A 72,089-nucleotide genomic window follows, 5' to 3' on the forward strand; every position below is an offset into this window, starting at 1 on the left:
GCAAATTGTTTGAACTTTCTGAGCCTCAATGTCTTCATTGGTAAAATGTCTAATAATACTTCACTTATAGGATTACCAGGATTCTTATATACAGTAAGACACCTGAGAAAATGTTGAGCACATAATATTATAACATCTTAAAGGTGTCATTCTAAAAGACCCCTTCCCTGGGGCAAGTGGACTGTGGGATTATTTTGAGAGAATCATAGTCTAAAGCTCCAGGCCGTGGTATTGACTGGGTCCTGTGATGTCTGTCACCCAGCTCAGCAGATGAGCTTGGGATTCAATGTGGTCATCAGATCAGAAATGAGAAATGGCTAGAAGGTGCAAAGTGGGTGGTGGGATATTGGGAAGGAGACACTTTCATTAATGTGAATCTGCCCAGGAAATGGAGAGGAAGCCACAGTAGCGTCCAGAGCTGAGCCCAGGTGTAATTCATCATTTGATGCTACATGGGGAGTGGAATGGGAGCCAGGCCTGATGCTGGCTGGGGACCTGGGGAAGAAGCTCAAGTTCACCAGGGAGCAGAGGCCACTGTGAAGAGTCAGTGAATGGTGCTGAGTCAAGCTGCCCAGCGCTGAGACAGGGGACAGCGGTGGGAATGGAATTTTCAGGATTGGGGAGCCAAAGGACCTTTAAGGGAGTGATGAAAGATATTTGGGAATTCTTGGGACTTGAGTCAGGAAAGATCTATTAGATCTCTGAGAATACTCACAAGTTCAGTGTACAGCTCCAGATGAGAGCCCAGCCTGGTCAACACCTTAATTTTAACCTTGTGATATCCTGAGCAGGAATCCAACCATTCTATACTACTTTCAAAACCTGAATTGTGAGACAATAAGTGAGTGTTGTCTTATACTTCTATGTTGGTGATGAATTCTATGCAGATCAATGAAGAAATATGTGGTTCAGACTTGAGACTTAGAAATGTGTCCATCTTCATCTTATGTATACTTTGGTTCTTCCCACCTTTGTTTCCTTTTTATTTTCCATTAGCTTATTTATAATTTTTTAAAGTCACAATCTGATCACTAAGAACCAGAAAGAATTTGACTATATCTAAGTGCTGATAAAATATAAGACAATATAAGAAAAATATAAAGTCTGCATTCTGCTTCTGCCACTCAGTTGGTGTGGCTTTGGGAAAACTTCTTAGCCTTCCTACATCTTAGTTTCTCACCTATAAAACAGGGATTATAATGTTTACTTACTGCATTTAAGTCTGACTCGAGTCACATAATGTATTCCAATGTGCTTTATAAAATATGAAACTGTGTACAAATGTAAGCTACTATTTTTATGAAGCCAGAACAACCAGCAGGATGCCTGGGGCAACCAGGTGAGCCGGTGGCAGTGAAAATCTAGCTAGAAAATCTAGAATCCTAATAGAGAAGAGAAAATTAATAAAGAGAGCCCGTTGCAGAAGGTGCTGGGAAGTAGCTACAAGGGCTATTTCTTCTCCCGAGTGTACTTGCATTCCCCAAATAAGAGGAGTGGACTGAGAAACATGCCAGACCAATTCTCAGTATCACCAATAACCAGATTTCAAATCGTAGGTGTAAAAAAAAGTAATATGACCCCCAAAATGGCCAACTAAATTGCTTAGAGAGCAAAGAAAAAAGGAAGCCACAGTATAATAATTTATATAATGAGGATAGTAAACAGAACTAATGAATGAAATCAAACACCTATAAAGCAGAGGAGAAGCAGAAGGAAATTTCTTGGAGGAACTGTTATCATTGGCTGAAGACAGAATATGCCTGTGCTGAACAATGGCGAGTGAAACGTCTTACACAGGAAAGAGATAATTGGAGAGAAAGGCTACAGGCACTGTGTAGCAGCATATGGAAGTTCAATCCGTAACAAAGAAAATCAGACAAGAGACGGGTGATAAGCACACCCAAGAAGAACAAAAAGACAGATGTGAAAATCGGACGAGTTCTACAACTACTAACAGCATCCAAGTTAGCAGAATGTTTTTTAAGGATCAGATTGCAGTAGCTTTACAGAGAAATACTTTGGAGAAAATCCAGAAAAGGAAAACCAGCACCGATGCTATATTTACCCAACAATAACAACAAAGTGTTTTGTTTCCTGCCTGTTCCATTGTTCATTGACAATGAAGCCTCATTTTTTTTTTAATAAACTTATTTATTTATTTATTTTTGGCTACGTTGGGTCTTCGTTGCTGCGCGTACGGGCTACTCTTCATTGGTGTCCGGGCTTCTCATTGCGGTGGCTTCTCTTGTTTCAGAGCACGGGCTCTAGGCACGCGAGCTTCTATAGTAGTGGCTCGTGGGCTCAGTAGTTGTGGCGCACGGGCTTAGTTGCTCCGCGGCATGTGGTATCTTCCCGGACCAGGGCTTGAACTGGTGTCCCCTGCATTGGCAGGCAGATTCTTAACCACTGCGCCACCAGGGAAGTCCCTGAAGCTGCATTTTTAAAATGTGAACGCAGGTAATGTGAAAAACGTAAATTCCAGATCAATTTACAAAAGTAATTAAAAGCTTTCGCAAGCATACAAAATCTTGTACTCATTTTAGAGATGGAGTAAACTGAGAACCAATTCCAGGAAGTGAAACCAGATAATCCCATGCAACAGAGAAGATCCATGTGTAGGATCTTGAATTAATTTAAGACTAAATTGAGTTCAAAGCTCAGCTCTACCATTTGTCATTTGTGAGATGCTGAGCATGTTAATTAGCCTCTATAAAACTGAGATAATAAACACTTTATAGGGGTTTGGAGAGGACAAAGTGGAATAATGTATATAAAATGGCTGGCTTATAGTCAGTGATCAAAAATGGTGACTAATCTTTGAACTACTAAGGTCTCCCCAGCTGTAAAGTAAGGGAACTAACTAAATACACTGCAGGATCCTTTCTGCCTTTTGAGTCTTATGGTTCTACCCTTGTACATTGCTGGTGGGAATGTAAAATGGTGCAGTCGCTGTGGAAAATAATTTGGCAGTTCCTCAAAAAACTAAACATAGAATCATCATACAACCCAGTAATTCCACTCCTAGTTATATACTACTCAAATGAATTGAGGGTGGGGGCTTAAATAAATGCTAGGCCACCAGTGTTCATTACAGCATGATTTACAGTAGCCAAAAGGTGGAAAGAACCTAGTGTCCATCAACAGATGAACGAATCAACAAAATGCGGTATGTATGTACAAGGGAATATTATTCAGTCATAAAAAGGAATAAAGTTCTGCTACATGCTACAACATGGATAGACATTGATGACTTTATGCTGGGTGAAATAAACCAGAGACAGAAGGACAAATATTGTATGATTCCATTTATATGAAATATACAGAACAGGAAATTTCATAGAGACAGAAAGTAGAGATTACCTTGGGCTAGGGAAGGGAGAAGGGGAAGTTATTGCTTAATGGGTATCGAGTTTTTTGGGGGGGTGCTACAGATGTTTTTGGAAACAGATTATGATGGTGGTTGCACAACAGTATGAATGTAATTTATGCCACTGAATTGTACATTCAAAATTGGCTAAAATGGCATATCTTAGTTATATTAATAATTTCCCCACCAAAAAGTAAAGTGTGGTTCAATCTTTCAGACCCTCCAAGTTAGAGAAATGAATGCTACTAGCATTTTCATATCCCCTGCAGTCGTAAGGGTGGGCTCTTGAGTCAGTTTGCTTGGGTTAAAATGCCCCCTCTGTCTCGTACTATGTGTGCCATCAGAGGCGAGGTACACAAATTTTTGAGCTTCAGTTTCCCCTTTTGTAAAATGGAGATTAAAGAATCCCTACCTCATAGGGTTGTTTTAAGGAAGCTGTGAAGTTCTTACATCATGACTGGTACAAAGAAAGTGCTTATGGAGTATAGTTTCTTATTATTCCTTGAGAAGTGTCACTAAAGCGGTAGCAGAAGGTAGAGAGCATCAGAGAGCTGAGTGTGGAATGGTGCTGGGGTGAAAGCTCTTGCCGCGCTTGTGCTGATTTCCCAAGATGCTCCCAGTGAGACGGGAACTGAAGGGCTTGCTGCCCTGGGCTCTCACCCTCAGGTGACCAGAAAACAACAAAGTACTCCTTGAAACTCTGCTTCAAGCCCACTCCACCCTTCCCACTATAGGCAGAGAGAGAATTCTAAACCCTTCAGTAATATCACCTCACTTCTCTTAGAATCCAGTCCAAACTCTTGAATATGACTTACAAGGCACCTCCTGATCAAACCCATTTACTAGTCCCTTCTCAACTCTCACCGCACTTCATCTCACCCTTTATGCTTCAACAATGTTGACTTGCTCACAGCTCCGTCTGGAAGGCTTCCCACCTTACCACCTCACCTGGCTCTCTCCTCCCTATTTTTCTGCACTTGGACGTCATAACCTTCCAGGAGGGTTTCTCTGACTCACTAAGGCTGAGTTAGATGCTTCTCCTATGAGCTGGCTTAACACTCTTTCTCCTATCACTACCACTGCATACTGACTCTGCTGTTATTGCCTGTTTTCTTATCGTCTTTTCAGTGAAATCATAAGCTCCTTGAGCTGTTAACCATTTCATCCCCAGTACCTAGCACAGTACCTGCAGTGCCTGACTCATAGAAACACATGCTAGTTGAATAGATGAATGAACTTGAATGGATGAAAGAATAGGTGGATGGATGACCTGGCACTGGTTCTATAAATTGCAACAGGTTGTGAGATGGCAACATCAGTTCCTTTTGCCTTTTCAGACCTTTATCAGACAGTTATGGACCCTTGACATTGTGTCAATATTAATGGGGACGAGTGACAGCACAGGTCTCAAACAAGGGAGGTGGAATGACTGTTAGTTTTTTTAGAAACTTCACTGGCTCCAACCATCTACCTTCAAATAGATTCCTACACGTGATCCCTATCCCTCTACCATCCAAACCTACCAGGTTCTTAACTCGCCTACTTCTGCTGATGGTAGTACCATCATCTGAGCTACTAAAACTTAAAATCCTTGTCGCCTTTGACTCTCACATCATCTCAAATCTCTACAGTCCCTTAGTCCACTAATTTGACTCCCATCTACACCCACTTTCCTATTCCTACTATTACTACTAAAAAGGGTCTTGTGTAAGAACAAAGCTCGATTAAAGAATAAGTTTTCCTCCACATTGTGAAATCATCAAGGACACCCAGGCAACTCAACATCATTTAATATGTAGCACAGACTTCAGGCTAGCCTCTGCTTCTCTAGTGCCTCAGAAAAAAGCATCATTAAAACAGTTAGATTCTCATAGCAGATACAGTACCAGTTTTAAATGGCATCAAATGGGGCAGTGACCTAGCACTGCTCCTTTTTTAATCTTTATAAAACCAGGAAAATTAGGAACATGCCCCTCTGCCATAGGAAACAGGAAGGTCAGCCTTTCTCCTTTGAACCAGTGGCCTTGTTTTATTGTCTTTGACAATAAAGAGCTCTTGGAAAGAGAATATATATGTGTATATACATATATATACATATATATGTGTGTATGTGTGTGTATATATATGTGTGTGTATATATATATATATATATATATACACACACAACTGAATCACTTTGCTGTACACCTGAAACTAACACAACATTGTAAAGTAATTATACTTTGGTTTTACATATTTTAGGCAACATATGATCATTAGAATGGAGAATTTGGTAATTATAATAAAAGGCTAGTTTTTAAAAAAAACTATACTTCAGTTTTTAAATAAATAGTAAATAAATAAATAAATAGGTCTTAAGCAGTGGTTGAATTTGTAGTTTAGCCATTGCCAAAAGGAACATTAATTAATATTAATTATACTACCTTTAAATCATAGAAATAAGTAAGCATTCATCAAAATTTAACAGAACAATTTTATACAGTTTTCTCTAACTGGTTAAATTGAATCACCCTGCTATTTAAGTGGCTTTTTCACACTATTGCTTATCTGTTGCACCCAACAGACAACTTCTTCAGAAAAAAGTACAGAATCATAGAGAAGTTTGCTTTGAGAGGTGTAGACAGGTGGTAACATCCAGCTTAATCACTTGTCAAGGGGAAGTCTTGTTTTCCCAAGTAGTATGGACTAGACTTCTTAAGTCTGTTGGCTCAGTACTGTACTCAGCAGTCAGGGAGGCTTATATATGGCCTTTCATTTCTCTGACCTTCAGCTTCCTCATCTGAAGGATGTAGAGAATAGTAACATCTCCCTATAGAGTTATCTAGAACAGTGCCCAGCACATCATTCAACTGCCTACTAGCCCTAGTCATCCCCCTGCCCCAGCCTTGGTGGCTCATGCCTCTCCTGAAGTGGGCAGCCTGTCTGAGAAGCCTGTCCAGCTCTTAACATTCCAAGAGAGAATGGCACATTTATTTCTTTCCCATCTTGTATCTACAGTTCATAGCTCTCATTTTAATAAACAGTTCAGAAAAATCTGTACTGTTTAGAGGATTTGGTCATTATTTATAGCCATTTAGCACATGCCCAGAAATTGTTTAGGTGTCTGATATTGGAGAGAGTCAAAGCATTTAAATCACCCATCAGAGAGTCTCCAAGTTCTAATCACGTAATTCTATCCCTGAAGGAAAGGCGGCATCACATTTTTTCAGCCTGTGGAGATGCTTTCACAAGTAGCAGGTTAGTGTGTAAGGGCATCTGCTCTTACTTAAGAACAATGTAACAACCAACTATCTGAATGACTTTTCTTTGTCTCATAAAACCAGGGTTGGATATTTTCCATGTTGTTTAATTCCCTTTTTTTTTAAAGGCTCGTACATTAATTCCTACTTGAGTTGTCTGTAGCTGAATTTTATTCTTCTGTCAGGAAATGAAGACGATGCAATCTAATGTGTTTAGCTTTTGCTTTTGCTGCCAGAAAGTTTAGAGCCAGCTTACTGCCCATGTGCCAATCAGTTCAGTGTAATTGCCTGATTGTCCACTCTCCTTGCATCCTTCAGCTGTGCACTGCAGGACTTTACTGTGAATTATCTTATTTTGCACTGTGTTTTAATCTTGAGTCCTTTCTGAAATAAGAGGCATTACAACATTCAACCTTAAATGAAAAAAATTCAATAGTTCATTCAATTCAACAACAGGAATAAAAGCAAAAATACTGGGTAAGTATTATAAGAAAATGTAAGTCACCGTATAGATATTTAAGAGATCTGTTCAGAAAGTATCAAATAGAAGTGATTAAAAAAAAAAACTAGGCATGTTTCATATATAAATATAAATATAGATATAGATATCAAATTCCAGAATCAGACTGCCTAGGTTTGAATCCTACCTTCACCCTTTACCAGCTTTATGTTCTTGGGCAGGTTATGTATCATCTCATTGTCTCAGGTTCATCATCTCAAAATTGCAGATAAAGACAGTTGAGATACTTAGGATATGGTGAGCTCTCAATAAATACTTTCAGCTTTTACTCTTACAACTCCCTTTTTCTCACAGTGCTCCTGACAACAGATCCTGACAATGTTTGAAAGTGCCGTATTCAGAAGTTGAACAATAGGCTTACATCTTTTTAGGCAGGATCAGGTATCTTCCCCAAATGCAAAAGATTAGAAAGTCCTTAATTTTGCTTCCTGTAGACGTTGCCTCACTTAAACTCCAGTGATCTAGAACATATGAAAATCTTTAACAGGCCCATCTGGCCAGGGCAGGAGCAGCTGTGATCATGGAGAGGGGCTCAAGGCTTGGTAACCCATAGGATCAGGGAGCCATGCCGCCCCCTTCCTTGACCATCCCCCCTGCCCCAATCCCCGCCACAGGACACTAGGGATACAAAGGATAAGATAGGGGAAAGGAGATCTCTTTCCTTGCTTCCAAAACAATAGCTGAATGAGGGCTTGATCTGTTTCCTCCAAGCTCATCCATGAGTAAGGTCCTCCACTCAGTGGCCAGCCTTCCCTGTGGTCAGAGAGGAGGGGGCCTAGCAAGATACCAGCTTGGGGGGATGACCTCATGTGGTGAACAAACTCCAGACCTTGGCAGTCAAGGGATGGGGTCAAGGGTTGGGGAGAAAGATGGTGACAAGGACAACTGCTCCCTTAGAAGCCCAGCCTCAGCTCTCACCCATCACCTTCGGTCACCTGCCCACCCCCAGCAGCAGCAAGAGCACCAAACTCTTAGGGCTCAAAATCATCATCAATCAGATGACAGAGGGGAAAAAAACAAATAAATGGGTAACTTATTATGCTCCAGGCATTGTGTTAAATGATTTACATGATCTATCTAATGTAATATGTAATATAAACAGAAATGTGGAACATGTGAAAACTAGATTTCTGAAAGGTGAGATTTTTTAGATTCTTAATGTATATTATTACTTCATTACATCCTTATTTAGAAGAGTCACAATGAATTATAGCATATTTTTTAAACATCTATTCATGTGTGTTTTTAAATATTCACTTAGGGAAATGGAATCAAAATCCCTTTATGGAGGGTTTTTAGATTCAGCTAGGTGCCTACCAGGTCTAGTTAGTGATCATCTGAGGCTGCATTATCTAGTACGGTAACCACCAGCCACATGTGGACACTGAACTCTCGAAATGTGTTACTGTGGTATCGCACTTTTAATTTTTCTTAATTGTAATAATTTACATTTAAAAACTGAAGCAGTGTGAAATATTTTTCTAACAACACAACTTGATTATTTTGGCAGGACAACATTTCACCTTCACCATGAAACTTTACTCTCACGTTACTGGCATCATATGCATTGTTTCTAGTATTGCATGTAAACACTTCACTGACAGAGTTAGGGTCCATGCACTGATTTCAGTTCCAGTGATTTTTTCTATACACCATTGTACAATTATAATGTGCTTATTTGAATGTTTCATACAGACAGCACAAGTTCCAGTGATACCTATATAAGTCATAATTGGTGATTAAATCAAATATTATTATTTTAATTGTAACACAATTAAATTATTTTTCTAGTTAAAAAAATAAGAAAGAGCAAGATTTTTAATTCAAAATGATGGCGGATTACTGATGCAGAATTGCATACAGGTGCAAAAGCTGGTACTTTGATGGGAACTCTAAAAAAAGACTGGTAAATGTATATTGTAAATTTCACAATGAATGACCATTGTAATTTGCTGACATGGAGCAAAATGAAAAAGATTGTTATACAAAAATTTTTAGAGATAATGAAGTATACAATGTTAAGAGACTTTTCAGAAAATACATACTGAATTAGATACATTTCCTCTAATATTTGAAAAAGAATTGATGAAATTATTTACCTGAAATCAGAATTAAATATCTAAGATTTTTTTCTTTTTCTCCTCTTTGTAGACAATTTATTTTCACTTTCTCTTTTACAGCTTTATTGACGTATAATTGAAATACGAAAAAACTGTACATATTTAATGTACTCAATTTGTTGAGTTTGGACATATGTATACATACCTGCGATACCATCACTACAGTGAGGGTAATAAACATGTCTATAACTTCCAAAAGTTTCCTTGTGTCCCTTTGTGTGTGTGTGTGTAAGAACACTTAACAAGATCTACCCTCTTAACAAACTTTTTTATGTGCACAATACCATGTTGTTAGCTATAGGCATTATGTTGGACTGCAGATCTCCACACCTTATCTGCCTTGTATAACTGTAAATTTATATGAGTTAAACAGCAACTCCCCATTTTCCTCTCCCCCCACCCTCTGGCAACCAACATTCTATTTTCTATTTCTACAAGTTTGATTAGTTTAGATATCTCATATAAGTAGAATCATGCAGTGACTGACTTATTTCACTTAGTATAATGTCTTCCAGATCTATCTATGTTGTCCCAAATTTTTAAGACCTTTAATAGAATCTGAACTTGTCACTTTGATCAGATATAAAATTGCTTTGATTTTCATATACACATACACATAAAATTTTATTTATTTCAATTAGAGAAATTTTTGTTAGAAAGTTAAGAGGAAAATACTAAAAAGATATTTCACAAAAAGTAAGAACTTCAATTAAGCTACCAAAACTATTGCTTATAAAATACAAGATATTTTTAACAATATCAAAGATCAATTGATTCAAAATCTGAAAAATTGCAAAACAAATTTTTGGAGGGTAGGGTTAGCTTTAAATGAGTCACAAGATATAAAAGACACTGTCCAATTAGTACTTTGGGTATGTTATGTCTCCAAAGATTTCTTAATTTACAAGAAATATTGTCCATTCATGGCCTAAAATATCAAACTCATGGTATATATATATTTTAATATTTTACATATGTCAAAGAAGAATTTTGGCTAGATATTAAAAAATTAGTTTCTAACACAACAAATAGTTTTTCCCCTGTGTTAGGCCAAAAACCCAGTTTATTGGAATTTTTAAAAAGGAAATGATGTTTCCTTTAAGTCTTTGTTTCACTGTATGATACATCTTAAAATATTTGTGCTCAGTTTTCTGAAGCAGACTCCATGAAATTGTCATGGATACAGTTGTTAAAATTATTCAGTGTATATATGCTAATACAATGAAGCATTACAAGCGAATAGAACTGTTGAAAGAAATAAAAGACAGTGAATTTAATGGTCTCATGACTTCTTTGCCAATGCTCTTTGGTCGAGTTGTGAGAGTTTTGCTGTGCTGTTAACTCTAATTCAATATTTTCTTGAAAATAAAGGAATATTTGCCAAATATCCAATAATCAAAGACAGAAAAAACAGCAGTGTGATTTACATTCTCACACTAATATCACACTGCATATGAATGAGCTAAATTTGAAGTTCCAAGAAAAAGAAAAGCTTATCTGTGACCTAGCTAGAGCGATACAAGATTTTAAGTTGAAATTGAAACTTTTCATCCTATGATTGATGATTAATTAATAATGATTTTACAGTTTTCTTATATGTGTAAATATGAAGACGATTATAGTTGTAATTGATAGCATTAGGTGTAAATTGACTACAGCACTACAAGAAAAACGTGAAGAACTCAATACTAATAAAGAGTTGCTTTTCAATCTGTCAATACCATTTTGAGTTTAATGTTAATAATACTGAGCTAACACAAGAGTTAATGAATTTACTAAACTTAGACATAAATCTGAAATTGATATCTTTTGCTTTGAAGTCAAAACAATTACTTTTAAAAAGATAGACCAGTTTTGTCAATGTGGCTGCAAGTATTAAAGGACAATGATTTTTCAGTTAAGGGAAAAATTTAATTATGTTTGGAACACCTTAAATATGTGAATATATTTTTCCAACTGTGAATTACATAAAATCATATACTTCACCTATTCCTCATAAAAACTGAGCATCCAAATTTGGTGTACTATAAGTGTAAAGTACACTTAGTAAGAAGAAAAAAACCTAAAATATCTCATTAATATGTTTTATATGGATTATATGATTGAGTATATTGTGTTATATAAAGTATGTTATCAAAATTAATTTACCTGCTTATTTTTATTTTTTTAATGTGGCTATGAGAAAGTTTTAAATTACATATGTGACTTACAATACATTTCTATCAGACAGTGGTGGCCTGGGGGAGTCTGCAAACTGCCTCCTCAATAAATACTGCACTTAGGTGCCTCAAAGGCGAGGAGGGGAGGGAGTCAGCCTGGGTGAATTACAGGTCCCCTGACTACTGGGAGAACATTTTGCCCTGTTGGGTATATAAGCGTTTGTCAGCGCTTGCCATTGTCTTTCTGCTCTTTCCTCTTCTAACCACAAAAAGAAAAGAGGAAGGTCACTTCTGGAAGCTTAAAGCCAGATTTCCTCTGGAAGTCTATCTGGCCAGTTAAAATACGTCAGTCTATTCAGAGACCCAAGGAGTGAAATAGAATGCCCTTACCCTAATAAATGTGAGTAAATAGCTACAGGCTTTTTGACCCCAGATCTGTCAGAAGCCCTGAAGCAGAGAAAGGGAGAAACTGAGCTTCTCAGACCCTTTTTAACACTGGAAACTTCATCTAAGAAAGCAAAAGGTTGTTTTTGCAAAATAAGAAAAGTGGGGTTAGGTGAATAAGTGATTAGGACTCAAATTGAAGTTTAATAGGAGAAGGATATTTAATTTGCCCTTGTGTATTTTTTATTTCTTTCTATTTTTCTCTAAAATATACAAGAATCATACACAATGATTAGTGATTTTAGGCATGACCTAATAATTCATGCTCTTATTTTAATAATCACATTTTGGAGGAATATCAGTAAAAATGATCAGATTGTTTGCCACTTTGGCATGGTTAGGAAAAGGTTTTGTTTGTTTGGGGAGGTAGGGTGCTATGGAGAAATAACCCATTTACCTGGTGCCAGATACATAGAATATGCACATGGAAACTGGGAGGAAACAAACACTTTCTGAGCAAGTTTACACACTCAGCCATGGTGCTCCGTCTGTGTCATACTCAGTTCTCTGCCTAGCACAGTGCCTGCCACCATGTAGGTAGCCAACATCATTTGTTGGATTGAATTATAAAATGAGGTCATTTCCACAAAGAGGTTTGTTGTCTAATCAGAAGACAGAATGCAAACCATGAAAAATTAAATAAATACAATTGGTTTTATTTTTGTGTATTTTTGTATTGTGTTTGAATTTGTTTTCTTAATTATAAAAACCTTTTTACTGTTAGGATTTTTTTTAGAAAAGACAGTGGGTACACAGGACATAATACAGATATTGCATTTATTACCTGAATTCTCACTCTCCAAATATTCCCTGTAATGACTTGGAACCATTTTTACCCTACATACATTACTCTAATTGAAAACCTTCTATAAAGTATTTGCATGCTGGGGCCAGTAAAAACTCATCATTTGAACACAAGTCTGGGCAAGAGGACTCAGGATGCCCTGCAGTCTATCTTAGCTGTTTCCCCTGCAAGACATTTCTCTCTTGCTTGCACAGATGATTGCATTGTTTAAACTTGTGTGTTATCGCCATCATCTTCCCCACATTGTTAAGTGAAAATGCCTTTTAAGAAAGTGGAAAAGCCTGTGAACCAAGTACATGAACCAAAGAGGCCTAGAAAAACCCAATCACTAAAAAGAGAGTTGAGAGTGAAAAAGCATTTTGAGAGAAAAAGAATGAATAGAAAACATAAGCATGTAGAAAGGACAACGTAATACGTATTGGCTATTGAACAACATTGTTGCAGAGCATTAGTCTATACTCACTAATGAGTTCATTAAATGCAATTGTTGTTTTAAATCTTTTATCTTTATATTTCAGAAATCCTCCATGGATTATTATATAGATTTCTAAGAGGGTTTTAGGAATAAATGGGGGAAATTGGTTGGGGTTTTAGGAAATGCTTTTTTAAATTTTTCTCACTTAAAAATCATAAAATATGGGCTCAAGCTATTTGAAATTTCAATATCCAAAATACTTTCAGGAATAAATTGGGTTTTTAACACAGGATGCCTGAGGTCACTGAGTGAAAACAGAATTAGATAGTGTTATGAACAAATCTGTTTTAGAGTTTTCTTATCTAGAAAGGTCTTTTAAACTACAAAGAACTTAATATTTTTATGTTACTTAGAGATATTTGGCAAATATATGACTCTAGATAATTTCCAAACAGAACTTCAAAGCAGTCCTGTGATGTTGAAATAAAGTTGGAATCCTAAATAAAATTTTTTAAAAATACATTTGAAATTTTTGATATCTTTATAAACTCTTCTCTCCCTAAAAGAAAAAAAAATTGAGTGTGGAAGCCATAGCTGGTCCATGGACCATTGTGGCTGTTCCTAGCTAGTTTCTTTATCTCTAGTTATCCCTATCCCTCCCCGTTCCAGTGGTCAGCACAAAGCTCTCAGAATTTTCTAGCAAAACACTATTTAATCATAATAGCTTCTGGTTGAGGAAACATCAACTTCCCATTTCTTTTCATGTTGGATTGAAATGTTTCTTTCCAATCATCAAGTTCCCACCACATTGCCAAGTCTCCCCTCAATGTGGGACTGGAAATGAGACCCCTGGAAAGCACTATTGGTGGAAACATAAAGGCTATTTTCTTGGTGAAGGAGAATCAGAAAAAATGTACTCTACTCCTGGGTGTATATGGAGGATGAATACATCATTTACTGGTAACCTTTCTGAAGCCCAACTAAAATTAGAACAAAGAGAATTTTTAATGAACAAACTACAAAAACAATGATTGAAGGAAAGAATCAGTAATGGTAAAATATTGGAAGTTTGAAAACATATGGAAAAATGGTAATTGACTAGGAGATCCTTAGAAGACTGAGTCCTAAACCAGTCTTAAGGAAAACTGAGAAACAACAGAATTTTTACTTCACAAAGCCTCCAAAAGCTCAGAATTGGTGTGCAAAATCTCTAGGAAGTGCAGGGTAAAGTAGAGGTTGAAAATGAAATGATTGAAAATACCTAGGAATAAACTTAACCAGTGAGGTAAATATGTATACGCTGAAAATCATAAAACATTAATAAAGGAAACTGAAGATGATTCAAAGAAATGGAAAGCTATCCCATGCTCTTGGATTGAAAGAATCAATATTATTAAAATGGTCATACTACCCAAAGCAATCTACAGATTTAATGCAATCCCTATCAAAATACCCAGGATATTTTTCTCAGAACTGGAGCAAAAATCTTAAAATTTATATGGAAACACAAAAGACCCCAAATTGCCAAAGCAATCCTGAGAAAAAAGAACAAAGCTGGAGGTATAACCCTCCCAGACTTCAGACTATACTACAAAGCTACAGTAATCAAAATAGTGTGGTATTGGCACAAAAACAAACTCATAGATCAATGCAACAGAATAGACAGCCCAGAAATAAACCCACGCACCTATAGTCAATTAATCTACAACAAAGGAGGCAAGAATATACAAAGGAGAAAAGACAGTCTCTTCAACAAATGGGAAAGCTGAACAGCTACACATAAAACAATGAAATTAGAACATTCCCTCACACCATATACAAAAATAAACTCAAAATTGTGTAAAAACCTAACTGTAAGACAAGACATGACACCATAAAACATAGGTGAAACACTCTTTGACATAAATTGTAGTAATATTTTCTTAGGTCAGTCTCCCAAGGCAAAAGAAATAAAAGCAAAAATAAACAAGTGGGACCTAATTAAACTTAAAAACTTTTGCACAGCAAAGAAAACCATCAACAGAACAAAAAGACAACCTACAGACTGGGAGAAAATACTTCCAAATGATGTGACCAACAAGGGGTTTACATCCAAAATATATAAACAGCTCATACAACTCAACATCAAAAAAGCAAGCAATCTAATCAAAAAAGGGCAGAAGACTTGAATAGATAGACATTTTTTCCAAAGAAGACATACAGATGGTTGACAGGCACATGAAAAGATATTCAACATCGTTAATCATTAGAGAAACACAAATCAAAACCACAGTGAGGTATTCACCTCACATCTGTCAGAATGGCTATCATCAAAAAGTCTACAAATAACAAATGTTGGAGAGGATGTGGAGAAAAAGGAACTCTTGTACACTGCTAATGGGAATGCAAATTGATGTAGCCACTATGGAAAACAGTATGGAGGTTTCGTTAAAAAAACAAAAATAGAACTAACATACAATCCAGCAATCCCACTCCTGCATATATATTTACAAAAAGCAAAAACTCTAATTCAAAAGATACGTGCACCCCATTGTTCATAGCAGCACTCTTTACTGTAGCCGAGACATGGAAGCAGCCCAAGTGCCCATCAACAGATGACTGGATTAAGAAGATGTGTTATATGTATATATACACAATGGAATATTACTCAGCCATAAAAAAGAATGAAATATTGCCATTTCAGCAATGTGGATGGACCTAGAAAATATTATGCTTAGTGAAATAAGTCAGTGAAAGACAAATACTATATGATATTGCTCATATATGGACTCTAAAAAAATAGTACAAATGAATGTATATATAAATCAGAAACAGACTCACAGACACAGAAAACAAACTTATGGTTACCAAAGGGGAGAGGGAGGGAGGGAAGAGGGACAAATTAGGGGTATGGGATTAACAAATACAAACTACTATACATAAAATAAAGTTTTTAAAAATGAAATGATTGGTTGAAGATCAATTTGGTTGATAGAAGCAACCCCAAATTTGAAGATTCCCAAATTTTTATCCTGCCCCCCTTGTCCCATCCTACCATACCATGAGAGACTGTCCCTTCTAAACCACAGCAAGATGCCTGGAGATTTGGTGACTGAAGGAGATAAAACAAAGAGTCTCTAGACTGTCAGACACCAGCCCTTGTTCAGGACAAGTGAATCATTCTGAAAATAGGGGCACGAACTGAATGCTGGAATGCTCACCCAGCTCACTTCTCCCACTAGTTCCCAGGTTGCAGGTAGGTAGGATTAAACACTCTAGGCAGGAGAATGGAAAATCTTCTGGGGCCTCTGGCAAACACAAGAGGGAAGGTCTGAAGCTACTGATGCCAGTATCTTTTGGGTTCTCCAAAGATACATCCCAGCCAGAACACTCCCACAGTAGAGACCACAGTTGACAAACCAAACCCTCTCTCTCACAGCTTACAATCAGCTTGCTGGTGCCCCACTCATATCAGATAGCAAAGAAAGCCTCTGTCATGAATTACATAAACCAAAACAAAAAAGCAAATAAACAAACAGGAAGAAAAAAATAAAAGCAACTTGGAGGAAATGGAGACCATGCAGGAAGAAGAAAATTTAAAAAAATAAAAAAGGAACAATCCCCTATATCCTCAGAGAAATAAGAGAAGACATTATGCCCATAAAACAAAAATAAAATGCCAAAAAACAAAAAGAAAAAAGAAAAAAAGAAACAACATTTAGGAAACAAATTAAAAAGTACTCTGGAAATAAAAAAAAAAATTCTAGTAGAAATTAAAAATGTAATAAAAGAGTTGAAAATCACCCAGAATAGATTAAAAACACGAGATGGAAAATATTATTGAAAGGATAAAGCCAGAGGACTTGTTTCAAAGTCCAACATCGAAAGAACAAAATAATTCAAGATATTTTCCCCAAATGGATGTTACATGTTTCCAGAGAGAAAGGACTTCTTGAGAACCCAGCATTATAGCTGAACATAGCCCACAAAAGGTACATTAAGGCTTCTCAGAGTACTAAGGAACGAAGAAAATATCCTACAAGTTTCCAGGGAGAAAACATGTCACATCCGAAGATCAGGAATTGGAATAGCTTTGAATTTCTTAACTGCAACGCTGGGAGCTAAATGACAATGGAGCAGTGCCTTCAAAATTATAAAGGAAACCAGTTTACAGTCAATAATTCTATTTGTAGCTAAACCAAGTGTGAGAGTGGAATAATGATAATTTCAAACATATAAGGTATGAAAAAGTTTGCCTCTAGTATGTCGATTCTCAGAAAGCTGGTGAAGAATGTGTCTGTTACAAATGAGGGAGTAAACTAAGAAAGAGGGAGATGGGGCACAGGAAACAGGGAATCCAGCACAGGAGAGGACAAGAGAATCCCTGGGGTGACGGTGAAGGGAGAGCCTAGTAGGAGAGCTGTGCTTCAGGCACTGGGGGCAGCCAGTCCAGACAGGAGCAGATTCAAGTTTAGGATTAGTACAAGAAAAAAAAAAATTGAATTAAGAAAAACGACCAATCTAAAAGAATGAGAAAAAAAAAAAAAAAAAAGAAAAAGTAGTACAAATAGAAAACATAAAATAAGATGATAGAAATAAATCATAATAAATGTAAGTGGACTGAAAACTTACCAACTAAAGGGCAGAGGATATTAAAATGGACTTAAGAAAATTCAACTTTATACTGTTTACAGAAGGCACATCTTAAAGTAAAGACAGAGAACTGTCAAAAGTAAAAAGATGAAGAAAAATCTTTCAGGCAAATATTAATACAAAGAGAAAGCTCATGTAGCTACATTAATATCAGGCAAAACACACTTCAATACAAAAAGCATTACTAAAGATTAAATAGATTAAACGTTTCATTCACCATGAAAATATAAAAATTCTATTCTTTTCTATATCTAATAATATAATTTCAAATATATAAAGCAAAAACTGATAGAACTACAAAAAGAGCAAAATTCACCTACCCAGTGGAAAATTTTAGTACAATTCCCTCCAAAAATAATCAAGCAGTAAGAAAATTAGCTAGAAATAAAAGAATTGAATGACATAATTGACACACTTATTCCAAAGGCTGTATATAGAACTCTGAATCCAACCCTTGGCAAATACACATTGTGCTCAAGCACACATGGAACACTTATGAAAATTAAATTTGTATCATTAGGCTGGTAAGCAAGTCTCTGTAAGTGGGAAAGCTGTCATATCATTGACACTATGTTGTCTGACTGAAATGGAATTACGTGTATTATTTTTAAAATAACATAACAAACCCAATATGTTTGAAAAATTCTAAAACAAACTTCTGAAAATCCCATGGATCAAAAAACAAACCAAGGTAGAAATTGGAAAATGCATAAATTCAAAGGACAATAAAATAGTATATATAAAGATATATGTAAGGAGCAAAGTTGTTATTAGTGAGAATTTTACAGATTTTTATGTTTATTTAGAAAATAAGAAAGAATGGAAATTAATGAGCTAAGAGTCTTAAAAAATTACAGAAAAACAACAGATTGCACACAAAGCCAAAAGTGGGTATTTTTGAAAATCTTAAAACTGAGTAGATTTATTTTTTAAAAAAGAAAGAAGGAAAATAATATTAGGATTTAAAAATCATTCATAACTATAGATATGAGATAATTTAAAATATTAAGAGAATAATAAGAACAATTATATCCCTTTAAGTTTAAAAACAGTTGAAAAGGAAAATATTACATACCAAAACTGACTCAAGAAGAAATAGGAAATCAGCACACGACTGTAACTATTAAGTAAATTGAATGAATCATTAAAAATTGACCCCCGCACTTACTCAGTATCACTCACAAGACTCAGACATTTTAGTGGTGAGTTCTATAGAACAGTTAAGAAGCAAAAAATTCTAATTTTATACAAACACTTCCAGATAATAAACAAAGAGGCAGCAATACTAACCAACTTATTATATATTTTTAATACAACTTTAAAGCAAAAGTATACCAGGACAGTAAGAAAAAGAATAATAACATATTAACCTATTGCTAAACAGAGGTGCAAAATTCAAGGCAAAATGCTAGCAAACAGAAGCCAGCAATGTATTAAAACTCACAGTTACATTCACACATAAACATACACACAAATGGTACAAAAGGGGGTCTTCAATTGTATTGATAATGTTCTATTTCCTAGGGTGAGTGGAGGCTCACAAGTTCCTTACATTACTCTTTATAGCCTTTTTTATGCCTGAAATATTTCAAAATATATTTTTAAGCAGCTAAAAGGCCTTTGAGATATAACTGAGGATGTCCAAGAATTGGCCTATTTTAAACTGAAATGTTAATGTAATAGTTTCTGGAGACATTTAAAGACTCATAAAATGTAGTTTATCCATGTGTTATTCTCAACTCTTAATCTTCTTTTCTCCCCAGAAATACACTGAATTTCCTCTATCAATGTAATATATCTTCAATGGGATGTATGTTTTAATTTTTCCTCTCAACTTTCACCATCTCCTTAGCTTATAAACATACTCAAGCCTCCGCTATCCTTAATAAATTAAAAAAATGAATTCCTATCACGGTTACCTGCTGTGAATTCCTTGCCTCCCCTCTTACCAGTGTTCTTGGAAGAGCAGCCTGTACTTCCTTTCTTTAACCCATCACTTCCCCTCACTCTGCAAACCACCGCAATCCGGTTCCTGTCCACTTTGGCAGAAGAGCTCACACTCTGGTCTCAACAATTGCTTAAAAGTCAAATTCAAAATAACCTTCCAGTTTAATAGACCTCTGCTGTCCTTGACGTTGCTGATCTCTTCCTCCTCCCTGAAGCTCTTTCGTCCCTTGGTTCTGTGATGCTCTACTCTCCTGGTTCTCACACCTCTCTATTCTGCTGCTATATTCTTCACAACCTCTGAGTTGTCACCTTTGTTATAAATCAGGAGACCAAATGCGTGTGGGAGTATTTCTGAACTCTCTATCTGTTCCGTTCATCAGTTTGTCTATCCTTGTTCCAAAACCACACTGTCTTAATTACTGTATCTTTATAATTCATCTTGATCTAGACTAACATAAGGTCTCTAGCTTTATTTCTCTTTAAGATTGGCTTGGCTATTACTGGCTCTTCGAATTTTCACATACATTTTAGAAAATTGCTTTTTTTGAAGTGTTTTGCCCCCTAAATCTACCCCAAAATTTTTCAGAAATTTTTGAAATTCTAAAGTCTGAGAATATCTAACCTAGTTATTCTTACTCATTTTAAGGATTAATTTAGGGGGCAGTTTCATCAGAAACCTTCCTGTCTTCCCCACCACAGATTGCTTAGCTTCTCATTTTATTATTGTCCCATTTACTATATTATTAAGTGATATAAATATTTAATATATTATTAATATGAGACATAGAAAAGTAAACCTATCCGTCTTCCACACAACTGACAAGTTTTTAATTTGGAATTCAAATCCAGATTCCAAAGCTTGATTTTTTTTTTCACTATTTACTCTTCCTTGTCTAGTGACAAAATAGTTAATCATGGGATTTAAATTTAATTTGTTAGAGATTTGATGTTTACTTTTTTTTTTAATTAATGATTTACTTTATTTATTTATTTATTTTTGGCTGTGTTGGGTCTTCGTTTCTATGCGAGGGCTTTCTCTAGTTGCGGCAAGCGGGGGCCACTTTTCATCGCGGTGCGCGGGCCTCTCACTATCGCGGCCTCTCACTATCGCGGCCTCTCTTGTTGCGGAGCACAGGCTCCAGACACGCAAGCTCAGTAATCGTGGCTCACGGGCCTAGTTGCTCCGCGGTATGTGGGATCTTCCCAGACCAGGGCGCGAACCCGTGTCCCCTGCATTGGCAGGAGGATTCTCAACCACTGCGCCACCAGGGAAGCCCTTGATGTTTACTTTTTAAAACCAAGTGAATTATTAACTTTATAGAAAACAATATTTACTACCTGTAAATAAGGGTTGAAGATAAACTTTCATTTTTTTAAACACCTTATCTATATTTTCTTATTCTAAATAAAAATATTGTTTAAGGGCTTCCTTAGTGGTGCAGTGGTTAAGAATCCGCCTGCCAATGCAGGGGACACAGGTTCGCGCCCTGGTCCAGGAAGATCCCACATGCCGCGGAGCCACAAAGCCCGTGTGCCACAATTACTGAGCCTGCCCTCTAGAGCCCACGAGCCACAACTACTGAGACCGTGAGTCACAACTACTGAAGCCCGTGCACCTAGGGCCTGTGCTCCACAACAAAGAGAAGCCACCGCAATGAGAAGCCCACGCGCCGCAACAAAGAGTAGCCCCCGCTCGCCACAACTGGAGAAAGCCCACGTGCAGCAATGAAGACCCAACACAGCCAAAAAAATAAATTAATTAAAAAAAAATATATATATATATATATATAGTTGAAATTATTTATTGCCCCAGAACGCGTTGGCATAAAACAAGTATTTAATTATATTCGTGAATTCTGTGGGTCAGGGCTCAGCCCAAAGGTCTTGTCTCTGCTCCACCAGGCCTGGGGCCTCAGTTGGGAAGACTGGAGTGTCTGGACACCCCTTCGTTTATAGATCTGGTGCCTGACTGACAGGTGGGGCTCCACTGAGGCTGTCAACCAGAGAGCCTAGATCGCGCCTCTCCTTGTGGCTTGTGGCAGCTGGCTTCCAAGAGAGGGAGCACGTCAGGAGAGCAAGCATCCCAGAGAAACAGGAGGAAGCTGCAGGGCCCTTTCTGATCCAGTCTCAGAAGTCACACAGCAGCCGTTCCATCATACTCTACTGGTGGAAGGAGTCACAAGCTAGCTCAGCTTTAACGGGAGGGGACATAGAGCCTGCTCTCAATGGTAGGAGTGTCAACAAATTTGGGGCCATATCTTAAAACCACCAAAGTTTATAAAGATTTCTAGACTTTAATCATGTTTTTGATATCTGCATGCTTGTTTCTCTCTTTACTGTTAGTATTGGGTCTGAGAGTGATACCTGTGCAGTATCCATAGTTAGATCCATTCTGCAGGAGAGATGTGACAGCTCCACAAGATTTCCCATCACCCTTCACATCAGGAGGATCTGGGGATGATATTAGAAACAAATTCTAAATCTTCCATTCCTCTCTTCTGGAATTTTCCCACTGGCATAGACTGTGTAAAGGACTGGCCTCGTGTGGTACCCAAGAGATAGAACAGGGGGTGTTTCCCTGACTTGAGAAATTTTCTTTTAGATTATGATAATGTGTCATATATGGGGAGATATCTAAATGAAGATCAATGAACATTTTAGTATTTCACTTGAATAGTAATAGGGCACATTTCTTGAGCACTTACCATTTGTCAGCACTGTGCTCTGCACTTACTTGATCTTTTAGCATTCTATGCCCTTGCCACTCAGAGTGTGGTTCTCAGATCAGCAGCATCTACATCACCTGGGAGCTTATTAAAAATGCAGAATCTCGGGCCCCAGCCCGGACCTCTTGAATGTGAATGTGCATTTTAACATGTCCCCCAGGTGATTCGTGTACACGTTAAAGTTTTAGACCTACTGTTTGATGAAGTAGGCACTGCTACTATCTGCCTGGAGAAACTTGCTGAAGAGTGCATAATTTGTGAGTTAGCAGAGGCAGAATCCAAATCCAGGTTTGACTGGCTCCAAAACCTGCGCTCCTAACAAATACTCCAAAATGCCCCTCAGTAAATTTCATCATCGTATTAGCAAGGATTTTGCTATCTGTTTAAAGGGAGGTTGTGAAAGTCTTCAGTGATTCTGAGAAAGAGGCTCTTGGGACAGGTTTCTCTACCAAAGCAGTATTACTCCATCACTCTGCAAATTATTTGGCCCTCTGTTTCCCCTGCTAGATTGAGAGTTCCTTAGGAGGTGGGACTATTGCTCTGTTTTTGCATCTCTAGAAACTAACACAGAAGCTGGCATGTAACATATGACTTGTTCCTTACATGCTCATTAATGAATCAACAAATGGACCTGTCTGTTCAAGTGAGTTGTATAGATTATGGACACTCAACTGGGAGCTGAGGTTATTTTGCAGTAAAAGAAGATGCAGGGTTTTTTTCTGGGGTTTGCTACAAGCCCAGAGTTTCAGCTGCAGAAAACCAAAGCACAAAGCTGCGGCTCTTGGCTTGTCGGTGAAGCTTATCTCTCCATCCAGGCAGCCCCCCACCCCAGCCAAGAAATGGACTTCCTGAGAAAGTTCTCCTTTCTTTCCCAGCTTCGGAGCCCAGCTTCTCTGTGGCTATAATTAACCTCCACATGATTTATGAAGGACAGGACCTGTGAAACACAGAGAAGCTTGATCATAATCCCCAGATTTCTGTGGCCCCTCAGTTTCTAAAGTTCTCTTTTATGTATTCCATCTCAACTCTTCTTACTGAGAAATCTAGAGAGAGAAGAGCATGGAGACACAGCAGTGTCTGGTGGTTAGAGCAACCAGATGTCTGCTTTTTGAGGGACAGTTTCCATTATGCTTGCTCTCCTGGCGTAGTTATTAACAACATCTTCTTTCACTGTCAAAAACACTCATGTTTGGATGATAAATTATATGGTCCCCCTAGTCACTGGGACCTAGTGATGGTCCTGAAGTTACTTCAGTAGCCAGAACAGGGCCAGCCCATCATGCAGGGAACTGCTTTCTGGACTGGTAAGCCATCGGTCATTGGTTGTTTCTCAAAGTGTGGTCTTCAGGTCAACTGCTTCAGCCAGCTTTGGAGTTGGGTATCCACGCGGGTGCCTGGGGCCCACCTTGGTCCTCGTCACTCAGAACCAGGGGGCCTTTTCCCTCAGGGTCTTAGTCACTCTAAGACACTTAAGACACTCTCTACTGTAACCTTAGTTTACCTTGAAGACCCCTGATAAACTTCTGTGCCCCCAAGCGCACATCCTTCCAACCCTTTGCACCTAGAATTGTTAGTTTTCAGGTTCCAGACCTCCTGCTTCCCACCAGCCTTCAGCGGTGGCCTGGTGTCTGGTCCCCACACACCAGAGCACTATTATTAGGTAGTAGAGTCAGAAACTAGAACTGCAATCCCAGCGGCCCTTTGATCTCCAGAGAGAATCGCCGGAAGGGACAGCCCAGCCTGAGGTTATATAGTCCAGCTCTCTTTCCTCTGGGCTCCGGAGGCCTGAAGGCCAGCAGGAAGGAGCTGGACTATTCTTAGCCAAGGTGTGGGAGCCTGGCAGGAGCTTCAGGCACTGCCCCAAGGGTCAGAGACAGGGATTGGCCACCCACTCTGGCTGCTTCCCCTCTCTCCCTTGGCTGCCCCTCACACAAGGAAATGACCCCCACGCTCCCCCTACCCGGCAGCAGCTTACGGCTCAGACACAGGCCACCCCCTCAGTCCCCTCAGCGGCAGACATGGCTCAGCCTCCCTCTTAGAGGGAAGCTTCTGGGTACAGTTAGAGCCAGGAGGTGCCTCAGTTCCTTCACTGAACCCTATCACTCTACAGATGCCAGGACTGAGCCCCACAGAGGGACAGGGATTCGTTCAGGTCCACCTGGATGTTTAGGGTCTGAACACCTAACCAGTGTCGGGTGGGGTCATAGGCTGTAGGAGCTATGAGATTGGGCTAAGGTTTCCAGATGCCAGTCAGAAGACGTGGGCTCTCTGTGACAACATTTTCACAAGCCCTCAGTAAACTGAAGAAAATTAGGGTAAGATCACCAGCACTTCAGGACCTTCCCACCCTTTCTCCAGTTCTAATCCTCTGGCTTCACTCTGGGGTCTTCAGACGGTTGCTGGGCTAGCTCTCCTAGGTCAACACATGCTCAGAGGAATCTCCCAGGCCCCATCCTTACTGTCCCCAACGAATCTTCTCAAAGTTCTTCTGTTTGGATATGGTCATCTCTGGAGAAAACAAACATCTGGGAAGCAGCTGCCTGGCCACTCTCACAAAATCATCTCTGTCTGATGCAGTTGAAGCCAGAGTGGAGAATAGGCGTGGAGGTCTAAGGGAAAACATGTAGTCTGTCCAAGATGGGATCTGGGTAGAGTGTCGGGGTACCACCCCAAATGTTTGGAGCCATGCCTCCAGGGTAGCCACTGGGATTCCAACTGGCCTTTGTGCCTTCCTCTGATCCCTGCAAGACCAGATGTGTCCCACAGCTGTGTACCATCTGCTACCCCTTACCCCAAAGGAAGCTATAGTTTGGAGGTTAAAGACATGAGGAGGAAGAGAGTGACTCTTCCTTGGCTCTGGAGGGTGAGTTATGGGAATAAGCGTCTAGACTTCCCACAAAGCAGGCAAATGGCCTGACATCCATCTGCACAGTGGCTCCCCCAAAACTCTCCAGGCATGAGAAAAAATTTTAAAGAAAAATCAATATGCTGGGGTTTCCAAACTCTTTCCCTACTAACTGTTTCACAGACTCTAGCTTAGAAACTTTACCTTTCCTATTTATTCTACTCTCTGTCCCTCTCCCTTCCTCCTCACCCCAAACACTTGCACCCTGAGTTCCCAACCTGGGTCATGACGAGTCTAACAGCATCTAGTCAAGCTGACATCCAATCCTCCCCAAAGGAAGAGAACTGTACACCCATCCAGGAGATGATGTTATCGGCCCCTCCCTGAGCTCAGAAGCTTGGTGCAGCCCAGACATATGGATCTTTTTAGAGACTCATGCAATTTGGCAATCCTGTTTCACACCCTCCAAGCCCTGCTGCTCTGACACTGCTCTGCTGGGACTGCACCAGCAGAGGGAAGGAGTGGATTCATGTAGGCTCTTTTATTCTTGTTCTTCCCTTGTCATTTCTCCTGGCAAGTGTCTACTCGATCTGGAAAACACAGTTGTTTCTCTCCAGGTCCAGTCTTTGGCTGAAAACAGGAAGGAATTGAGAGAGAGAGAGACAGAGACAGAGAAAGGAGAGAAGAAAAGAACACAGCAGCACTATTCTGGTTAGTTTTCCAAGACCAAAGGCTGGGAACCCCTCAACCAACTACACACTTGGTCTTGCTCCTCCCCTTCTCCACTGCCAGCCACTCCTGGAGGAGCCACTTACGTCCCCACGGTCTGTGTAAACAGCGCTGCTGGTCCTTGCAGCGCTCGACCAGAGCACTACGTGTTGCCCCTCTGCCCCCCATCACATAATCCACCCTGAGGCTCTGTGGGTATATTCAGCCTTGCTCTGTGTGCTCAGAAATGATGGAAAATTCTTCTGCTGAGACGAAAATATGTCCCTGCAACTTTGTGGGCACACTTGCCCCTTTCCTTCCCCAGCCAGACACACAGGAGGCTGCCATGTCTTGAAGGAAAGGGAATGATTTTGCTGCCCTGGAAGAGAGAACGACTTCTCTGCTCAGAGACCAGAAGTCAGAACTGCCAAGGAAAGTGTTCTGGCACTCAGAGGTCTGATTCTCCCAGCGCGAGACCTCCAGTGACCCCCCAACTGGGGAGTCTGTAAAACTTGTACCCTAAAGGGTAGGCCATCTTGGATGAAGATGTCAGACTAGGAGGGGTCCAAAAAATTCACAGGAATTGGGCAGTCCTTGACCCATTCCCCCACCCTATGCCTCCAAGGTGGTCTCTTCGAGGCATAAGCCTCACTCAGAAGATAAGCAGTGGGAAAAGGGGGAAGGGAGGAATGTTCCCAGAGTCAGACCCTGACCAACCACCTTACTTTATGTGATGATTTCAAGACAGAAAAGACCTCTATATAAAGTGCAACAGTCAATAGTTTGGGACAGATGTTTCCTTTCCAGCCACATTTTCCTGCCCCAGGTTAAAAATAACCACCCTCTCTGTTTTGGCCTCCATCAAATGTATGTCATTAAAACTGTCCATTTGGGTTTCCAAAGACAAAGACTGATAGGTTCCTGGATTTTACAGCCTGTTGGCCCATGAACTAGGTGCAGTATCGGGTGCAAGATGATTCCAGCCCCTTGAGGCAATTCTTGGACCCTCTAGTGAAGGAAATTTCTTCCCTGCTCCTACCTTTAGGTAGCACCAGAGAGAGAATTTCCAAATGAGGAAGCACAGTTTGCCAAGTAGCTCCACTTTTGTTACTCCAAATAAATCCTTCATGTTGGAATTTCCTTGAATCCATTACACCCCAACCCCCAGGGTAGCCTGGACCCGCTTTGGTACTCTGGCTTTAATGGAAATATAAATGTTGTCTGGTAGCACTCATGAGTGAAGCTGAGATACGCCTGCACTTGCAGGAAGATTTATTGAAAGTCTAGAAGAGACAGAAGGGAAATAAGCAGAGGCAATATCAGAAGTACAGACACACTCACATTCACAGACCATGGATTTCTGACCCATTCTCAGAAAGCTGCTTCCCAGGGCTTAAAAATTCTTTACCCAAGTTGCCCTCATCGCTGACATATCCACTCTTTTAGCTAAGCAGTTTTCAGCTATCATGTGGCTGCTCCCTCAGACGACCCAGGTCCTAACAAATCTTAAGAAAAGAACTATAATAATTAATAATCGCTGCAGCTTTTTCCTTTTCACAATGAGAATAGCTTTATTTGTTATTTTTGTTTGTAAAAGTAATGCACAGGTATTGTAAAATAAAATAAGGTCCATGCTGCACACAGAAGTGAAAAAGATGAAGTGACATTTGCCCCTAACTCTACCACCCAGAGATGATCATTGAGTATGTATGTGATGCATGTTATCCCCTCACACCCTGACCTTTTTTCCTTCCCACAACAAAATAGCATCACACCGTGATGTGCTTTTTCCTCACTTACATGTCACATCACCAGCTCTTAATAGCTATAGCAACGCACAGAAAAGCTGTGGATTATGTGCAAGTCTAGATGAAACACCATGTCCTTCTCTCTTACTGAGAAGCCTGTCTCTTAGGAAGCAAAACTGGGATGGCAGCCCTGGGCCAACATCGAAGGGAAGGAGAAATGAAGGACTGCATTTTATGCCTCTTTACTGAACATCATTACATTTTTGCCTTTAATGATATCCCAAGGGGCCTATGAAAGATGCCAACAGATTATCTTGGGCACCTGCACTGGTTGATCAGCCCAAGCTCACTCCCCTCTTAGGAACAGCCCCACCTACTCAAGTGCAAGAGAGAGATGTTATCCCAACATAAGAATACTCTCCAACCCCACTTGAAATATATATATATATATATATATATATATATATATATATATATATATATATATATATTTGTGCAATTTGAAAACTTTTGTAATTTAAATTTTTGTAACAAGTTATTCACAAACAAGTGATGATATGAATGAAAATGAAGATACACTCTAAATATTAAAGTATAGATTAACAAGATAAAAGGAATTTTATCAATAATAATTTGAAAACTTTAGTAAATAAATAAATTCCTAGGAAAATAACAGTTTACTCAAGAGGAAATGTTTTAAAACTGAGAACTCTTATAACAATTAGAAAAAATGGAAATAGCATTTTTCAATGGTCCCACACTAAATATCAGGCCCAAGTGATTTCATAGGAAAGTTCTAACAAATCTTTAAAAAAGTGATAATCCCAATCTTACAAAAACTCTTCCTGGGACTATAAAAAAAGAAAACATTCTCCAACTCACTTTTTAAGGACTTCATAACCCCAATACCAAAATCAGACAATGACACAATGATGAAGAAAGAAATACAAACCCATTTCATTTATGAATATAGAAACAAAAGCCATAAATAGAAGACTGCATTAGCAAATTAAATTCTACAGTGTATAAAAATGATAATAAGCCATGACAAAGTTGGGTTTAATGCAAAGTTGGTTTAATGTTAGAAAGTCTATAAATGTAATTCACTAAACTCCCATATTAAAAGAGGAAAAACTATACTTCTCTTCAATAGATGTAGATATTTTTAAAACATCATACATTCATTATTTAAAAAAGAACTCTTTTAATAAATTAGGAATAGAAGGGAATTTCTTTAGCATGATATAAATAGCACATATAAAAAAATTAAGCAAATGTAGTCCTCAGTGGGGAAACATTAGAACATTACCCTTTAAAATCTGAAATGAGGCAAGAATGTATAAGATCACCCATCTTTCATTCTTGTAGCAGATGTTCTTGCCAGTACATTAACTTAAAAAAAAAAGGAATTCAAAGGGAGAAGAAAAAATAAAATTATCACTATTTGTAGTTGATATGATCATTTACATAGAAAACCCCAAAGAGTCTACAAATACTTAGAAATAATAGAATTTAACAAGGTAGCTCAACAGAGGATTAATATAAAACAATGAACTGTCATTTCACACACCAGCAACAAAAATAATTAAATAGAAGATACTATTTACAACAGTATTAGAGGACGTCAATTACCTAGGAATAAATCTAACAAAAGATGAATTAAAACCACTACAGGGAAGATCATAAACTTTAAAGAAGAACCAAACAATGGAGAGCTATGCCAACTTCACTGAATGAAAGATTCCATTCTCTCCAAATTAATCTACAGGGAAATTTTAATCAAAATCCAAAAGGTTATTTTGGGGAGGAATCTGATAAGCAAATTCTAATCTATATAGAAGAGTAAAGAGCCGAGAATAGCCAGGCCACTTTTCTGAGAAAAATTTGAGTTTTCACTTGACCTAACCATATCAGGACTTATTTGAAGCTGCAGTAAATGAGGCAATGCTAAAGGCCCTGGGATACATATGGTGACCAATGAATAGGGAGCCCAGAAACAGGCACATATATATGAAGTGTTGACACATAGCAGAAATGGCATTCCAGATGAGTAAGGAAAGGATAGACTATGCAGTAAATAGAGCTGGGCAAGTGTTTCTCTGTATAAAAAAATACATGAAACTGGATTAGTGACAGTTATTCACCCTGCATCTCTCAGTCCCAACCCCACACTTCTATACTCTTCTCTATAATGCAGGGTATAATGTGTGTTTGCTCTATTATGTCAGAATATCCAGTTCTGCTACAGAGGACAAGGAAAGCAGACCGGATGGGTGAATTTCATCAGATGTACTAATTATAGGTGATAAGTAAGCAAGTGATTTGTGAGACATAGGCAGAAGTCACATGTGCTAAAAATAGGAGCAAATTTGTAATCTGTGAGACACGCAGAAATAGAATAAATTGAATATATTATAAAAAGAAGGGACCAAACACAAGTGTTACTTACAGGTAGAAAGGAATAGAAAAATCAAGTCATGAGTCACCAAGTGTAGAGAGCATGCCTCCTCGGGCTGACAGCCAGCTCATCCCTAAGTTGTCTACCTATTGGTAGACATCATTCTGCCCCCTGTATGCTCTGCCCCATAAACGCTGACAAAAGGGATGGCTGCCCAGAAGAACACTTATGAGCTGTGTGCATAAACCTGCCACCAGACCAACTTGGCCTTGCATCTCCCAGTAGAGCAAATATATGTTGGTTCCAAGCATCTTCCACCTACTGACCCTTCAACCTCAGTGCTGGTCCTCAAAACTGCACTACTGGAGCAAAACACAAGATTCAGAGAGTGTGTGGTCCTTTCACCCTGCTTGTACCCATCCCAAGTGGGTTAACTTACCCCATCTCTTTCCTCTTGGTTCTAGCTGTATGTTTTAAATAGATTCAGTAACCTTTGTGATTTGATCACCATAATTTGGTCTGAGACTTCTTGGTCTGTGGCCTCTGCAGCCTGCCTAGAGCACACTGGAGGTTTCCACTGCATGGAGCCAATTTCCCACAAGACACTAGGGCTGGGAATCTATATGCCACATTTCCCAGGCTCCCTTGTCAGCTGGTTTCTGGTTATGTTCTGCCAAGAGGAAGCACTGGAGAGAGACTGGCAGGTGGGAAGAGGACAGAAAGGGCTCACTTCTGACCTCAGGTTCTCATCGCCTCCCTCTAATATCTGTACACCTCCACCACCAAGCATCTCTCTTTGCCAAACTGGGCTCCAAACCCTGAAAGCTTTCAAAGACCCAAGACAAGTTAGCAATGTGGGAAAAAAATCTTGGTTCCAAAATATGAAAATGGAAAATCAAAATGAACAAATGTTTTATTAAATGCCTCTAAAAGGTAAACTTAGCCAACTTGTAAACCGCAATTCAACTCTTTAGCACTTATATCAGTATATAAATGTAATAAAGCTTGAATCACAAGAACAAAATGAAGAATATATCATAAAACTCAAAAAAAATTTAAATAATTTCCCTTATTCTTTTTACATCAAAGGAGTTATATTTAACATGGGATGAGGGTCTATTTTAAATGGATTGATACGACATGTGTGTGTTTTGGGGCTGGGGTGGGGGATGTTCAATGGTAAGGGTGGCCATGACCTAGAAGTCTATCAGGGCCCAACAGAGCCTCTCACTCTATAGATTTCTGCTGCATCTGACACAATGTGCGGTGTAGGTTTATTTTTTTTTTCCTAAAGTTTTTTTTTTTTTGATGTGGACCATCTTTTTTTAAGTCTTCATTGAATTTGTTACCATATTGCTTCTTTTTTATGTTTTGGGTTTTTGGCCACAAGGTATGTGGGATCTTAGCTCCCCAACCAGGGATTGAACCCGCACCCCCTGCGTTGGAAGGTGAAGTCTTAACCACTGGACCGCCAGGGAAGTCCCTGCGTGGTGTAGTTAACATCTTCTTTCAGCAACAGCTCATGTGATGAAGCAGGGGAGCAGAAGAATTGAGGGGCAGCCAAAAAAGGCTAGAGCTTTGAAGCCGCTTGCTAGCTCAGCTCTATGTGGCCTGTGAGGAAACATAAGGCTGGGGCCCCAGGGCAGACGTGTGTCCAATGGCCAGAACCTGAGTTTGTGGGCAGCTGGGGAAAGGTTATGTGTGCTTGGAGTCATGAGTCTCAGTGGCCCTGGAAAATAGAAAGAGTGGTCAGTTATCACCTAGTGTCATGGTTCTGGTGTCATCCATAGTCTTGTAGGCCAGAGAAGAACAGCTCTGGTTTCCCAGAGGGAGTCATTTGTCAGCCTCCAGTGCCTCCTACTCCTATTTCCCTCCCTGAAGTCTGCAATCCACTCTGCACCTAACCTGTCTCTGTTCTATACCAGGGCTTCTTCAACTTTAGCATGTATAGAAGAGAGTGCCTATTAAAAGCACAGATTCCCAGACCTTACCCTTGATTCTGTGTAGACCATGCTTTGAGAAGCTCTGTTTCATAGGATCATTGTCTCCTCTGCCCCCAAAGCTAGTTAAGAAATTCAGGTGCTAGGGACAAGTTCTTGCTCCAGCTAGGGCAGACAAAGGGCATTTGAAGTAACCAGAAGAATTTACTGAGAATGAAGGAAGAGCCGAGAGGGCCAAATTGGTTTTCATACGGGGTTTTCAACCCCACATTTTGTTCACAACCTCTCATTGGGGGTAAAGCAGATCCAGCTCCCGGAGCTGAGAGAGCTGGGGGTCGGTGGAGGGCAACTCTTTTTCTCTGTTCATTGGGAGTTCCAAGGACAAAAGCCTGATTTTAAAAATGTATATTGTAACCCTTTCTGTCCCCATCTGCAGGCCCTTGAGATCACAGTGTGGTCATATCTGAATCACCATTTGCACTTTGAAACAGATACATACCATACCACCATGTTCTACCAAATCTGCATCAGAAGCCTTTGGTTTCATCATGTGATGAAAGGCTTTGTTTCCTCTGTAAAGGAAAGTTAGGCAACATGATCAGAATGGGAGTTTTGGGTTGCTTTTAGACCTGGACACCCTTCTACTTTCATAATGCTAGGGGGTCTGCAGAGAAGTAAATCAGAAAAGAGCAGTGCTGGGCTTTCCTCTCTCTCCCTTTCGGCTCTGTGGAGCAGACATCATGGAAGAGACTGGACTGGGTATTTGTAATCATGTGATCCCACTCAGGAACTCAGGGCATAGTCTCCAAGACTGTGTCTTCTCTTACCCCCTCCCGGTGCCGTCATCTGCTCCTCCTGGCTCCTCTTTCTTCCAGTATCCATCTCTTCAATCCAGTCCTTGACTAGGCTGACTGCCCAGTTCAAAGTTTCTGTAATTCAGTTTACCACCATCCAGAACAACTCGCGAGGAATACACAGCTCCAGGATCAATTAGGTAGAAGAAGGTGGAGCCAGGGGAAGTCTTTTTTTCTGATAAGAGAGCAGGATGAAGCCCCTAGAGTCTCAGCCCTAGGACTGGAGAGAAGGCATCCCAGGTGCTAGGGCGAGTCCTTTGTCTTTATGATGATGGTGACAGTTAGGATAAAACTATGTGGGAAAATAGGGACAGTCACAGGAAATAACCCTCCAAATTAAAATAAATAGATCTTGTAAGAAAAATAATGAAAAGAAAGTGAATAATTACTGTCATTTATATGTCCTGCTCAGGCTTTCTGCATCATTAACACACAGCATAGTCTCTGGTAGAGTATCACTAAATGCCTCAGATTTGACAGGTGCTAAATTTTACCTGATTAGCAAAATGCTCACACTTGTAAACTCAGGTCCTTACTGGTAGATTTCATCTGCAAGATTGTTCTCAGCTTAAAACGTAAAGAAAAACAAAAAGGAAAGGAAATGGAAAAAAAAAATCAGAGGAAACTTGCCCCCTGCCCTGGGCACCGGCAAGGTTGACACAAAGGGGTTAAAGTTAAGTCGAGCTTTAAGAAGATGGGGCCTCTATATAAAGTTGAACAAGACGTCTGGGGCCCTCACAAAACCTTTTTTGGCCTCGACAGCGGCAACCCCAGCCTCCCTCCTAACGTCCTCCGCCTTTGGGACCAAGCGGGAAGCTCACGTTAGTGGCAGCCAAGGAGAGGGGTTGGCCGTGCCAGGAGTAAAAAGGGAGGGGAGGGGAAAAAGCAAGTTTCGCCCACCCCACGTTCGGGCGGAGGGGCGGGAGCTGCGCGTCCGGGCCTGGCCAAGCAGAGTCTCGGGCTCTGTGCATCTCTTCGGGAGCGGCGCGGGAAGGATGCTCGTCCGCAGGGGCGCGCGCGCGGGGCGCGGGATGCCGCGGGGCTGGACCGCACTCTGCTTGCTGAGTTTGCTGCGTGAGTATGGGCCGCGCGCCCGGCCCGGCCGACTTGGTGGCGGGGAGGGTCGACGCTCTCCCGGAGGCAGAGCGCGCAGAGCCGAGTTAGGCGGAGCGAAGGGACCCCTGCCCCACCTCACGCCCCCACGCCCACGGCTGCTCCTGGCTTGGTGGGACCGGGGCCGCTTGAACCGAGCCCCATGGGGACTGGTGCCTCCGCTGGGAATGGGTGGGGGTTGGACGCGCCGGGAAGGCGACCACACTGTGAGCGTGAACTAGCCCAGGTGTAAACCGGAGGGCGCGCCGGAGGCTTCCCAGAGTCAATGAGGCTCAATCGAGTTGTCTCTGAAGTAAAGCTCTTTGAAGATGCCAGTGTCCTTCCGCGTTGCCAAAGGTGCAGAGTGCAGAGTTGGAGCCAGAACCAGGAGAGAGGGGAGGAGAGAAGCAGGAAAGTTTCGTGACTGATGGTTGATTCAGAAAGCTGCGGCCTGAGCCGGTTCCTGGGAAGAGAGCGGTTCCTGGGAAGAGAGCGTTGGTGCCCACCGACCACTAGGACAGGGGGAGCCAGAATTGGACATTCAAGGAACCGGAGCGAAGCCAACCTGGGATGAGGCCCCAGGTCCGAGGTCCAGAGGCCCAGGAGGCAGGCTGAGTTAGGTGACATGGGGAGTTTGGAATGAAGAACAGTCCGTGAAAATATTCTTGCATTTAAGATCGGAAAGCTAAGTTACACTCCGTCTTCTGACACCTTCTTCTCCATTCCACTGGAGAGAAGGCACGGGGTAGATGGAGTTTGTTCTGTGCCCTGCCTTCCTCTCCCCATGCAGCCCCTCACCCTGGCACAAACTCAAACTTGTTACATTTTGGAGTTTTCTTCCCCTGCCCTTCTTCTCCAAGTTCTAAAACTAGTGGACAGATCAGCAGACTGGTGGACACTCCTTTGCTTATCCACGTCCGCCCTGACTTCTTAAGCTCTTGCTCTCACTTTGGTTAAAAAGAAAAATTAGTAGGCACTCAATAAATATTCATTCATAATTGCTTTCATTTGGGGATAACATTCTCTCCATCTCATCTCATTGTACTTAGAAGGATTTAAACATTGTAAGTTATTCTCCCTTTGGCTCAAGATTCTGCTACCAGGCCTCTAGGGCTCCCAATTCCCTACTCTTATTGCATCCTAAAGGCCACCCACCACGGCCCCCCAGAGGGACCTGGGCCAGCCAGCTAGGCCTCTTTGCTCTCAGTCTCCTCTGCTGTCCCCCTTTGGGTCCACCCAGTTGGAGAGAGACTCCAGGCTGGAGAAAGCTCTAAGTAAGGCTCTGGGTTGACCTGTTTGGCAGCCCCAGACATGCCCTTCGGGGCAGGGAAAAAACTGTCACTAAGGTGTCCGTTGAAGCCCTAGAATGGGGAACTGCCCTGGGGGCTGGCTGCACCTCACAATGGGGTGAGTTGACCAGCGGCTCAGATTCCTATCCGATGCTCCACTCTCCTTTGGCTTCACAGCTCATGATGACCTGGTCCTGGGCCGAGTGAGGCCCACCCTTTTCTTATTTCCTCAGCTGGCCAGTCTCAGTCTCGCCTTGGCCTGCAGCAGTGGGGATGGGGAGAGCGATTTAACCTCTGCAAAACCTTGGGCAGATATGCTGAGAATTTCAGTGTCTCCGCTTTGGGGATGAGCGGTGGGGCCTGGGTCCCTATGTTCAATCTTGCCAGACTGCTAAGGCCAGTGTGTAGCTTTACGCATTCCCCAAGAGCTTTCTACGGTTTGTTTTTATTTAATAGTAGGAGTCATTTTCTATTATGTTGTGGGGTGACTGGAATGAGTGAGTGACTCTACCTTGAAATGCTAACAAAGGAGCATTGCAGAAATTCTGTGCTATTGTTACTGTGAACTTTAGGGCAGAAGAGGGTTCTCTGGTTTTCTCCTCACTGACCCTGACAAAGAGCTTTGTTCTGGGAAGGTCTTTTTTCTGTCCCTGTGAGAACTTGGCCTGGGCTTGGGTACAGCAGCCAACCAAAAGTGGACTTTCTCTGTTGGAGATGCGGTGGCTCTGGGTGGTGACCAGAGTCAGGGTGGGCGTTGAGAGGCCACCAGGTAGCACTGCCACACCACCAGCTGGAAAGAGAAATCTTTCAGGTAATCAGGGAACCCCATTTGTCAGGCCCAGGGTATCTGTTTCCTCCAAGCCCTCCAAGGCTGTCCTTCCTCTTTCCCTAACAAGTCCCACCCCTTCACATTCCTCTTCTTCCTTTGGGTCCTTCGTGTCTGCTGACCCCACACCCATATCCTGTCTGGGGCTACGTGTAAGAGGGGAAAAAAGAAAAGGGAAAAGAATTTTATCAGATATTTTCCGGAGGGGAGAGGACTCCACCCTTTGACTCTCTGCCACATGGCGACCAAGAAGGAGCAGCCTTGGGACCTCTGACTAATTCCGTGGTCCCCAGTTCTCCCCCTTGTAGGGCCAGCCCAGCTGGCATAGCCTTTGCAAATGCAAATCTTCGGCAACATTCCTGTTTGACTGATAAAACGAGCCTGGGCATCTTTTTCTTATCCCTTTGGCTCCACCTCCTGGGCCTGTTCATTCACTAGTTCTCATCTCCTTCCTTCTGTGAGTCTTTGTCTCCAAAAGCTCAGAGCAAGAAATGCCAAACTGCAACAGATAAACTCAGGCTCAGAGTCTTACAAAAACAAATCAAAAGGAGCAACAAATTCCACTTCTTACCGTCTCACTGCCTGATTTCCTTTAGATCCTGGGCAGGAGGGCCTGGGATTACTTTCAGAGCTGGATGGTTACCCAGTTCCACCCTTAGGGTGCCTGGGCCTCCTTCTCCCATTGACTTTGCTGGATGTCACTAAATGGCCCCGAGTGTGGGGAACTGAAAATGTGAAGGTGTGGAAAAAGAATAAAACACACCCTCCAAAAGAAAATGCTTGGAGTCGCCAGGGCAGAATTTCCATATTTTTCTGGGCTTTGACTTCCCTAATGAGAACATTCTCTTCCTTCCTCAGCTAAGAAATAAAAACACAGTATCTACGATTTTTAGTCCCAAGAGCCCTAGACTTTGCTAAGGAGAAAGACGCATGCATCTTGGGAGAATGCGATACAAATGAATAGGGATGTATACCAGGGTGTACTTCCTAGGACCTACACTCTGGAGCCCACTGAAATGAATCACTTTCCTTTGGAATACAAAGGAAAAAGCCTCTGGCTTCATTGGGAAGTTTGCTCCTGGTTTAAGAGGAAAAAAACCCCAAAGAACCCACCACTGATACCTTCTTAGCAGAGCAGCATCTCTAGGTAGCCAGCTCCATTATTTAAGAAAATGCCTTAATGAGTCTTTGGGTGAAAAAACCTAGACCCCTGGACAAACCTTTGATGTGCAGTGGCAGACAGGAGGCTGAATTGCTGAGCATGATAAAATAAAGTAGAACTTTGTATTTGATGGGCCTTAGAGACAAAAGGCTAAAGGACTCCAGAGGCCAGGAGAGCATAGAGAGAGGAGGGGAGGTGCTCGGAGCAGTAGGGAACAGTAGTGAGTGGAGGGTGGAAAAGACCTGGCTGGGAAAATTCCTTATGGTGTGGCCCAGCTGCTAAGCATAGGACTGTCTAGCCTAGGGTTTCAAGATTATGCCTTTGTCTCTTCTGGGCTGTGCTGTAATCTCCCTCCATGATCTCAAACCTTCAGTAAACATGCACTGGCCTTGTAACACTGTTAGTGGTGCTCTGGGGTGGGGTGGGGGGGAGTAAAGGAATGGGTGTTTGGCAAGCCCATGGTGCAGTAGTGTAGAACGAGAACTCCTGCAGCCTGAGGACAAAGAGGCACAGAGCTGTGAAACAGGGGTCGGTGGCAATTAGGAAAATGGAGAAAGAGGTGACTGGGAGAAACGTAGGCCCCCAGGGAAAGCTCAAGATATTGGGGTTCCACAGGAAGTGGATGGCGGCCAAGACATGCTATTTGAATATTAAAGGGGAGTCTCAGTCCCCTGGGAACACTCAGGCCACAGACAATTTTTTATGCTCACACCTCAGCTTAGCCTCTGCAGTGTAGGAAGGCATCAGCCCAGTTCTTTGATCTAGTCCAACATGACCCAAACCCACCGAGACCCATAGCAGGGATGCTTCCTGAATGCTCCCAGGAAAGATGGGTGGCTCACTATCTCCCAGAGTAGTTCATTCTATTTTAAAAAAAAAAAAAAATCCCATGATTATTAGCTTTTTTTTATACTGCAGTGAAATTAGCCTTTATATAGCTTCTAATTATTAACTGCAATTCTATTCCTTAAACTCTCACAGAATTAATCTGATCTTTCTTCATGACAATCCTTAACAACCTTTCTCGTCTGCTCCACTAGATTATAAGCTCCTTGAGGACAGGGATTTATTTAAATTCTAGTGACACCAACACCTAGAAGTAGAAAGGTATCTTCTCTTAGCTTGTGTTCTGCACAGTGCTGAGTTTGGTGGCGCTTCGGGAAAATAAGAATGAATGAATGAGTGAAATGAATCTTGAAGAAAGGTACTTATTCTCTCTCCCCAAATTCTTCCTTTCTGTATCAAAAATCAGCAAATTTTTTCTGTAAAGGGCCAGATAGTAAATATTTTAGGCTCTGGAGTCCATATGTGGCCTCTGATGCGTACTCTACTTTGTTTTATTTTACAACACTTTAAACATGTAGAAGCCATTCTTAGCTCACTGGCCAAACAACACACAGCCCATGGGTTGGATTTGGTCCACCAGCTATACTTGCCAACCCTTGATCCAGATAAAATAGCACTAAGCCCTCAACCATATGACTTGGTTTCTAGAACTTTCCTAATTCTAGTTGTCCTCTCATGGGCACTCCCTTAATTAAATAAATTCCCTCTTAAAATATAGCATTGAGTGACACGGTTCTACAAAGAGGTGGTCAGTGTGAACACTCCTGATGCAGTTGCCATTCAACCCAAGTGCTTATTGTGAACTCAGAGGATTGTGCTCAGTGTCCTGAGTAATACAGACAAGTATGAGAGATGATTCCAACACTCAGGAAACCTATGATGTAACCGAGGTGACAAGACCTATACTCAGGAAACAGCATATATGATCTTGTGCCAGATAAGTCATGGAGATATGTGTCTTAAGGTCTCTGAGAGGCAGGAAAAAAGGGACCTGTCCTAAAGATAACCACTGTTTCTTGAGCATTTACCAGACAGGCAACTGCTTTACACCCCCCATCTCCTTTATTCCTCTGAACAACAAGGAGGTAGGGACTATTTTTATCTCCATTTTACAGGTGAGGTATAGAGAGGTGAAGAAGCTTCCCGAGGCCATGCAGCTAGAACTTGGTAGAGGAGCCTTTCAACAAGGTCCAATTACAGAGCCCGAGCTCTTTGTTTTGAGACTCTCCTGTCTTCTCATCAACCATCAACGCAGGCTGTGGGCTCCCAGCAGAGGCCAGCTTGTTCCTTCTTCCTAGTACTGCATCTAAGATACCCAGGATCTCCTCCAAGAAACTCCTCTTGGGCCAGGTGCTAGAATTTGAAAGGATGGGCAGAACGGTGCTGACTGGCTAGGAGATAAGAAAACAGCACCAGCAAAAACTAAAACTCAGAGGGTCTGTGAAAAACAAGACCAAATATAGGGGGAAAAACCTTCTCCTAAGGTATAGGAATTTAGTAATTTAGGTAGCAGAACTTTCTGGATCTCTGAGGATTTGTAAACCCCCTTTAAAGACTAAAAGAATCTTTAATTTACTAATTGTAGGTAGAAATCTTTTAAAAACATATTACATATGTTTCTGCTTTCTTAGTGTATCAGGAAAAAAAGGGCTCTAACCTTCAGACTCAGATGTATCATGAAAATAATTCGGTTATGGTGCAACTCAGTGGCATTGTTAATGCCTATGAAGGTGTATATTTTCATTTACTCCTACCATAAATGGTTCCAGACTAGTGTGGTTTTTGATACTCATGTCTGTTTTTCATTTATTGCTGCTTATTCATTTTCAACTGTTGCTTCTCCTTATTATTTGCTTCTCCTTATTGTTTGCTTCTCTTTCTAATTTTTAGCTTTAGCTAGGATATCAGATAAACAAGTTTGTTAGAATTATGTGTAAAACGAGAATAATTGCCTCTGAAATAAGTACCTGTAAGTTAAATGTGTGACTTTTACAACATGAATTTTGTGACTTCTATTTGGCTTCTTGGAATCCTCATCTTGCTAACTTCCTGATACCTTGTCTCCTTTTGTCCCAGGTTCATGGATTGAGATCAAGTAGGGTAGGTAGGGGCAAATAGGGTACTTAGGGAGACACAGTTAATAAAGACGGAGTGAGAAGTAAACAACAGAAGATAGCCTTTCATTCAAATTTAAATTGTAGTATAGTGCTCTGTTGGGTTGCGGGTAAGGGCTGTTCTTCCAGTCTAGAGTGGAATGGGGTAGAGGTTTCATCGATTGTCTCTTGGATCTGGCTGGTAGGCTGCTATGACTTCCATACAGAGTCAGGGATAAGAAGCTCAGATAAAGAAAGATCAGAATTGGATGGTTTAATGCCATCGGTGTGGGGGGGAATATAGGATAAGAACAAATCTGTGGTCAGTCTTGATTCTTATAAATGTCATTCCTCCAAGACCCATCTCTTCAAGGGAGCACGAGAAAGGGAGCCCTAGAGACTGTGAAAACAAGAGACTCCAGTCTCTACTGACAGCCTCTGTGCTGCAGTGTAGGTCAGGATTGGCCCCCAGGGCTCTGCCAAGGTGTCCCCTTGCCCTACACCAGCTCATATGTACCCCATTGCTCAGCCTTGCCTTTCTGCCTTCCCTCTTTGTCCTGTTTCTCTAGGGTCTCAGAGGCTTCCCCACTCACCCTGGGCTCAGGGACATAAATCTGAGATTGGGGTTCCCTTTCCATTTCCAGACAGATCCTGCAACCTGTTCCTCAGTTCTTGGCTGAGGGGTGGGTGGGAGGGGGCAGCCGCAGCCGGGAGCCTGACCCTAGTGGCTCAGTAGCTGGCCTGGGTCCAGGATTGCTTCACTCATCTGGAACAGGCATGTCTGTCCTCAGAGCTAGCAGCAGGTCTCTCTTCACATCTGGAAAAGTTCAAAACTGTTTGTCTGGGTGAAGGAGGCCCTGGGAGAGGGGGTTCAAAAGCATGACATCACCTCAGCCAGGCCCAGCTTTCTCTGGGGAGAGAAGAGGGCTGGGCCAGGTTGGGCCAGATGGGATTCCCAAGAATTGATGTATTGGTGGGAAGAAGAAAAAAGGGTGGGCAGGAAGAGTGATATCAAGGGGGAGTTCCAGTGTTGCCTTGGAATGGTACCTTGAGAGGCTGGTCCTTCAGTTCAGTGTCCAAATGTTCCCACCACCTGCCCCCTGCACTGAACTCATACCTTAGGGTCAGATTGCTGAGAGGGACTTATTTAAGGACAAAAGAAGACTGGATCTGCTTCCCCATCTATTTTATTTTGATAAATCCACTCCCCACCCGCTACTGCCCCCTATCCCAGCCAGACAGGAGCCCATACTTTTCTCTCCAAAATATGGAAGATGCATCCGATCCTTAGTAGTTTGGACCCCCTGACCCTCTTGCTACTTCTACTCAAGAGTCAGCTAAACCTCAGTGGCCCCATTGCTCCTTGCCCTGCATGAATGATGGCCTTCCCTCTTGGCCAAAACCCTGGTGATCCAGGTTCTTATCTCTAAAACAGAGATAGTAATATCACTTGTTCCTCCTGCTCACTTGCCCTATAATTTTGAGATATGAGTTTTGTACTCACCATGAGTATCAGCCTACCTGCAGCAGGCTGGAAAGAGAGGCAGATGAGGGAGAGTGAGACTTGCCACCACCTTTAGGGGAAACTTTTGGCCTCAGGTTCATTGCCTTGAAACTAATGCCTAACTTCCACCTTGATGCTGAGGAAAAGAAGAGGTGTCATTTTGCGCTGCTAATTACCCAGAAACTTCTGTAAAATACAGGCCTAGATTTCAATCAGAAAAGTTAGAGACAAGCTTTAGGGTGGCCTGGGACCCTCAGTTGCCTTTCCTTGAGGATGCTACTGCCGGGTATGAGCTCTGAATACCAAGTCTACCCCTAATATTTACAGGGCTCAAGCTAAGAATACAATGGAGGCCCACATATTATATGTTTAAATACTTCAAAGTTATAAATCAGGCCAACCATATGGTAAATAAAATATCTTCTGTCCTCTTACCTTGAAAAACTTACCTTCATGGCCACCTGGAAGGCCAGATTTGAATTTAGGACTCTCAGAGCCTCGGAGTTCAATGCCACAATGTGGCTTAGCAGGAAGAGGTGGTCCTCGGCCCTTGCCTACCCTCTTCTCTTCTTCTTACTCATGGCTCTGGTCCATACTGTAAGGGATCTTGCATGAAGACAAGGGACACCCCACCTACAAGGTGGGGTTAGATCTTAAGCTCTAACCCTTCTCCCTGCAAACAGCCACCCATTGGCCACCCTTGGGCCTTGGAGGCACACACCCTGGTGCTGCAGTTCACCCTTGGAGGGATGGACTGAGAGAAGAGGCCCATGCAGGTCCTCAAGTGAGCAAAGATCCATTGGGGCAAGAAGTTCTAGGACTTCTGGTCCCAACACGTGATCCAGAAGAGAGGGTACACCTCTGTTGGCCCCATGGATTCCTCGTAGCTTGGGGACAGGGAGGGCAGGAAGAGGAACAGAGTGTAGGCTCTAAAGTGCAGGGTCCAGACAGGTAGCTTCTCCTTCCTGGGTCTAAGGGTGGTACTGCTGGGTACCACAGGAAACATGGAAGGGTAAGAACCTGCAGGAAAATTTTCAGAGAATAACTAGTTCCAGGAACGTTATACTATAGCAACGTAACATTTGTTATCTCATTGATTTTCCCAATAATCCCTGTAAGGAAAGACCCTCACTTTAAAAATTAGTAAACTGAGACACACACACATTAAATTACCGAGTTATTGACAGAGCCAGGACTAAGCTCTCTGTTCCCAGGACGTTTGTTGAGAAACCAAGCCTTATGCTCTCTAGTCCATCAGCTAGATTCCTAGGTCGGAGCTTCCCGAAAGAAATCTTGGGGTTGCTAGCTGCAGTTCCTCAATAAAAGGAAAGAATGAAAGGATTTGGGGAATGGGGGAATCTAGGGATGATAGAATATTTTTAAAGGATTACATAGAGACAGTGTCAATCTGGTGATTATTCCAAGAGTTAATACATTGGCTGAAGAGAAGGATACATTAAAAAGGAAATAGAGGCACATCTTTTCCCACATTTTAGATCTTGGCAATATTTATTCAGGTGTAATTTGAAATTTTAATATTTTACTTAGCATGTTATGAGCATTGCCTCATATTCTCATGCTGCTATAGTTGTTGCATTTTTTTATTTGCAATGATTATGGTATGTTAAGTGCATATAACATCTATCCTATTGTAATTCATTTAGTTGCTTGCAACTTTTCCCTCCTATAAATAATACTATACTAGATGCTTAGTGCATGCAAACTTTTCCTTCTCTCTTTCCTTAGGAAAAATCTAATGAGAAATTAGTCACATGTCCAGGAGGATATCCTTGTTCTGCTCTGTTGCCAGGGGTGGTAGGGGATGTTCTAGATGGATTCTACCTAAAGTCAAGAAATTGAATCAGGTGATGCCATGAGGCTCCAGGATGATTTGGGTTCTGATATTTCTTCTTTGTTTCTCTGTAGCCTCTGGGTTCACAAATACAGAGAGCTTGACTACTACTGCCACAAAGTCATCTACCCCAGGAATATCTTCAACTGTCCCTACAACTATACCCAACCAGGAAAGCACAGTATCAAGTACTTTTGGAAACATCAGCCTCTACGCTGTCTCTCAGGACATCAATGGGAGCACAGCAGCCATCTCAGGTAAAGAGTGTTTGTCTCAGGCCCCAGAAGGATGCTGCTGGCACTTGGGTAAAGCATTAGGATATTTGCAAATACCCCCACCCTCTATTTCCCACCACAGATGGAAACATACAAGCCACTTTTAATAGTGGCTTGAGTATCGTGCTTAGGGTACACTGAAGTAAGTGCTAGACAGTTCTTCCTGTAGTGACAGCTTTCTCAAGTCAGCGCCTTGGCTGCTGATCCTGATTTGTAATGCTCCTTGTACTGTTTGAGTTCAGCTTAGTGATAAAATAAGGATCTGATGAGGACTCTGTAGAGATCTCTGATCTCTTCTAAGTGAAGCAGACTGTGTACAGGCTCAAATTGGGGGTCTTTGACATCTCTAGGGTGGACCAGTTTCCAGTTCAGTTTCAGAGTCCTGAGGGCATCTCTAATACATTCTATGATTATAGCTATGGTTCCAACAGCTGGCTGGAAATGAGTTGGTAAGGGTTAAGACATGAAGTAACTCTTAACTCCCCAAATTCCCTTTTCTGGGTTGAAGTCCGTGCCTATGTCAATGAACTGAGATGTGTTTGTGTATGTGTGTGTGTGTGTTTATGCCAATGTGCATATATTCACACTTCTGTTTTGGTCAATTCCAGAGCCTACAGTCAATTTCACATCTACCTCTGGAATCACCCCAGTCCCTGGAACCATGAACTCTTCTGTCCAGTCACAGACCTCTTTAGCCACCACAGTGTCTTCTACCCCCATCAACTTTACAACTTCAGAGATGACCTTGCAGCCCAGCATGTTACCTGGAAATATTTCAGATTCCCCATACAATAGTACCAGCCCTGTGACATCTCCTACTAACCCCTATACATCATTTTCTCCTATCCCAAGTACCATCAAGGTGGGTGAATCAGGCCGAAAATGACAGATTGCCCCCTCACTTCATATGTATGCAAGCTCTCTCTTCCCCTTAACCTCTGCTTATCCCAGCCAATGAATTTGGGTCATATAGGAGTTAGCATGAAAAATGTGCAGCATAAATATTGCTGGAAGGGATAGAAAAGGGAGGAGAGGGGTAGAGTTGGGTAGCAAGGCTGATCTGTGCCGTGGGTACTATATTTCTAGGAAGTAAAGAGTAAAGAGGATTCTCAGAAATCCATCGAATTCTCTGTGGTTCTTTCCAGTACCTCTTGGTCTAATCTTTGACTAGGGTACCACTCGCCTTTGGACATATTTGGAAACCATCTTCTACTTAATGGCGCTGCTTTTCCCAAAATGTTTAAGGCAAATACCATTTCCTGTATGCAAGAGGGTTTGGTGGTATGCCAGGAGTAGAGAGGCAGTGAGGAACTAGGCAGACCAGGGATGTTGAGCTCAACCTGCCTTTCTCAGCCTTGGGGCCTGTGGCTATCAACAGCTTTCAGCAGGAAGAGTAGAAAATGTGAGGGCATGGAGCCTGGGGGCAGGCATGGGGGACCTGCCTGATTTCTGTTTTTAAAGGAGCCAGAATAGAAAGTCCTAAGGGACCAGGAGGAAAATGAGTGTCACCAGGATCTGCCTGGCCACCTCATGATCTGTTTCCCTGCAAGTGTGTAATTCACTGGAGGGAAAACAGCTCAGAGGGGAAAAGATCCTCCCCTCTTCCATTTCTGCGCCATCCAAGCTAATGTTTACCAAGGTCACAAATAGCTGCTTGCCTGCAAGCCCAGGCTAGTAACAAAAGTTTTGATTATCTGACGGGTTAGGAAGTGAGGTAAAAGAAGAACATGACATAAATTTCTAGTCTCCTAACAAAATGTTTAAATTTCCTTTCTTTAAAGCCTCTTTAAAAAGTATCTCACAGAAATCAAACCAGAAAAGAGGTGGGGAAGAAATGAGGGGCAAAGATGCTGGCTTATTTACTTCGTTTTTGTTTTAATACAGGGGGAAATAAAATGTTCCAGAGTCAAAGAAGTGAAATTGACCCAAGGTATCTGCCTGGAGCTAAATGAGACCTCCAGCTGTGTAAGTCAAAGCCCCCAATTCCTTACCCGCCCCTCTCTTCCCAAAATTCCTTCTGAATGTCCTGAAGGCAAGTCTTGGACTAACTGACTTGGGAGGGGGTGGGGGCAGTTTAGCATGGACAGGCTACTTTGAATACTGAGCTTTGGATTTAAGGAATGAGAGGCCCCATCTGGTGGACAAAGAAAGCAAAGACAATTTTATTTAAATTTACGTTTTCCCTCCTCTATTGTACATTTTATATATATATATACTTATATATATATATATATATACGTATATATATATATATATATATATACGTATATATATAGTCAGATTTAAGTTTGCTTTTATATTAAGAAAGTTCTTCATGAAATATAAACTAGTCACCTAAAATATCAATTTATTTATTATCATTTTCATATAACTCTTTAATATACAAAGAATTTTTTTGCTGTAAATGCTGCATTCTCCATATAACCATTTCCCCTAGCATTATTTATTGCATGATCCTCTCCTTTATTGATTGGAATGCTTCCTTTAGTTTGTATTAAGTTTTTATATATCCTAGGGCATATTCTTCAGAGAGATTTTATTTGTTTAGTTTGTCTTTTTTTTTTTTTTGCCTGTTTTAAATTTTTAAATGATTATACTTTTATATTACAGCACTTTTAATATCCAGCCAAGCAGGTTTTTGCTTATTACACTATAAAAATGTAAGACATTTTTCATCTATTCTTTTAGAAAAACTTTAGAAACACCTATTCAAGATTCAAAAAAAAACCACAAAACCATTAAAATTTTAATTGGAACTGCTCTAAAATCCCTCTATTTTTTTCTGGTTTTCTTTGGTATTGTTCAGTATCTTCTTTTTTTAGTTTTTAAAATGTTTTTTCCTTAGGTTTTATGGATTTCTTAAGGTTTACTTATAATATAGATTTTCCATGATATATTCCAATTGATCTTTCTGGTATATTGGAAAGTTCATTGAGTTTTTAATATCTTGGGTCTAGTCATTTTCTTTAACTTGTTTATTAATTCCAGGAGCTTTTTAGCTGATTATTTTTCATTTTTAACATAAGCTATTGTGTTATTTCTCATAATATGTTGCTTTTCTCCTTCTTTTTAGTAGTTATGCCTCTTCTTTCAGTTTCATGTCTTATTGCATTGGTAAACTGTACAGCATGGTGTTAATTTTTAATGATGATAGCAGACCTCCTTGCTTTGTTTTAGTAAATCCAATTTCCTGACAGTAACAATTTCCTGGATGAAGGATAAGAAGACAGGAAGAATGGTATTTACTCATAGAAAAAAAAAAAAAACGTTTTCTTACAAGGTGGGAATCCATTTAAGGGAACCATATATATGATGTGTGACATTCATAGATTGGAAAGAGCCTGAGCAAATACCGTAGTCTGTGGAGGGCATTAAGTTACTTATTTTGTCCACTCTGACTATTGGTATCATATTCATGATTATCAGTTGGGTCATTGTGACTCACAGGTCTTTTAAAATAATACCTAAGAAAATTATTTAACTTACAATTTTAAAAAACAACACAAATTTTGAAGACATAGGTTCACACAATGGAATAACTAAGTGCAATCTGCAAAATAGTTCAGCATGAATATACAATGTACAAGTAACATTCTGTGTGTTTCTGACGCTGATTTTCAACTCTAGTCATTTAAAAAAAATTTTTGCCCAACACTTTGCTAATTATAGCCAAGAAAAATGACCATCTTCTCTCTCTCTTTCTTTTTGTATCATCTTGGTTGAGCACTTATTTTCTTGTGCATCACAGTGGTCTGTGCCAGAATGCTAATTCTTTGTACGAATGATTTAGAGCTAACTGCAGAGGATTCATTCTAAATGTCTGTTCGCTGCTCTTCAAAGTTCACATTTAACGAGGGTCATTGTACAAGACAAGTGCCAGAAACTTAGTGCTACTCCAGAAATAACTCCTCTTTCTGTGCTGCAGTCTCTTTCTCTCTGAGGTCTTTACTGTCTACTCTATTCTGTGCCACAGCTAAGGTCTGCACTCTACTCAATTTGGAGAGGATCTGCAAGTAGGGATGTGAAAAGATAGCAATTCCTCCAATATCCTAAAGAAGGCTTCTGCACTGCCCATGATGAATCAACTCTATGGCAGCACCTGTGTAGTGCTATTGTTTTCCTTTTTCTTCCACCACTGTTGATACCCCTGTCTTCCTGAGGGTTCCTCTTCCCCAACCCCCAAGGAGCATTGCCTCCCAAGGTAATTTTCCTCAGTCAGCAATCCTTGTTCCAGAATTTTTGGCCACAGCTCCTGATTGTGTCCCAGATTCCTTTTCCTTGAGTCCTACTGCATGCTTGTCTGATAATCAATCTGTTCCAAAGTGGTGTAGTGTCTTCTAATTTTCCTTAGGTTGCATTTGTACCTTTGGTGTCAGAGAGCCTTACCACACTGGTTCTAATCGAGGGAAACTCAGGCCTAATGAGAATCATGAAAGACGTGGGTTCCTCTAACATCACATCCTTGAGTACTTATGTAATGTTGTCATGCTCTTCCATCTAGTATATTCCCATAACAGAAGTATGCATGCATTATTCTCAGCTATGCAGACACTCATTTTGCACTGGTACATAGTGAGTATCCAACCTGTTAGCTCTTGCTATGGGGATTATTTAGGCCTGTCTTCTGTACATGCATTCTGTAGACATTTCTATCCCAACTACTCTCCTTTTGCTCCTCATCCGTCACCTCTAGGCAGAAATCACCTATTTCAGCCAGAGGGGGGGAAGGTAATCCCACACTCTTGTCAAGCACCTGTTAACACATCTCAGAATCTTCATTAGCAGAACGTGCCACCCTATATCTGACTTTCATTCTCCCCGCTGCAATATCAGGTTAATTTAGTTTTTGTGGTTGTGGTTTCCCACATAATTTCCAAACTGTGAGATTACTTTATTCTCTTATGCTATAGCTATTGGTCCAGGGGAATCTACCAAGGAATCATTTTAATGGTGGTAAAATACACATAATATAAAAATTTACCATTTTAAGTGTACAGTTCAGTAGTGTTAAGTACATTCAGATTGTTGTACAATCAATCTTCAGAACTCTTTTCATCTTCCAGAACTGAAACTCTCCACCCATTAAACAACTCCCCAGTCCCCCTTGCTCCCAGCCCCTGGAAACCATGATTCTACTTTCTGTCTCTATGAATTTGACTGCTCTAGGTACCTCATATGAGTAAAATCATATAGTATTTATCTTATTGTGACTGCCTTATATCACTTAGCCTAATGTCCTCAAGGTTCATCCATGTGGTAGCATGTGTCAGAATTTTCTTCTTTTTTAAGGCTGAGTAATATTCCATTGTATGTTCATACCCCATTTTGTTTATCCATTCATTCACCTATGGACACTTGGGTTGCTTCCACCTTTTGGCTATTGGTAATAATGCTGCTATGAGCAATAACATTATTATTGTTAATAATGCTGCTCTGTTCAAATATCTCTTCAACACTCTTATTTCATTTCTTTTGGGTATATACCCAGAAATGGAATTGCTGAATCATATGGTAGCTCTATTTTTAAAATATTGAGGAATCACCATACTGTTTTCCACAATAGCTACACCATTTTATTTTCCCAGCAACAGGGCACAAGAGTTCCAGTTTCTCCACATGCTCACCAATACTTGTTATTTTCTGCTTTTTTGATAGTAGCCATCTTAATGGGCATGACGTGTGTTTGATTGGCATTTCCTAACAATTAATGATGTTGAGCATCCTTTCATGTGCTCACTAACCATTTGTATATCTTCTTTGGAGAAATCTCTATTCAAGTCCTTTGCCCTCCAGTTTGTTTTTCAGAACTACCTTTCTTCAGAAACACATATGTTTATATGCAGAAGTTGTATTTTCTCCGCTAGCTCACATCACCCTTGTTCTGTCACATTTACTTCATTGGAGGCAGGCTGCCTCCAGCCTCCAGATAATATCCCCAGCCCTCGCCTTCCTTGCCCTCTGCCCCAACACTAAAGGTCAGTTTCCATGCAGAAAAAATAACTTACAGACGGAGGACTGATGAAGACAGTGTGTCTTCTGGAAAGAGCCTGAGATCTGGGACAGCCTAACTTTTGGTCAGCTGCCCACTTGTGTGACTTGTAACAGGTCCTTTAATTACTCCAGTCTCTATATGAAAATAGGTGTTTTAGCTGCATTGTCAAACTCACGCCACAGTCAATAAATTTATTGAAAGAGAGGGTGGGAGGGACAGAGAGAGAGGCGATTTAGCCTAGAATCTTAACATTGGGAAATATCTTAACGTTCATTTAGAAAAATACCTGTCCCTCTCTCTCCCAGCTCCAATACTTAATGTGCTTCTTTAACATGTTAAGAGTCTTTGCAAAGTTTGAGAATGCTACTCTAGAAAGGTTAGGTGGTTTTATTATGATTATTATTTTTACAAAGTAACATGTGCAAGCAGATGTAGTTAGGGGTCCACCAATCTGATTCTCATGAGCAAAATGGTGAGGCTGTGGCTTCCTCCTGCCCACTCTCCCATGATGTCTGCCCACAGCCTCCCTTGGGGGAGGATGTTTATTTCAAGCATCCGGAGGAGCATTGTGCTTTGTTCAGGATCCACCTGCTCCTCTCCAGGCCCAAACACAATTCACTGATGCTGTTGGATTCCAGAGTGGGAGGGAGGCTGGCCACTCAATTCCCTTGAACTGAGTCCAAGAAACTAAACAAGGGGTGGAGGGACCCTGTGTAGAAGCCAAACCACTTGGGATGTTAAGACGAACAACAATTCACTGAGTTCTTGTTTGTTTAGTGTTATGCTTCGTGCAGTCCGGGTTCAAAATTATGTAATGTACACCCACTCCCCCCACTAAGAAGTCTTATAGTCTAGTCACAGAGAAATGACAGTAGCAGTAAGGCAGAATGTGATTAAACATCGAAGTGTGGACAGTATAGTCTATGAGGTATTGCTATTATTAATAGTAATAGTAACAGCTGCCATTTATCCAGTGCCCATTTGGTTCCAAGCACCTTGCCAGGCACTCTTCATACAGCAGCTCTTCAGTCACCACCCCTACTGAGTCTTCAGCTGAGGAGCCTGACACTCAGATGAGTTGCATGACTTGCAAAGAATCTAGTTAACAGCAGAACAGGGGCTGATACCCAGTCTAATGGAAGATAGGACTGGCTTCACTGAGGAGGTGAGATGGAATTGAGTCTTGAAGGATGGGAATCCAAGGGGGAAAGCCATGTTCTTCATTGCAACCAGGGTTGTGAAGGTCGCAGGCTCACACACTCCTGGGCTTCCTCGTAGTGCTACCCCCACTCCCAAGGCCCTTTCCTGCCAGCTTCTCCTGCATACATGCTACCCATTCTTCAAGACCTATTTCAGGATGCTTCTGATAACCCCACACCAGATGTATGCTCACCCTCCTTTGAATGTCCATAGCAGTTGTCTGTGCCTTTCTTAGGGTTCTTACCATGTAACTAGCTCTGTTACCTCTTAGTCTCTTTGTGCCTCAGTTTCTTCATCTATAAAATGGGGAGAATAATAGTATCCATCTCGTAGGGTTGTGTGAGGCCTAAATGAGTCACCATGCATAAAGCACTTAAAGTAAGGCCTGAGACATAGGAAGCATCGTTTATCTTAATGGCCATGCATATACAGTGAGAGCTCTGACCATGTGGAATTCATTGCCACACCTGTCCCCCCCGACCCCCCGCCCCCATACCTGACACACGCGCAGAGGGTTTCACACAGTGTCTCATATTCGGATCCTGATCACTGTCAGAACAGCTGAATCTGGTTGAGGAATAGCTTCCTAGGACTCAGCAGACTGAGGAGGTGCCGCCTTGTTCGGCTTGTTTAGATTATGCAGGAGCCCTGTCCCTCTGCCTCTCTCAGTAACGAGACACATTTCAACCAGAGACACTTCAGAAGCCCAGAATCATCCAGGCAGGAGTTTCCCTCCTCCTCATCCAGAAGACGCGGTGCTGGGGAGGGTGAGGTGCTCACGGAGAGGCAAGGTAAGGCTCTCCAAAGGGACATGAGCCCAGAGAGGAAGAAGACTGCTGATCACATCAAATGTGGTGCCCAGACTCCCCACAACAAATGCTGTTGTGAAGAGCCTCTATCCAAGGACTTCCTTGGACACCTGCATCATCTATCCTTTTCCTGAGGGAGAAGCAGCCGTGGCCTGAGAATTCATTTCTCTGTAACCTTGGCTCTTGGGGACCTTCTGAGGCTACCGTTGGATTCTTCTCTCTGTGATCTGGAGGTTAGGTAGCCCTGCTCTCTGGCCTCCCCAAAGCCTTGAATTCCAGCTGGCAGGAGAAAGCTGGACGTGAGGCCAATCTTGACCTTGTTTTGTGCAGGAGCAAAGGAGCCTGGGTTTTCCTGCCTTGGGCCATAGCAGTAGGAAAATACCCAGGCTGCTTTCCAAGCTGGGAGGGCCCTCTGGCCTTGCCCTAAGGAACAGTCCTGCTCCACAAACAGGAAGCTTTCTTCTCCACGGAGGCTCAGTTCTGATGCCCCTCACACGCCCCAGCAGTTTTCCCCTAACAGGAAAGCTGTCAGAGCCGTTCAGGCATTTCCTCCCCTGCCATCTGCCATCTGGACAGAGGAGAAAGTCTTGGTTTTAATTCCTTTTCTGTGCAGGGGAGGCCACTCCCTTTAGAAGGCTATTGGAATAAATCCTGGAGGTCTGAGCACAGGGTGCTGGAGGGACACAGTCAGTGATTCCAATTCATCCCTTTTCTGGGACTCAACTGTTGAAAAATAATCAGAGTTGGTCTTCTGAGTCTGAGTGCCTGAGTCCTATGTCAGCAACCTGGAGCAATCTGTCACTCTCATGTAAAACTGGGTTCCATGTTTCTAATGGGAAAGGGGAATGGAAGACTAGACAAGAACACCACTTGAGTTTGAGCCGTGCTCTTTGTGAGACCCCTTGGAGAGTAAGAGGGAAGGGACCCAGGATCCCATTGCGTCTATAGTCATAAATTTGTTCTCTATTCCTCACCTCCCTTAGCTTTTCCTTCAATATTTGGGGCTATTGTAACCTTGAAACAGAGGATTTTCTCTTCATTAGTATTGCATTATTAATATTTTCTGTTATTGGTAATTTCTTTTGAATTTAATTTGAATAGTATATGTTTACATGGGCAATCCTTCAGTAAGATGATGTTTCCTAAATTCATTCTCTGGCATCTTGCAGTGCCACCTAAGACCACCTTTTGGTCCTGGAAGATTTTGGAGTTTTTATCTTATTGTGTTTTTGCACATAAGAAGTTTGCAAGATTTTTTTCTTCAGTTGGAATTTTAGAAAAAAAGGATTCTTCTTGTTTTCAGGGTAATAGTGTGACTTTAATCAGAATTATTGCCTGAGACTCCGGATGCAGTTCAGAGTATACTAGTAACCTCATCTCCTTCTCACCATTTTTCTCTGTCGTCCCAGGAGGAGTTTAAGAAGGACAATGGAGAGGAACTGACCCGAGTCCTATGTGGGAAGGAGCAGGCTGAGGCCAGGGCGGGGGTGTGCTCCTTGCTCCTGGCCCAGTCTGAGGTGAGGCCTCACTGCCTGCTGCTGGTCTTGGCCAACAGAACAGGTAAGGGGCACATCTGTCTTGAAGTCTAGGGAGGGAGAGGGGCTGAGGTTAGAGGAATCCTGGGTAGAAATCAGGCATCTTCACTCAGAGAGCACAGGTGCTAGGGAGCAGGGCTATGCTGACTTTGGGAAAGACCCTCCTGAGATATACCCTCACCATCAGAGCATCTTCTAGAATAGTACAGAATGAGCTGTTCCAGCTTCTAGATCCAACAACCTCTGTTTCTAATTCTAGAACTTTCCAGCAAGCTCCAACTTCTGAAAAAGCACCAGTCTGACCTGAAAGAGGTAAGCTCTCTGAGATGAGGGGTCCCAGGGGAATTCACTGGAGCAGGGGAGAAAGTAATTATCTTCTCCAGACCTGCCCTTCCTACCTCTCCACCCTTCTCCAATAGTCCTTTCCCTTCTATGTTTGAAACAAAATTTTACAGTGCAGCCTAATTAAGAGATTCCAGTCTTAAGTCCTGTTTAGAAAATCCCTGAGGTCCATGTCTTCTTGGGTTTATTCACTGTTGAGTCACATACAGGGTCTAGCATGGACTGGGCCCCTTGTCTAGAACCCATGTTCCACAAATGACAGGCTCTCTTTTCTGTCTCTTCTCTTCAAGCTGGGCATCCAAGGCTTCACTGAACAAGATGTCGGGAGCCACCAGAGCTATTCCCGAAAGACCTTGATTGCACTGGTCACCTCGGGGATCCTGCTGGCTGTCTTGGGCACCACGGGCTATTTCCTGATGAACCGCCGCAGTTGGAGCCCCACAGGAGAAAGGCTGGTCAGTTCTAGGGTCCAGGGCAAAGAAAATGGGAAGCTAGGTCTCCTGGGGAGGTCCATAAATGTCATGGTGGGGGAGGAGAAATACCAGAAAAGGCACTTCTGTGCCCTCACACGGGAATATGCGTGTATGCACATTACTGTATCCATGGACAAGTCAAAACAATATATAGCAGATTGGGGAGGGGGCACTGACTGGGGCTCTGGTCCCTGTGGTAGCAGGTGGTTCATGTCATCTATTTATTATTTTCCCTGGGATAGTTTAGCTGGGTACAAACCAGAACAGGCTGCTAAATCAGCCACTTATTTGCAAGCATGTTAAAAGCCCACGGGCACCAAGTGGCTCATAAGGGGACACATGGAAGGAAAATGTACTCTTGACGTGTTCTGCATGAGAGAGGACAAGGCCAGGGTTTGACTTTTGGCCTCTGGCCCTTTAATTCCTCTGGGGAGGTTATTGCACCCTGGGGACTGCCTAGTTTCTGGCGGGAGCTGGCTCTTGAACTGCCGTGGCACGGTGTGGTGCCTCTCCTCTGTCCTTTCTCCTCTAGGAGCTGGAACCCTGATCGCTCTTCAGGAAGACAGGAGTCTGCACATGCAGCTGCAACCTCCATCTTCCCCTCCTACTTCCTTCCTCTTCCTCCCATCCCCCTTCCTGCTGCCCTGCTTACGAGATAATGCTCCTTTATTTATACACCATCTAGGGCGAAGACCCTTATTACACGGAGAACGGTGGAGGCCAGGGCTATAGCTCAGGCCCTGGGGCCTCCCCTGAGGCTCAGGGAAAGGCCAGTGTGAATCAAGGGGCTCAGGAGAACGGCACCGGCCAGGCCACCTCCAGAAACGGCCATTCAGCGAGACAACACGTGGTGGCTGATACCGAACTGTGACGGGGGCGAGCGGGCGGGGCGAGACTGGGCAAAGTCTGGGGAAGGAGCCCCTCCCTGCACCTGAGCACGTGCTGTCTCCCTGCTGGAGGAGCCTCCCTCACTCTCCACCCTTTCCCACTGCACACCCCCTCGGAGGCCGTTCCTGGGACCCTGCCCTGTTCCAGGCCAAGGGGTTCTCGCCGCCTTGGGGAGAGACAGGTAGCTCCTGCCCTTTCCACATTCAGCTCCCTGCACCCAGCTTCTGGGCTGCTCTGCGTAAAGGTGTGATAGGGAAAGCCAAGGTGCAGAGAAACTCCCTCGGGGGGTTGATGGTCTTGCAGCTTCCACACAGGGTCCCCTTCCCTCCCCCTCCTCTCTGCCTCATTATAGGAACTCCCAGGGGAAAGCACAGGCTTTTCTGGGCTGTAATTTCCTCCCAGGAGACTTTGCCTTTAACTCTTTCTTCGTTATATTTTCTTTCTCTACTTTAGGGAAACCAAAAGCAACCCCTTTCACCTGCTCCTTTGTAATGATATAGACAGAAAATCATGTTGTCTTAAACCATCTCCCTCATTCCCCCTCTAAGGCACTGTGGATTCCGTCACCAGCTCCCCTCTTGCTCTCCAAGTTCCCTGAGCTCCACAGGCCCCGCCCTCCTCCCCCCCCCCCCAAGTTTTAGAACAATGTCCTGTGTCTGTGTGTTTGGGGTGCATGGACACACATGTTCATAAATGGGCACACACATGGGCACAAATGGGTGAGGGCACATAGCTTGGCCCTCATCTCTGCGGGGCCACGCAGAGTTTCTGCTTGGGGTGCTGTTTCTCCCTGTGGCTCAGAGTGGACAGGACCGTGGGACCAGATCTCTGAGCCGTGCCTCTTGACCTGTGTGCTTCTGAGGAAGACTCTTGCGCTGAGGCTAGGTTCTGACCTTAACCTCTGTCTCAACGGCTTCCTCCCTCCTCTCCCTGACTCCTGGGTTGAGCTGTGGCCTCAGCCTCCCAGCAGACTTCCTTTCTGTCTCTGCCTTCCCAACCCTTAATCCTTTTACTGCTCTGCAAACCATGTGGTCAGGGCCCCAGCACATCTCCAGAGGACCCTCACCACCAGCCACCTTTTCTGTGAGTGACCCAGGTCCTGTTTTTGTTTCTGTTTTTTTCCAGAGGGGTGAAAAGGGATCCTGGTTTCAATGACGGTTGGAAATAGAACTTTCCAGAGATAGGAAGATGGGGTGGATTTTTTTTTTTTTCTGAATAAAAAATGGTGTGTGTAAATACTGTAATTAAAGTGATACTGAAACATATCTGTTCTGTGGTTCTGTCCCAGCCGGGTGTGCCTGAAGACCAGAGCAGCGGTCTCCCCATGAGACCTGGCCAGACTACGCAGGGACCCGGTAGGGAGGGGCTAGCCAGGGAAGAGGTGGGACCAGCTCAGGGGACACAGGTACCAACAGGATGCTGCTTGTTGTCTAAGCCTACTAACTACTCCCCTCTCTGGGGGGAGACAGGGATGCTCTCAGGGAAGCTGATGTTTCTAGTCGTGGAAAGAAAAGCAGGCAGAATGCAGCGGGGCCTTCAGGATGGAGGGTGCTGAGGACTTAGGAGCTGTACCCTTCATGAACACCTTTCTGAGATAGAGGCACATTTTGATCACCATATGCAAAAGATGCCAAACAAAGAGAAGGAGCCAGGGCCTGTGCACCCTCTATATGCACCTTCACAGAACAGTGAAGGACAGTATGGGAACTTCTCTCTAGAGATCTGGCTGCCAACTCCTGGATGGGATGCTTTCCACCTCTGCATTAAGACAGCAGCCTAACTGCAAAACCATCTGTAAGCCCCCCTACCCCCAGAGCCCAGACGCCCCACCCCCAGCCCCTACCATAGGAAGTGGGGGAGGGAGAGCTGTTGGACAATCAGGAGCTTCAGGAAACACTCCTAAGTGTGTCAACAGTGGTGGCAGCAGTTGGGGCCAAACAAAGGATCCTTCGATTCTTATCTGGCCAAAACCAGACCTTTTCCCTCAGCAGCCCTACACCCATTTCCCCCTTTCTTTTCTCCAACTGCTCTAACCAGAGGTTCCTCCCCAGGACTCAGGGGAGGCAAAGGGAGGAAATCTTGAGGTTTCCCTAGAAGGTGATGGCTGCGGGTTGGAGAAAGGGAAGATGGTAATCAGAAGGAGAAGTCAGGTTGGCCTCTGTCTGGTCACACATCCGGCCGTGAGAGGGACGGGAGGAGAGTCTGGCCAGGTCAGGCTGGTGGTACAGGGTACAGACTCCCAGGAAACAAGGGAGGAGGAGAAAAGGCAGCTGGGTCTTTGAAACGCCTTCAGCCTCAGGCCCAGCAACCTGTAATAGTATATTGCCCCGAGTTTGTCAGAGTGTGTAGGCTTTGGGAGGAAGCGAGGGTTGTGTGTGTGTGTGTGTGTGTGTGTGTGTGTGTGTGTGTGTGTGTGTCTTTAGGGGGTAGGGTGGGGTGGCGACTGGTTCTTTTTGATGCTGGACAGCTTGCCCTGAAGGACTCATTGCTTTCTAGAAAATCAAACTTTCCCAACTTTGGTTTGAGCATCCTGGTGTGGCAATGGCTCCACCTGCTGGCCATGCTGGGCTCCTACCGCTCAGCTTCAGTTCAACTGCCTCCATGTTGGGTTTCTCTCCACTGCTGCCCTGCCCTTAAGCAGCCTAATCCAGACAGTCCCACACCTGAAGCTCATTTAAATACAGACAGTCGCTGCTGGAGGATACTTGAAAGATACTTTTAACTCGACTCCCTATGGTACAGTTAAAGACAAACTAAGGCCCTGGCCCAAATCATTTAGAATTCAGGTGTCCTGAATCCAAAGCTTTTCCCACTCTTCTGCTGGGACCTCAGGCTTCCTCCAGTTGGATGTCCTGAAGCTGGAGAAGACAGTGTCAGGATAGGTCTGGGGCTTCACCTCTGGAGCATTTCATCAATGGGTGCTCTCCCAGGCCTGGGCAGCCAAGCAGGTCCCGGGACCTTAGTTCACTCTGCTGTGCCTGAAGTCAGCCCTGGAGAATTGACCCTGGACTATTACATAGTTCATTATGGAAAAGCATACCTAGATGTATCTTCTGCTAGATTTTCATTTAATGGATAAAGAGGAGGGTCCCCTAAGCCTGGATAAAAAGGTCGGTGACAGAGTGGCCCTTTTTTTTTTTCCTGAAAATGCTTTATAATAATGCAGAACAGTTATATATAGCAAACACCTTTAAAATTTAAACCTTTTAAACATTTAATTTTCCAGCACGAATACACACAAATGCTGCTACGGGGGTGGGCTAGGAGTGGGGACAGGGTGGGAAGGGCAGATTACAGCCTCCATAGGGATCAGAGTTTCAACAGTGTTACTTATAAATTATAGTACATCGATTTTATTTACTGACCTAGGCAGCCAGAGGATGGAAGGATATACTATGTGGAGTAAACACATTCATACTGGGGTGAGGAATGCTAGAGGAGACACAGCTTTTTAGCATTAAAAATGTATAAAGTATTTAGCAAAAGTTACAGAAAACAGAGCAAACAGGCAAGTGTTTTTTGGTTAGGAAATTCCACTTCCATGGGGTTATGCTACTGTGCTCCTGTCTGTGAAAGGTCTGCCCCCACCCCCTCCCCCATCATCTCCTCTAAGTGGAACAATCCTGCCTTTCCTCTTCACGTAAACCCAGTAGCAGTTGAGCAATTTAATGCAACAGGATGCTGCTTCTATCCCTACAGCCCTCACCCAAGAAGCCCACAGCCAGCATTCAATCATTCAGCAAGTCTTCTGAACACTTACCATGTGCCAGATACCATTCTAGAGGCTGGGGACAGAGCAGTGAACAAATCCTCAGGGAGCTTACAATTCCAGTGCAGGAGAAACAAACACATTTATCTAAGCGAATCTATCCATATGTTTTCAGGTTGTATTAAGAGCTATGGAAAGCATAAAATAGATTGAGAGTAACAGTTGGTATCTACATGTGGTTGTTACCCTCCAGGAGGTAAGAATTGAGAACACAGTTCACTAGAATGAAGTGGGGGAGAGATCAGGCCATGCAGAGGGAAGGGCAAGTGCAGGCGCCTGTGATGCAAACTCTGGCACGTGCAAGAAGCTGTAGGTGAAGGAGGACGAGAAGGCGGCTGAGGCTGCGTCAGAGGGAGTGAGGGGAAGAGTGGTGACAGGCCAGATCGCATCAGGCCTTTGAGACCTCAGGAGTTTGGGCTTTATTACCAGATGGGGAAAATCATTGGAGCATTTTGAGCAGAGAAGTAAGATGATCTGATTTATTTAAAGGGATTGTGCTGGCTGCTAAGTAGAGAATAGAGGTAGACAGGCAAGAGAGGGGAAGCAGGGAGACCAAGTAGACTATAGTGATGGTATCAAGAGGAATGGTCATGGCTGGGAGCAGGGCGGTAATAGTGGAAGTGGGGAGATGAAGTGGAATACAAAAGATGTTTTCAAGGTAGAGCCAATAGGACTTGCTCCATCATTTATTCCTTCAAATTATCATCATCATCATCATCATCATCATCATCAACATCATCATCATCATAATGGCTAACACTTATTGAGTACTGACTGTATCAAAATTGAGATGCTGTATCAAAAATTAAGTTAAATCCTATGAAGTAGGTACCATGATCTCAGAAAAAGAAATGGAAACTCAGAGAATAACAGGGGACTGTGCTAAGGGCTCAGTGGCAGAGGCAAAGATGAACAAAATATGAGTTCACTTGAACCCACAGATTTTTTTTTTTTTGGCTGTGCCGCACATGGGATCCTAGTTCCCCACCAGCGATCAAACCCACACCTCGGTGGAAGAGGAGAGTCTTAATCACTGGATTGCCAGGGAAGTCCCAAACCCACAGATTTTTAAATCTTGGGGAGAATACTACAAGTGCATTCAAACAAACAAACAAACAAACAAACAAAAACAAATGCAAGGCAGAAAGTGAGAAATAACACAAAAAGAGACTAAATGAGGTGCCAAATATCCAGAGGTGGGCAGGACCCCTTCTAGCGGGGGAGATCAGGGGCTGGGTCATGGAGATGTGATATCTGACTAGGGTTGTAAAAATGGATAAGAATTTGATGGCAAAAATGGGTGAGGAGGACTTCCCTGGTGGCGCAGTGGTTAAGGATCTGCCTGCCAATGCATGGGACACAGTTTCGAGCCCTGGTCTGGGAAGATCCCACATGCTGCAGAGCAACTAAGCCCGCAAGCCACAACTACTGAGCCCACGTGCCACAACTACTGAAGCCCACGTGCCTAGAGCCCGTGCTCCGCAACAAGAGAAGCCACCGCGATGAGAAGTCCGCGCACCACAACGAAGAGTAGCCCCCGCTCGCCGCAACTAGAGAAAGTCCGTGCACAGCAACGAAGACCCAACGCAGCCAAAAAATAAATTAAAAAAAAAAAATGGGTGAGGATATTTGAGGCTGACAGAAGTACATACATACGTGTATGTGGAGATAGGGATACAGATATGTAAAAAGTACTTTCAAAACACTGTGTTTTCCAGTGTGGCAGAAAAGTAGGGTATATGGAGGGAATGAGGGTACCAAAAAGATATGTATCACAGTTTGTGTAAGGTGTTTAATGCCAGACCACAGAGTTTAGATTTACGCAATAGAAGAGAGAGGGCCACTGCAGAGTTTCCATTTATTCATTGATTTATTCATTTATTCAACAAAATTTTTTTGAGTGCTTATTTTAAGCCAGGTACTATGCCAGGCCTGGGATAAGACACAGTCCCTCTGTCAAGCCTTTACATTGGGTGGGTGTGGAGGGACAGATGACAGAATAATTAGCGTTGAGTGTGAGTGCTGTGGTGTAGGGAGCCTTGAGGAGGAAGGGCATGGAAGTCATGCAAGGCTACCCAGAGGAGATGACAACTCAGCTGACCCTGAGGGACAAGCAGGATTTAAAAAGGAGAAGAGGAGATATGGAAGTTCCAGGGAGAGGTAGGCACCTTGGCCCAGGCACAAAGTGAGACTGGTCATTCCAGAAATGTGAGTGGTTCTTTTAAGGCCCAAGCAAAGGATATGATTCTTCTTTGTATCTTTTATTTCTATACTGAGACTTTCTATTTGTTCCTTTATTTTAAGCATATTATGATTGCTCATTGAAGCATGTTTATAATGGTTGTTTTTAAATCCTTGTCAGATAATTCCAACATCTCTGTCATCTCAGTGTTGGAATCTGCTAATTATTTTTTCTCATTCAATTTGAGATTTTCCTGGTTCTTGGCACTACAGATGATTTTAAATTGTATCCTGGACACTTCGGGTATTGTGTTATGAAACTCTGGATCTGTTTCAGCAGGGCCCCTTTCATACTGCACTGGGCGGGGGTACCTCCTGGTTACCACCAGGTGGGGGTAAAAGTCCAGGATCCCCATTCAACTGTTGACACTTGTGGAGTGGTGGGTGCCTCATTATTGCTGGACCAGAGTGGAAGTTCAGCATCCCCCCACTAGGTCTCTGCTGATACTACCTTGATGACATGTCACTCCTTGAGTCCTGAGGTCCCTAACCTTCTTCTCTTTACCTTTCAGATTTTTATTTTATATATGATGTTCAGTGTTTTTAGAAGTATTTAGCCAGAGGAATAGGGAGAAGTGTGTCTGCTTCATCTTGTCTGGAACTGGACATTTGTGCAAGAAATAGGAGGGAGGAGAGGAAATCACTAGCCATGAGGCTGGAGAGTTAGGCCTGCTCAAGACCAGTTGTTCTCAAAGCGCTCTTACACCATCGAGAGGTGTAATCTAGAATTTCAAAGACTTTTGATTTTGAGAATTATATCTGTCAATAATTACTGTATCAGAAAGTAAAACTGAGACCATTTCAAATTATTCATTAACTCATTTAAAAATAATAATTACCTCTTTAAGTGAGTGTATAAGTCACCCATTTTAATGAAAAATAATTATATTTTCCAAAACAAAAACAATTAGGGAGAAGTGAGGCATTGTTTCACATTTTGGTAAATTTCTTCAATATCTGGCTTAATAGAAAACTGCTGATGCTCTCATATGTTTCTTTATTCAATCTGTTGTCATATTACATGTCTTGTGGCCTCTGGAACACTCCACTGTACTACACTTGCGGGAGAATGAAAGCGAAAGAGGGCAAATAACATTTAATATTATTATGAAAATAATTTTGACCTTAGTTACCCCTCGGGAATGTCTTGGGGAACCCCAGGAGATCCTGGACCACACTGCTGCTTTAGAATTCACTCTTTCAGGAGCCACTAGCCTATGTGACTACTGAGCACTTGAGATGTGGCCAGTGTGAATGAGGAACAGAAATTTCCACTTTATTTAATTTTAATTAATTCAAATTTTAAGACTGGAACAATATAGTTTTCTTTGGTTAAATATAATCTTGTTATTTTTGTAGGAATACATTTCACTTTAACCCTTGAAAATTTAGCATCTGAATCAAGGTATGAAATAGAGGCCGGATTTTGAGGACTTAGAAAAAAAAGTAAGACATCTCATTAATAATTTTTTATATTGGGTTTATGTTGCTATGATAAGATTTTGAATATATTGGATTAAATAAAATGCATTTTTAAAATTCATTTCACCTGTTTTTTTTAACTTTTTAAAATGTGGCTACTTTTAAAATGTAAATTTAAAGTTACTTATGTAACTCATATTTCTACTGGGCAGTACTGCTCTAAATGAATCTAGATGATGAAAGCTTTATATGCCATGTGAGGTCTATTCTTTATTTTGAAGGTAATGTGGAACTATTGACAAGTCTGAAGAAGGGAAGTGACTCAATCAGATTTGCATTTTAGAAAGGTCACTTTGGCAGAAGTATGGGGCATGGATCAAAGGAGGAACTAGTTAGGAGGTGACTGCGCTAGTGGAGATAAGGGAAACATGTGGCCTGAAGGAAAGTGGCTAAACTGCAGACAGAATGGGAGGATGTAATCTTAGGTGTAATATTGGCATCGTGGTTATGTAGGGAAATGAATGTCCTTATTCTTAGGAGATGCACACAGAACTCTTTAGGGATGAAGTGTCATAATATCTGCAACTTTCTTTTATTATCTACACTTTATTTTTTTTAGTTTAATTTTTAATTTTTATCGGCATATAGTTGATTTATAAAGATGTGTTAGTTTCAGTTGTACAGCAAAGTGATTTAGTTATACATATACATATATACACTCTTTTTCAGATTCTTTTCCCTGCAACTTACTTTCAAATCCACCTTATTTACGTGGAAACTTTACACACACACACACACACACACACACACACACACACAGCACATCTGTGAGAGAATAAGAGTGATAGGGCAAATAGCATCTTAATATTATTATGAAAAAATATATATCTATGGAGAGAGGAGGAGGGGAGAGAAAGCAAATGTGGCATGAAATATTAACAATTGTGAACCTATATGAAGTAATCTAGTAAATAGGGGATCATTTTACTCTTAACTTTTCTAGAGGTTTGACATTTTTCAAAGCAAAAAGATGGGGAAAATAATGAAAAACAAAGAATGCAGCAATTGGATATGAGAGATAGGGAAAAGGGCAGTGAAGAATGATTTTCTGTTTCTCTTTTGGCAACAGAGTGGACCGTGTTGTCATCCTCAAGATGGAAACACAGGAGGAGAAACAGGCTCGTGGGGCGAGCATGAGTTCAGTATGGATCTGTGGACTCAGAAGTGCCTTTGGGATCCAATAAGTAGTGTACAAGCTGAAGTTTCTGAGAGGGAACTCGGCTAGAGATGCAGACTTAGGTGACTTTAAAATCTAGATAGTAATTGAAGGAGAGCACCATGGTGTCAAGGGTGTGTGTGGAGACTGAGAAGAGGGGGGTGTGAGGATAGAACCCTGGGGAGCACTGACTTTTTAGGGTCAGCCAAGAGGGCTGCCATGGTAGACAGCCTCCAGGATGGCCCCCAGTGCTGCCTCCTCATCTTCATACTGGTGTGTGGTCCTCCCCGACATTGTACTAGTATTGGTCTGTGTGACAAGTGATGGTATGACACTCCTGAGACCTTGGCCACATGTGCTTATTCTTCTTGGATCACTCACTCTGGGGAAGCCATCTCCATGTCACGAGCAGCCCTGCGCAGAGGTCTGTGTGTGAAGAACTGAAACTTCCTGCCCATAGCCATGGGAGGGAGCTTGGAAGAGGTTGGAAGAGAATCTTCATGAATGAAAGAATGAATGAATGAGACTGCAATCTCATGAGAAATCCTGAGCCAGAACAACTCAGCAAAACTGCTCCCAAATTCCTGACCCTAAGAAGCTCTGTAAGATAATCAATGCTGTTTTAAGCTGCTAAATTTGGGGGTAATTTGTTATGTAGCAACAGATAACTGATACAGATGTCTCAAATGGAGGCTTAGAAGGGTGGTCAAGGAGACATGAAAACTTTGAGACTGGCATCATAAGGAACCAGGGAAGAGACTATTTCATGGAGGAAGGTCTCTTATACAGTGTCAAATGCTACCAAGTGGTAGAGAAATGGAATTTTCAACAAAGGGGTGATTGGTAACCTTGGTGAAAGCAGTCAGTGGAGTGTGGGAGGGTAGAAACCAGATTATAATAGACTGAAGAATAAGTAAGGATAAAAGCTAGAATTTTTCCATTATCACACTTAATTGGGGGGAAAATCCCTTGTGATAAACACCAAATCCCCATTTTGGGGATGAGAAAGCCAGGGTCACATTTCTCCTATGTGGTAAAATCTGTACGCCCCCCACTGCAGTGGCTTGTTAGAGAATTCTAACTACATTCATTACTCTTTCTGGGAAGAGTTCCGATCAATCCATTTTGTAACCTCACCCCACTTCCAGCGATGTTCCTGCAACGTTACAATTTTGGTGTCCCAACCTGCTGCCCAGCTGGGAGGGATGTTCCTTCCTCTGGTTCTGCCTAACTCACCCCTTCTGCCTTGGGAAGAGAACTGACAAATTAAAGTTAGTGAAGAGCCATTCTTTCATTCATTTCAAAGCTATTTATTGAACTCTTTGTAAGAGCCTCAGCTACTTGCCAGACTTCTCAGACAAGAATGGGCTACCAACGTGATGTTTTACATATGAAGTCAGCACTCCACAAGCAAAAGAAAATCTCCCTTATCTTCCTGGAGTGAGAGCCCCTACCCAAGGTTGAATAAAGCACAGCAAAATTCAGCAACTGCAGCATCAACAAATTGAAGCAATCGTAGTAATCATTTGGCGGTGATTAATAGCAGCAACTCCTCTTGGGTCTCATACATGAACCTATAGATATGTAGCTATTTCTAGCTCTAAATCTGTTTTCATGTTTTTGGCCTCCAGTCAATCAATTCACCTTCCCATGACCCACAGGGCCTCCCTCACAGAAAGATTTCTTGAGAAAGCTTTGCCCTAGGAGTAGAACCACTTCAGACCGGCTTGAGCTCCATTAAGTGACCACACGGTGTCGTGGTCCACCTCCCTGGCTTTAGAATCAGATAGGCCTAACCTGGGAGTCCAGCCCTGATCCAAGGTATGTGACTTTGAGTGGGTTTTTTTTTTTTTTTTTTTAACCTCTTTCATTCCTAGGCTTCTCACCTGGAAAAAAAAAAAAAAAATGGGGTTTAATCATATCTACCTCATAGCACGACCACAAGTTTAACAGGAAGAAAACATTTTTATGTAAAAATATTACTGCCGTATTTCTTCATTCTAAGTGAGGCAGGATTCGCCTCAGAGGCGCTCGGCTCATTTGTTGGGGAGAACGCTGGGGTAAACTTTTGCGGCTGAGAAAACCAGCTGAGCAACTCTATACACACCCATCCCCTTAGCTCCTCCTTTGACCCCAGATTGAAAATAGCCCAGATTGGAGACATTTGTTCAAAGAGCTAAATTTCTTCGTGTGATAAAGTTATAGAAAGCTGATATTTTCAGGGAAAGGTGGGGAACAGTAGAGAAAAGGAGGAGAGGGCTCTCAGGAAGGAAAAATGGCTGCAGGCAGGGTTCTGGGTAGCAAAACAGCCAGGAGGGAGGGCAGGGTGGCAGGGTGGGTAGGGGAGGTGAGGAGCTTTACTGTGGTGATTCCCAGCTATTGCTTGCTCTAAGTGGTGCTATAACTGTCCTATCTTGCCTTTGACCTTCAGTAAAAGTCTTCCACACAAAATGACCCTGTGTTCTGGGAGCTTTAAGGACAGAAGGAAGGAAAGAGTTTAACTTGCTATGAGAATAATAGGACGAGAGGATGCACTGTCACGAGGCAGGAAAATGACCTTGAATTCAGCTGGAGCAGGAATTCATAAGAAAAAGGGAACATGAAAATGTCAGCCCATCCCCCAAGAATCCTTGGAAATCTTGGGGAGAACAGGGACATCCCACAGAATTTGGTACGGGGACTCGGGCTGTTTAAGGAAAACATGTTCTAAGAAGGCTGGTAAAAATCAGGTTACATAAGGATTAAATGAGAGAATGTACAGACAGCAATTAGCTCAGAGCCCAACCTGTGATCAGCACTCTAAACTAAAGGTAGCTTCTTATTACGATTTAATGGACAATTTCCTCTTTTCTTCACCCTTTTGAACTTCAAGGACTCACAATCTATTTGAAAATTATGATATAGTCATTCATTTACTCTACAAACATTTATCAAATTCCTTCTGTGTAGCAGGTAATTTGAATAATTTCAGGCAGCAGGAGTGGTGATCATAGCTCACGTATGCGGGCTTAGCACGCGCTAGGTAGTGGGCTAAGTGCTTTACCTGGCTTGTTTCCTTTAATCCTTGTGACAATCCTAGGGAGGAACGATTATCTTCCCACTTTATAAACGAGGAGGCTGAGACACAGTGAGGTTAAGCGACTTGCCTAGACCACATAGCCAGCCAGTGGGAGAGCCAAGGTTTGAACCCAGGCAGTCGGATTTCAGAGCATTCTCTAAAACTCCATACTGCACTGTTTTTGAATGCAACTGACATGTGTGTGAGTTATGGCCTATGAGGGGGAGGGGTCATGAGGGAGGGGTCATGGGGAGGTAAACCTACAAGTATGGCTAGGATTTTCTTGCCTTCTTTTTCCTCCTACCTCCCACTCCCATTCTAGCTCTCACTGTCAAGATGGGGGTGGCACCAGCATCCCAACACTTATATCTGTTCAGAGCTGCTTATCACCTGGTTTGAGGTCTCCCATTCTACCTGTGCCCACCATTAGCAAGGGGAAATGCGAAAAGGGAGAGAAGGAAAAGAACTGTTGAACCAACCGACAAATAATTAGAAGCTGACTATTTTGCCATAATGCAGCATAAGAGCAATAAATAAATCAATCACTTGGGGGGTGGGGAACGACTTTCCTATAATCAGCATTTAAAGGCTTGTACCACTTAATTAGTCTGTTAATTAAAACTGTTCTCCTCCTTCCACACGTTATCAGCCTGCAAGGCAGAGAAAACTCAAGCCCCCAGGGGGCAGGAGATAAGAGAAGTAAGAAAGACTGGAGTGCATAGCAGATTCAAACAGCTGGGCATGTATGTGTTTCAAAAACACAGCGCTTAGTGCCCGGGGCAAATCCACCTGCTAGTAGGAAGGGAACGTTTATCAAAAACCAAAAGGCTGTTGTCTTTGTTGAACAGAAAGGGGAAAAAAATGATTTAATCTTTAAAGAGAAAAACCCCCATAACCACACACACGGATCTGTGAAGGGCAGATCCACTGCGTGTTCCCTGGGGCACTGGATACAGTGAGAAACAAACATGCTTAGGGCAAACGCAGCGTTATCAGAAGACTCTGGAGCACGGAGACTATGCCCTGATGCTGACGTGTGTACTTCTTAGGGAACCTACACACATGGAGTCCCTACTATGTGCCAGGCACCACCTCCATTCTTTATGTCTGTAACATCATGTTTGATGACTTCGTCGACATTCTTATAGTGCCCTCAAGTTATTTCTGGGAATTCCCAAAAAAAGGAGCCTCATACGAGCCTTCACAGCTGTGGTCACCAAAGAATGGCTGCTCTGCTCTCCTCCTCCTGGTCTGGCTCTCAGTAGTCCATGCCTCCTGCCCACCAAGAGCTGGGAAAAGCCTCTCATCGCTGTGGCTGACTGTGTCATGCAAACTCATAGGGCCCAGAAACTCACAAGTCATTCTTGAGCAGTTCAAATAGACTCCAAGCCCCACAGCTCTCTCCGTGTTCCTGGGAGGACTGTGGCCTTCATACTCCTTTCCTCTCTTTTCCAGCCCCTCCGCTGGCCTCTGTCCTCCCCACCCTGGTTACCAAACACACACTCTGGTGCCCTCGAATGAAGATGAGCAGACACAGAGTCTTCACCAGCTTCAGCCCACCAGCAGCGGTTAGGTTACCTTGTTATTACAATCCTCACAACAGCTGTGTAACAGACCACTAGCAATCCCATTTTACAAAATAGGGAAACTGTGGCTCAGAGAGGGTAAATCATTTGGCTAGGACTCCACAGGTAGTGACAAAACATTTAAATGAGCTCAGTAAATATATGCTGACAGACAGAATTGGAAATATGGAGGCAAGAGAAGATCTCCAGCTTCTGGGAACTATGGGGCCTGCAGGGGTCCGACTATGTGGTAAAAGGGAAATGTCAGCTGAGGCCACCCTTCTAGGGTGGGAGAAGGGGCAGAGATGGGGAGTATAGGGTCAGCTCCAAGGTCAACTGCTCCTGAACCCAATTCCCCTGCCAGACACCTGTTGTTATATAATCTACTTTCTACCAACAACCCATAACATTCCACCCCCCACCCTGCTATCCCCCCTCCCCCCCAAAAAAAAACCCCTTCAGAAATAGTAAGTGGTGACATTTGTTAGCTGCATGAGCCTCTGGATGTCAACATGTACAAACGTTCCCTCTTGGGGATGGAATGGAGGGGCAGTGGTAATGTGATGGACAGAGCCTGGGCTTGGAACCCAGTGACAAGCTTCTGTTCCCCGGTAACTAGCTAGGTGACCTTAGGCAAATTGCTTCCATTGTCCACCTTCAGTTTCCTCATATGCAAAATAGGAAATGTCAGCCACCTTCCTCAAAATGTTATTGTGAAGATTAAGCGAAGTTAATACTATTATTATATAGAGAGAACTTCAAAATTACAAAGTGCTTCCGCATATACCATATACCTCTGGCAACCCTCAGAGCACCCTGAGTATTATTATCCCCATTTTTCAGTTGAGGAAATCGAAGACCCCGAAAGATTGGAATTCACTAGAGAACAGTGAGTGGTGCTATTATTCACAAGCAGTGGGCCTGGCCCCAGCACGTCTGACTTTCAGATCCTGCAGCACCACAGTATCTGTCCCAGAGTCCCTGTGTGTGTCATGTTCAAAGCTTTCATTCCTCTGGTAAGCAGTAAACATTTGTGTTCCTATCAGGTATCGTGCCTGGCACTGAGGATACTACTGCAGCGCTCCTAGTGTGGCGGGGTAAGTGGACATCATCTAAGTGAGGAACAATCTCTGTGATGAATGTAACAGCTGGGGAAGGGCAAGGTGACACACGTGGAGACAGAGACAGAAGGGAAACCAGAAGAATGAGTAGGGTATAGCCTCACAAATCAGGGAAGGGGTTTCTCACCTCACGGTGGGAAAGAGCTTGTTGTTTGGTACAAGTGAAGCACAAAGGGTGAGAGGGAAGTAGCAAGAGAGGAGGCCAGAGGGTTAGCTGAGGGCCAGAGCTTGGAGGCTGAGAGAGCTGGGTGAAGGAGTTGGGACCTCATTCTCAGTAAATGCAGAGCTGCCTACACATTTTCAGCAGAGAAGTGGTTGATATTTTTGGAAGATCCTTCTGGCTGGGATGTGGAGACTGGATCAGAGCCTGGTGAGACTGGAGGCAGGTAGGCCAGCTAGGATGGACACAGATGCAGAAATTCAAGCAAGAAATAATGGTGGTCTGAGCTTGGGATGGGGCCATGGGGATGGAGAGAAGGGCGATCTCTGAAATAGATTTAGGACATGGTGATTGATGGGGAATGTGTATGGAGGAAAGGAAGGGAGGGGGCGGAGTCAAGGATAACACTAGCTTGTTTCTGGCATGTGCAACTGGTGGGTGGTGATGTCCCTTATTCAACAAGGGGACACTTGGGGTAGAATATCTGCTATTTGTCAGGGGTATCCTGTATGAGCTTGTAACCCAATTTCACCTAGGGACCTCTAAATTATGTTTGTCTTGCCCAGAGGAGAAGAAATGGATGAAATGATCCTGCCAACTTGAGAATTCTGCTTGCCAGGTGCCAAGGTGTCGATGTATGTTGATGGTGAAGCATCTAGTATGAGGGGCTCCGGTTCCTCTGGAGCAAAGGCATGCATCTTCCTGGGTCTCCAGTGGGCCTCCTGTTCCCTCATCCCAGCTTCCCTTTGATTATTTAAGAGCTATTTGTCAAGGGCATACCACGTAAGCCACCTTCGTAGTTGCAGAGCGGAAACTCTTCTTAAAAGAGTTTATAATCTAGAAGCAGCGATAAGACAACCAACAACAAAAATAACTACAGGTCCACATGAATAGTGTTAATAGCCATAAATGGCATAAAGAACATGCTCTCAGAAGACCGAGGTCACTTCTGAATGGGAAAACCAGGGAGGAAGTGGTATTCAAGCTGGTCTTAAAGGAGAGGTGGAATTTCTATAGGCATAAATGTGGGACTGCGGTAGGAGTAGGTATTCCTGAAGGAAGAAACAGCAGGAGCAAAGATGGCAGCGGGCACAGGGAATCACCAGCTCCATCTCTTGCTATCTTGGGTATGGCAGAGAGGGAGTCCTTAAGCTGGGGTCCACGAAGCTTTGAGAAGTCTGAGAATTCCCTGACCGTGCAAAATTATGTTTATGCATGAATGTGCACTTTTCTGGAGAGGGGCCCAGCTCTCTTTCAATTCTCTGAAGGATCTAGAGCTGAGAAAATGTTAAAAAACAGTACTCCAGATCTCCCGAATTAGAATTTACAGGTGGGTTGAGGCATCTGTCGTTTTTTTTTATTTTTTATTTTTTTATCTCTTTCAAGAACTGTCCGGTGCACACCTCGGATCTCTAGACAGGCCCAAGGAGACACTGAAATGCTAGCTCACAGGGCTTCCCTCCCTTTGCCCACCCCTGATCCCCCCACCTCCATTTTATGAGTAGTCACCACCCTCACCAGTCTCCACTGCCCTGAGAGAAATAAGGGAGGCAAGGTCAGAGAAGCAGAGGGGAAACTCAGGGACTTATGCAAAGACTCTGGAATCTCCTTCAGAGATGGGGTGGGTGGGAGCCTTTCCGCCCTAAGGCCGGAGGTCAGAACGGCCTGCGGGGTCCCCCGCCCCACTGCAAACCCACGGTCAAATTCTGGGAATTTCCAAACCAGTCGGCGGTGCTGCGGCAGATCTTCCCGGACGTCAGCGTGCGGTGCCGGCCGCGGCCGCTGGGTGGCGCGGCGCCGGGCGCCGAGCGTGGGAAGCGCGGGCGCGCGGGCGGGCTGAGCTCACACACCCGGGAAGCGGCCACGGCAGAGCCGGAGTCCGCAGCGGCTGCGCATCTCGCGCCTCCCGCGGGGCGGTCAGGGGGCGCCGAGGAGGTTGTGCGGTCCCCTGGGAGGGATGCGGACGCCGGAGGTAAGAGCGGGGCCCCAGGCGGGTGTGTGTGTGTGTGTGTTGAGGGGGGCGCCGCGGCCGGGCCTGCGGGAAGTCTCCGAGAGCCCCATGCAGGGGTGGGCCCCCTGGGGACGATGCCCCGGGCCCGCCGGGCTCGGGTCGTCCCCCACCCCCGCTGCGGCGCGGCCTTCCCGCGCAGCTGCCCTCGCCGCGTGGGTGGGAGCGGATCCGGGCCGGGAGCAGCCCGGGCCGGTCCCTGGGCTCTGGGGCCGTGGCCAGCAGGGCGGGGGAGGTGGATGAGCAGCCCCCTGGGCCCGGCTCGGGAGGAGCCCCTGCCCGCTCCTCACCTTCCGTTTCTCAGCTCCGCAGTGGGCGTGGTGCCCCTCTGCTGCAGAGGGGGTGCCCGGAGTTGAGGAAAGCAGTGGGGGAGGAGAGCGCAGAGACAGGTGGTTGAGGGGGCGAGCGGTGGTGCGCGGAGGCTCGTGATATTAATGCGTATTTCTTTCTCCCCCCTTCTTCAGGGGGCGCGGAGGTGCGCGTG

The 72,089-nt window shown here is 42.8% G+C and overlaps 1 protein-coding gene across 2 annotated transcripts; it reads left to right on the top strand.

Moving 5' to 3' along the window:
- Window positions 1-33,781: 33,781 nt before the first annotated feature.
- On the top strand, window positions 33,782-56,310 carry CD34 (CD34 molecule). 2 transcript variants are annotated; one of them, XM_059939040.1, is made up of 8 exons: window positions 33,782-33,941; window positions 43,606-43,788; window positions 44,415-44,668; window positions 45,691-45,771; window positions 53,217-53,367; window positions 53,602-53,654; window positions 53,975-54,139; window positions 54,690-54,836. In XM_059939040.1, exons 1-8 carry the CDS (start codon window positions 33,863-33,865, stop codon window positions 54,702-54,704), a joined length of 981 nt encoding a protein of 326 aa, XP_059795023.1. In that variant the 5' UTR covers window positions 33,782-33,862; the 3' UTR covers window positions 54,705-54,836. The 2 variants fall into 2 exon arrangements, with proteins under 2 accessions (XP_059795023.1, XP_059795014.1); XM_059939031.1 differs by lacking the exon at window positions 54,690-54,836 and adding an exon at window positions 54,843-56,310 and having other exon boundaries at window positions 33,784-33,941.
- Window positions 56,311-72,089: the final 15,779 nt, after the last annotated feature.

The sequence above is a fragment of the Balaenoptera ricei genome, chromosome 1 (assembly GCF_028023285.1).
Source record: "Balaenoptera ricei isolate mBalRic1 chromosome 1, mBalRic1.hap2, whole genome shotgun sequence".
Lineage (NCBI taxonomy): Eukaryota > Metazoa > Chordata > Mammalia > Artiodactyla > Balaenopteridae > Balaenoptera > Balaenoptera ricei.

Coding starts and splice junctions, on each gene's coding strand:
- CD34 (XM_059939031.1), top strand. CDS start 33,863: ATGCTCGTCCGCAGGGGCGCGCGCGCGGGGCGCGGGATGCCGCGGGGC. Junction 43,789..44,414: donor GAGCACAGCAGCCATCTCAG/GTAAAGAGTGTT, acceptor GGTCAATTCCAG/AGCCTACAGTCAATTTCACA. Junction 54,140..54,842: donor GCCCCACAGGAGAAAGGCTG/GTCAGTTCTAGG, acceptor TACACCATCTAG/GGCGAAGACCCTTATTACAC.